The sequence below is a fragment of the Pseudophryne corroboree genome, chromosome 3 (assembly GCF_028390025.1).
Source record: "Pseudophryne corroboree isolate aPseCor3 chromosome 3, aPseCor3.hap2, whole genome shotgun sequence".
Taxonomy (NCBI): Eukaryota; Metazoa; Chordata; class Amphibia; order Anura; family Myobatrachidae; genus Pseudophryne; species Pseudophryne corroboree.
Genome location: NC_086446.1, coordinates 269,603,986 through 269,676,074, shown reverse-complemented (window position 1 = coordinate 269,676,074; position 72,089 = coordinate 269,603,986). Strand labels below are relative to the sequence as shown.

Sequence of the window (72,089 nt, the reverse complement as noted above, 5' to 3'; positions counted from 1 at the left end):
TGTGTATGTCCCTGTCACCCTGTGTATATGTGCAACTGTCACCGAGTGTATGCCCTTCTGTCACCCTGGGTATGTCCCTGTAACCCTAGGTATGTCCCTGTAATCCTATGTATATGCCCCTCTGTCACCCTGTGAATGTCCCTGTCACCCTGTGTACATCCCACTCTATCACCTTCCTTGTGAGCACACACCCCTTTATTTGCAACGCGCGCCTTTGGCGCATGCTGTCCCTTTGCAAAGTATAGGAGGGAGGGCGCAAATTTATAGTTTGCAGGTGGGCGCCAGACACCCTAGCACCCTGCAAATAGCCCCAACACTGCAGAGATTTGTGTTTAGTAAATTCCTGAGATGACACTTAGAAAAAAAAGCAAACTCTGAAAAAATCGGGACCTTAGTAAATATACCCCAATGTGTTGAGCTGTGCCAGACTCTAAGCCTGGACAAGTCGTTTCTGTCCCTGCACCCATGCCGCGTCACAACAGGAGATGTGATCTCAGCTAGACGGCCTGAACTGCTTAAATACGATTCAGCTGAGCCTAAGTATCCGCACTCTAAATTACCCTTCGTGGTTGCTCACAAGAATTTCAAATCAGGGCTATTACTACTGTCCATTGTGTGTAGAACTTGACCAACCCTGCCAGTTGGAAAATAGACACAAATTCCTTTAGTGATTTTACTGTACGAACTCAAATTGGGACTACTCCAGTTTTTGTATAAGGGTCAGAGGCTTCCCCTTTGCTGCACTCATACCACCATCTAGTGGCTAATTGGTATACTGTTTGAATATTCCTGAACCAGCTTTTTTAAATGACAGTTTCAGTATTGATGTTCTGAAAAGCACTTATGTTGACGTTGTGATATGTTTATGTTTACTATGCAAATGATGTGTGGTAAAAGGTAACGTGGCTTTCTGAAATGTTATAGGTTTACTAACCAGCAACTCAAGTTACTTTAAACCGTGACTGCCCTCTTATGCAATAAATCTTTGTTACCGTGTCCCACCGTATTGATCCTTGTACACCTTGGGGATATTGTCTGTCCTGGGGTATCTCTGTCCTTCTGCCCAAATCCTCTACAGGTGTTCTACCCAGATTTCTGCAGGCATCGCGACAAGTGAGAACTGGACGACCAGACAGGCCGCAACTGGTCAGGTGTGAGACTCCAGGTACCCTGACACATATATATATATATATATATATATATATATATACACACTCATATACACACACATACATATAAATATATATATATATGACCCAGAGTCTAAAATGTACATTTATAACAGCAGGGGGAATGAAAGCAAAATAGTCAGCCTTACTTGCTCAGAGACACAGAAGAGTGAGAGCGTGTTCCTCTATGCCTCCTCTCTAAAGCAGCTGCGGCCTTCACATGCAGCCAGGGATCCCTGCAGCCTGTGTGCCGAGCCAATGACTGAGTCACAGGCTGCTGTTTCAACCACTATTGGACAGATGAGCCATCGCTCAGCTGTCCTTTACTCTCTGCTGTGCGGTGCCACGGCTTGTAGTTTGCTGCCGGAGCTGCCGCTGTGAGGAGCAGCGAGCGCTGCAGCACTGCAGAACGGATCATTAAGAGAGATCCGATCTGTAGCAGAGGCCCCTATTAGAAAGGGGATTCCAGGGTACTTACCCCCAGGGCCCCCCTCTTAATCCAGCTCTGGGACAGGGATCTTCCAACATGCCCAACAGCTATGTGGTGCAATCTGATAGTGTTTTATATGAGTGCAGCAGGTGCCACTTCCATGGGGTGTATGAGACAATGCCTCCACCTCACCTGACACCTTCTGAGGGTGTCAGAACTGATCATCATGTGTCCCCTTGTCATGTGGGACAATGTTTCTGCTTAAGAAGCACCGATTGGGTTCCCATGCCTTTGCCCAATAATATTAATATTCAGACACCGGACACACTACTAGCCCATTTCTGTGTCACCAGGTCTAGAAAATTTTCAGGCCTAATCCAAAGTTTCAGGACTATGGCCCTCATTCCGTGTTGTTCGCTCGCTAGCTGCTTTTAGCAGCAGTGCAAACGCTAGGCCGCCGCCCTCTGGGAGTGTATCTTAGCCTAGCAGAAGTGCGACCGAAAGGTCAGAACAGTGTTGAATTTTTTTCAAGCAGTTTCAGAGTAGCTGCAGACCTACTTCTTCCTTGCAATCACTTCAGTCTGTTTAGTTTCTGTTTTGACATCACAAACACGCCCTGCGTTCGGCCAGCCACTCCCCTGTTTCCCCAGGCACACCTGCGTTTTCCTCTGACACGCCTGCGTTTTTTAGCACACTCCCGGAAAACGGGCAGTTACCACCCAGAAACACCCACTTCCTGTCAATCACTCAATGATCAACAGAGCGACTGAAAAGCGTCGCTCGTCCTTGTGTGAAACGGCATAGTTTTTTGTGACAGAACGTCGCGCGTGCGCACTGCGGCCCGTACGCATGCACAGAAATGCAGATTTTGAGCCTGCGAACAACGGCAGCTAGCGATCAACTCGGAATGACCCCCTATGTTAATTACCCTCCCATTTTTTCAGTTTATGTTTGTACTTTGTTGCACATTGAGGGTCATTCAGACCCGGCCGTATCAGCAACCCGCAGCGCAGTTTGCAGATGGTGGCAAACTGCACATGCGCAGTGGGCACATAGTGGCTCTGTGGACAAACACATTTCGGTCGCATCCCTGATGGATGTGACCGCAATGTGGTTGACCGTGGCGGGCATTGTGGGGGCGGAGTTACAGTGTTGCTGGGATGGTGCCTGGAAAATGGGGACAGGTCGGTGGAGTTTCAATGTGGCTGCATGATGTCACATGCAGCCGCTCCAATAAAAAAAAGCCAGGCTGTGCTGCGAGGGGCCAACCTTAGTTCCGATGCATCCGCAATTAGATTGCGGAGGCATCGGGAGGCGGCCTCACACCAGCATGTGCAGAGATGAACAGCGATCTGCGTTCATCTATAATTAACCCCCATTGTCACACATCCAACACCTGTCACACGGTCTTACATCCATGCACCTGTTTATTGTTGTTTATATCGACAAGGGGGCATTTAGATGTATGCTGTATGTGGAAGGTGGAAGTTGCATCATTGCCATTCACTTGTTGTTATACAGGAAGTGCCTCTGCAGCTATTGTTCAGCATGATTTCAGCTAGTGATGCCAAACTTCTGCAGCTCTTTAGAATTATTTGGTGTTTTGCACATGACCACTTTACACTGCCCACAGAACACTTATTTCTATGCAGCATACATAGCATAGGGGGTAATTCAGATCTGATCGCTGCTGTGCGTTTTCGCACAGCGTGCAAGCAGATATGAACTGCGCATGCATCTGAGCCACAATGTGCCGGCGCGATGGACGGCTGCTACGGGGATCGGCGCCCTGTGATGGGATGGTGCGAAGGATCCAGTTGCACGGCCGTTTGCAAGGAGATTGACAGGAAGAGGCCATTTGTGGGTGGCAACTGAGCGGAGTGTCCGGAAAAACGCAGACAGGCTCAGGCGTTTTGAGGGAGGGTGTCTGATGTCAGCTCCGGCCCCGATCAGCAGGATTCAGTCGCAGCGGCTGAATAAGTCCTGGGCTGCGCAGAGACTGCACAAACTGAGTTTTGAGCAGCTCTGCTAACGAAGCGACCGCACACTTGCACAGCGTTTTCCTCTCCCCTGTAGGCGGCGACTATCTGATCGCAGGGCATCAAAAACGCAGCCCAGTGATCAGATCTGAATTAGGCCCCTAGTGTTCTTACCACCTGTGTTTTGCCTGTGTATATGCCAACATAACTGTTTCCATGAATATTGAATAAGAAATCTGTACTGTAGAGATAATTCCTTCTCTTAAGTTCTGTAAGGATAATTTGTGCACCTTCCCTTCATTGTAGAGGTGGAAACCGCCATAAATATGTCTGTCAAATCTTTGCCATCTCTCCACCCCTGGTACAAGATCTATGCTGCTGCTGCTCATCATAAGCATGGACCATGCTGGTATGTAAAAAAGAGAATGGGAATAAATAATCACACAGCTAGTACTAAAAGAAGTAATGGTAATGGTCCAGGCTGCTACAAGTAAATCGCAAAAATGAAGATACCAGCACTAGGTTATAGCAGCCAGTATTGCATGGAGAGAGAGATGCAGATTTTTTTCAATATAGCACTGAATTCAATTAGCCGCAAAAAAAAAAGTGAATTTACAGCGAATCGCAAAAAGCATTTATTCAATTGTCCACAAAAACAGATTCACGGTAATTCTGCTACAAATTTCAATTCACCACCTCTGAGCAGGTGATAAACTTTAGGAAAATCCCTATTTTAAGTTAAAAATGTCACAATTTGGTTTAGAACCCCTGAATGACTAATTAGGCACTTAGAAGTTCTAATTATTTTTAATTGATCAATAATTATATATCATTGTTGGGGCAAAAAAGTGCAAAATTATGTAAATTGGGGTACAAGGTATGTGACAGGTACTGTATATTGGGGTGATTTATCAGTAGGCCAAGTGTGTTTAGACTTGCAGGTGGGAGTAATCGCCCTGTTCCACTTTTTTTTTTTTACAAGTCGCCTAAAATGACACCTATATATTTATACTCATTTTTATGTACCCCGGATTTAATTTTAGTACTTATTTTGCTGGGGAAAAAAATTGCATATAACATCCATTTGACCTCATTTAAGTACCCCAAATACTTTTATTATGGCCAACAATAAACTTCTATACTGTTATCCTATGTTAGTTTAGCTTCTTTTAGGGTACAGGCAGATTTCCCAATTTTCCCCCACACTGTTCACTGCTGGCATGAATTGTTCACGGTAATCTCGTTTTTGCAATTTTGCAATTGAATAGGCAAAGCGTGCATACAAAACATAAAAGCAGCAAAAGCCCCGAAAATGGCAATCACGCTAAATTACCGCTTATTGGCCCTCATTCCGAGCTGTTCGCTCGCTAGCCGCTTTTCGCAGCAGTGCACACGCTAAGCCGCCGCCCTCTGGGAGTGAATCTTAGCTTAGCAGAATTGCGAACGAAGTATTCGCAATATTGCGAAAAGATTTTACTTTGCAGTTTCTGAGTAGCTCGAGACTTACTCTTCCAGTGCGATCAGTTCAGTGCTTGTCGTTCCTGGTTTGACGTCACAAACACACCCAGCGTTCGCCCAGACACTCCCCCGTTTCTCCAGCCACTCCCGCGTTTTTCCCAGAAACGGCAGCGTTTTTTCACACACTCCCATAAAACGGCCAGTTTCCGCCCAGAAACACCCACTTCCTGTCAATCACACAACGATTAGCAGAACGAAGAAAAAACCTTGTAATGCCGTGAGTAAAATACCAAACTTCTTAGCAAATTTACTTGGCGCAGCCGCAGTGCGAACATTGCGCATGCGCAGTTAGCGGAAAATCGCACCGATGCGAAGGAAAAGAACGAGCGAACAACTCGGAATGAGGGCCATTGTTTCAGCCCATAGTATTACATATCTATATACAAGTGAAAGGCTAACGCGTCTCCTCACCTCTGTTGTGCCGCTGGCGGACACTGGAGGGCACATGACGGAGCTCTGTTCGGGTCACAAACATACCCTATGTACACTGCACCCCCCACCATATACTGCCCCCATATACACTGCACCCCATCCTCTTCCATATTCTGCACCCACCACCATATACTTCACCCCCATACCCCACCCTATAGTGTCCCCTATATACAGGGCACCCCCTTCCTCCATAAATTGCTTCTGTCATATATCGCATACTCTGCACCCCCTCCTTCTTATACTATGCTGCAACCCTAGGTTACTTGCCATCCTGGGACTCGGCAACAAGTAGCAGTAGTAACCAGGAAACAGGTGCAGAAACCACCAGATGATCCTACAACACTCAGAGCGGAGAAATGTGTGGCCACTTACCGGCGGGGGCAGAAGGTGAATCAGCCTGACAGGAAGGGGTCAGAGACTTACAACGGGAGAGAAAAGAAAGCTCTTGTGTGGGCGCACTCTTGTACAAAGAAAGTTTGTTAGGTAATGTAAGTTAAGAAATATTTAAAACATAACTTTTAATGATAACATTAAACCTTAATCACCCATCCAAAAGATCCATATAAAGAAATTAATAAAGAATTTACAAAAAATGTTAAAATGTTCTGGTCTCTTTATTTCAAAGAGTGTTTGGAAAGGTTGTAGACACTGAATTGTCATACCCCCATTTCCCCTGACCAGTACAGGGTTTCTGTATTATTGGGACCGGGGGTGGTCAAACAAGGTAATATAGAGAAGTCCAAATCTCTTCACTTAGATTAAATTGTAATCAATGGTCACCAAACTGTTAATCCGATACCTGAGTAGTAGACAAATACCATATTTGCAGACAAAATTAAAGGCATTAAACTGTAATCAAGGAATGAAATGGCTAATCACGATAATAGAGAAATGCTGGATAGAATTAGTGGTGATACTGCTGTTGGTGTCTCTTGTCACATAGAGAAGGAAAATAATTCCTGCTCTACAACATCGGGTATTCCCAGGTAGTCTCCTCTCCTGATACTAACCCGGCCCAACGCTGTTTAGCTTCCAAGATCGAACGAGATTGGGCGCTGACAGCGTGGTATGGTAGTAGAGATTTATGTGATCTGTACACCAATGAGAGTGCACCTATGTATGAAATTATATACAGGTTGAGTCTCCCTTATCCAAAATGCTTGGGACCAGAGGTATTTTGGATATGGGATTTTTCCGTATTTTGGAATAATTGCATACCATAATGAGATATCATGGTGATGGGACCTAAATCTAAGCACAGAATGCATTTATGTTTCATATACACCTTATACACACAGCCTGAAGGTCATTTTACCCAATATTTTTTATAACTTTGTGCATTAAACAAAGTGTGTCTACATTCACACAATTCATTTATGTTTCCTATACACACAGCCTGAAGGTCATTTAATACAATATTTTTAATAACTTTGTGTATTAAACAAAGTTTGTGTACATTGAGCCATCAAAAAACAAAGGTTTCACTATCTCACTCTCACTCAAAAAAGTCCGTATTTCGGAATATTCCGTATTTCGGAATACAGGTTGAGTCTCCCTAATCCAAAATGCTTGGGACCAGAGGCATTTTGGATATTGGATTTTTCCGTATTTTGGAATAATTGCATACCATAATGAGATGTCATGGTGATGGGATCCAAGTCTAAGCACAGAATGCATTTATGTTTCATATACACCTTATACACACAGCCTGAAGGTCATTTTAGCCATTATTTTTAATAACTTTGTGCATTAAACAAAGTGTGTGTACATTCACACAATTCATTTATGTTTCATATACACCTTATACACACAGCCTGGAGGTCATTTAATACAATATTTTTCATAACTCTGTCTATTAAACAAAGTTTGTGTACATTGAGCCATCAGAAAACAAAGTTTCACTGTCTCACTCTCCATCAAAAAATTCCGTATTTCAGAATATTCCGTATTTCGGAATATATGGATATGGGATACTCAACCTGTATTTGGATATGGGATACTCAACCTGTAGTAGGAAATAATGAGAGAGAGAAGAAATTGAATAAGTAAAGTAAGTGGAAATATGTGGATCTGCTTTCCACGTTAGACGTGGTTCAACGGATCCCACAAACGTGGTACCGTGCTCCGTGAATCGTGGATGAAAGTCCACGAAATAAGTGAAATAGCCACTCTATTTCTTCTCTCTCTCATTATTTCCTACTATATAATTTCATACATAGGTGCACTCTCATTGGTGTACAGATCACATAAATCTCTACTACCATACCACGCTGTCAGCGCCCAATCTCGTTCGATCTTGGAAGCTAAACAGCGTTGGGCCGGGTTAGTATCAGGAGAGGAGACTACCTGGGAATACCCGGTGTTGTAGAGCAGGAATTATTTTCCTTCTCTATGTGACAAGAGATACCAACAGCAGTATTACCACTAATTCTATCCAGCATTTCTCTCTTATCGTGATTAGCCATTTCATTCCTTGATTACAGTTTAATGCCTTTAATTTTGTCTGCAAATATGGTATTTGTCTACTACTCAGGTATCGGATTAACAGTTTGGTGACCATTGATTACAACTTAATCTAAGTGAAGAGATTTGGACTTCTCTATATTACCTTGTTTGACCAACCCCGGTCCCAATAATACAGAAACCCCGTACTGGTCAGGGGAAATGGGGGTATGACAATTCAGTGTCTACAACTTTTCCAAACACTCTTTGAAATAAAGAGACCAGAACATTTTAAAATTTTTTGTAAATTTTTTATTAATTTCTTTATATGGATCTTTTGGATGGGTGATTAAGGTTTAATGTTATCATTAAAAGTTATGTTTTAAATATTTCTTAACTTACATTACCTAACAAACTTTCTTTGTACAAGAGTGCGCCCACACAAGAGCTTTCTTTTCTCTCCCATTGTAAGCCTGTGTGCTTTCTGGCTCTGGGCGCACCACCAACTAGGACAGCATATCATAGGAGAAAATTGTAAATATATTTCTCCCCTCCCCACTAACAAGGGTAACTTATTGTCCAATTTTGGTTCCTTCTCTGTATATATATATCATTACATCTTATACTACCTGTGCCCGATCGCCCTGTGTTTTGTAGGAAGGGGTCAGACCCTGTGTGGGGTGAGCAGTGTGGTGACCGGTAGGAGGAGGGGTCAGTGATGGGGCTGCAGATTATGCAGGTGAGGAGGCAGATAACTAGCTCAACTGCTTTATATATACTGCGCAACGGTGGATGGGCGGGGTCCTGTGCTCACCCCCCACACGCCATGCCCAGACCCCTCCAGCCAGCTGCTGGTGGCTACTGGTGTCCTCTACCCCCAGACTGTCCAGACTAACACCACACACAGACACGCACACACCTGCTCAGCAAGACAAAGCCCCGGCTCCCAACAGCAGGACGTCCAGTAACCCAGCAGCTCCTATATGAGTAGCGACCGCCCCTGCTATTATCCAGCCCTGGCGTCCATCATTTTGACAGACTTTTAACTATGTTTGTTTGCTGCACAAGCGCTTTTGGATCCATGTGTGAAATCCTATTGTGGAGGTTTCATTACCAAAATTTTTTTGTTAAGCTGGAGTTACTCAGCCCAAACTACGGCTGTTTCCACTATGTTTAAGTGACTGGAATAGTGTCCTAAATGAACCGCTTATTGTAGATCAATTTGCTCAACCCAGTAAGAAATTTCATCTAATCAAAACATTTCCCAATCATTAAATTATTAAAAAAGAAAGGACATAACTTTTGGTTTTCTATTTTCCATCTTCCTGACGAACAGAGCCGGATTAACGTCGGGGCGGAAGGGGCGGTTGTCCCGGGGCCCCCACACACTGTCCTCACAACTGCAAAAAAATCATCGGAGTAGGAGTACAGTATTTACATGTCTCCTTTCCGTCCTCCTCGGCAGCTGAGACGTTCCATTACTGCTGCGGCCGCTGAGGAGCTTTACTCACTGCAATGTGAAGTCTCGCGAGATTTTACATTATCTCGCAAGACTTCACACTGCTGTGAGTGACGCTCCTCGGCGGCCAAAGCAGTAAAGGTACAGCTCAGCTGCCGAGGAGGACGGAGAGGAGACATGTAAATACTGTAATCCTACTCTGATGATTTTTTTTGCAGTTGTGAGGACAGTGTGTGGGGGCCCTACAAATTTGTTGCCCAGGGGCCCCCCACATACCTTAGGGCACAGGTTCTCAAACTCGGTCCTCAGGACCCCAAACAGTTCATGTTTTGCAGGTCACCTGTAGATTTTTAAAAAGTGACAGTTGGTGATACACAGTGCAGCTGCCGGGTGACATGGAAAATGTGAACTGTGTGGGGTCCTGAGGACCGAGTTTGAGAACCTCTGCCTTAGGGGTCTATTTACTAAGCCTTGAGTGGAGATAAAGTCACCGGAGATAAAGTACCAGCCAATCGGTTCCTGTCATTTTTTCAAACACAGCCTGTGGCATAACAGTTAGGAGCTGATTGGCTGTTACTTTTTCTCCAGCAACTTTATCTCCATCCAAGGCTTAGTAAATAGACCCCTAAATCCCTGCTGCCGAATGACATGTTTTCTCCTTTGTGGTTATACAAAACTCTTAAGGGGGTGATGTATCAAACCTTGGAGAGAGAACTTACCCAAAGCTTCTGTCATTTATCTAGCAAAGGGGTCTATAGGCTAAGCCTTGGAGAGAGATAAAGTACCAGCTAATACTATCTGCCATGTTACAGGCTGTGTTTGAAAAATGACAGGAGCTGATTGGTAGGTACTTTATCTTTCTCCAAGGCTTACATTGACCCCACAGTCTTTGAAATGACAGAATCTGATAGGTTGCTTTAGGCAACTGTACCGTGAAATACATCTCCACCCAGATAAAGAATATTTAAAAAATATATATAGGACTACACCTTTATGTAAAAATAAGCTTTAATAATTTCTTTTAAAATATAGTTACAAAATATAGTTCATACAAAACAAAAACCAAGAACAATAAAAGTCTGTTTTTACGCCACCAAATAAAGGTATTCACAACATGTCTGAGTGCAGTGTAAAGTGCTAATTTAGTGAAACTGGTACCATATAGTTTCTACTGTGAGAAAAGGCACAGAGACACACAGTTGTCACACAATGTCATATTGCAAGAGAAATTGTCACAAGGTACATTATAAAAACACTAACTAAAAAGTAGAAATAGGCAGTTACCCATAGCATCGAACCATCTTCCATCTTGTGTAAATCTAATGCAATTTAGGCAAGAATACAAGTTGCAGTTCAATTACAAATAGGCCTATTTAGGCCTTACGTGATGTTGACTGAGACAGTGAATTGGGTTGGAACATGACAGCATTTGACCATGTGTGTGGTCACTGTTTGGCGACACTAATGATATCCTCTCTGGTTCACCGAGCTGGATTGACACATGTAGGGGTCTCTTTTAACAGCTAAAGCAAATGTGTGGTTGCACTGGGTCAGGTTAAATTAGATTAGGTTCATTTATTAACTTGTATGGATATCGATAATCTGATTTTTACTACAAACCACAAATAGTTGGCAGTGTACATTAAAGCACAACACAAAGTTGTTATAGAAATATGCACATGATGGATATACTGTCGGTCTGGTCGACAGACATATGGTTAATAGATATCATGTAACCAATTAATGAATGGCATATATCCAGTATACATGTTGTGGTGCTTCTAGTAGACATACCTATTTTATAGTGAATCTAGTGGACATATTTTGTTGGAGAATATTTTGGGTCAGGTCTAGTAGGGCTTTATTGCAGTAGGTAACGTGTGCTAAATTTACTGGACAGACAGGTCCAAATGAACTAGCATGCACAATACTGATAGCTGCAAGATTTCAGTGATGTACTGTAGCAGCTAGATTTAATGTGACAAAACCAACACATTAAACCTACAGCGTCAAAATCTTGCTGCTATCCTCAACTCGCAGACTATTACATTTGGACCACAGAACAGCTGAATATTTTGGTTTGCATCTAGTAGCCATACTGTACATAGTAGCAGGATATCTTGCAGATGATCTCGTAGATATATACAGTAAGTAGATAAACAGATATGGATTTAATAGATACAGTGGTTTGATAGCCTTTTTATGGGTTCAGTTACGTTGATGACACATTTTGGTTGGGTACCTTATTGATTACGCACATTGCTTAGATATCATGTGCTGGGACTACTTAGGAGACAGATATGCAGTGGCTTCATACTGTATTTTCTGTGCAGTGTGTGTAGCGGATATGCATTGTGGCTACATAGCTTTCATTGCACCAGACAGGAGCTTTGATCTCTTATGATGAGTGTAATAGATGATACAGTGTTTCTACATCTTGTTGAATGTCTCAAAATCATATACAGTAGTTTGACATCTTGTTTTGGTCTAGAAGGATTATAATGCAGTTTGACATTTTCTTTTAGATCTAGGAAACATACACAGTAGTTTTACATATTGGTGGTCATTCCGAGTTGTTCGCTCGTTGCCGATTTTCGCTATTTTACGATTAGTCGCTTACTGCGCATGCGTAAGGTTCGCAGAGCGCATGCGCTTAGTTATTTTACACAAAAGTTAGGTATTTTACACACGGCATAACAAGGATTTTTCACCGTTCTGGTGATCGTACGGTGATTGAAAGGAAGTGGGCGTTTCTGGGCGGAAACTGTCCGTTTTATGGGAGTGTGTGGAAAAACGCAGGCGTTCCAGTTGCAAAACGCAGGAGTGGCTGGAGAAACGGGGGAGTGGTTGGGCGAACGCTGGGTGTGTTTGTGACGTCAAACCAGGAACGAAACTGACTGAACTGATCGCAATGGCTGAGTAGGTCTGGAGCTACTCAGAAACTGCTAAGAAATTTCTATTCGCAATTCTGCTAATCTTTCGTTCGCAATTCTGCTATGCTAAGATACACTCCCAGAGGGCGGCGGCTTAGCATGTGCAATGCTGCTAAAAGCAGCTAGCGAGCGAACAACTCGGAATGAGGGCCAGTGTGTTGAATCTGGTAGGTATACAGTGGTTGGACATCTTTTACATAGAATGGTATGTATACAAAGTGGTTTGACATTATTCAAACTTAGAAGGCATACACAGTGTTACAGACATGTACAGTGATTCAATATTTTGTGCTACTTTAGTAGATGTACTCAGTGGTAAGCAATTTGTACTTGGTTTAGTAGACAATATATTATATGGTGGTTCTAGTAGAAAGACTCACAGTGGTTTGATATCACGTTGTTGGGGTGAGTGCTACACAAGCTGGCTGCTTATGTTGTGATGGATTTAGAAGACAAATTACTTGGATTGGATAATTTGTGCCGAGTCTTCTAGGTGACAGTGATCGGATATGATGTAGTGGGCTTTATTATATAAATGCGCAGTGATTTAATAACCCTACAGGTGTTTTTTTGTGCCATAGATACATTTCTTGTATATGTTCTGCTGGTTACCATAAACAGCATCATGTCCAGATATCTTGTAGTGGATCTAGGAGATGTACACAATCTTGTAGTGGATCTAGTAGATATACATCACCTAAGTTAAAAGCATCATGCAAAACGCTTTGTTACTGCCAGGTATCTTGATTTGTGCAAGTGTGTCAGATTTATATCACAGGACATTAGTTTGCTGAGAAAATAGGATTTTAATACCTACCGGTAAATCCTTTTCTCTTAGTCCGTAGAGGATGCTGGGGATGCTTCAAGAACCATGGGATATAGACGGGATCCGCAAGAGACATGGGCACTTTAAGACTTTAAAAGGGGTTTCCTCTATGCCCCTCCTCCAGACTCCAGTTATAGGAACTATGCCCAGGGAGACGGACATTTTGAGGAAAAGGATTTATTTAATTTTTTAAAACTAAGGTGAGATACATACCTGCTCACACCTCAAACACGCCGTACAACATGGCATTCAAGAACAACGCATGCAACGGCATGACCAACATCAGCCACAGACTGACTGAACTTAACTCAACATGAGTGTAACCATAACCAAACTGCAGATACAGCCCGCACTGGGACGGGCGACCAGCATCCTCTACGGACTAAGAGAAAAGGATTTACCGGTAGGTATTAAAATCCTATTTTCTCATTCGTCCTAGAGGATGCTGGGGATGCTTCAAGAACCATGGGGTTTATACCAAAGCTCTAGAACGGGCGGGAGAGTGAGAAAGACTCTGCAGCACCGATTGACCAAACAAGAGGTCCTCCTCAGCCAGGGTATCAAAGTTGTAAAACTTCGCAAAGGTGTTTGAACCCGACCAAGTAGCAGCTCGGCAAAGCTGTAATGCCGAGACCCCTCGGGCAGCCGCCCAGGATGAGCCCACCTTTCTGGTAGAATGGGCTTTCACCAATTTCGGTAATGGCAATCTTATCGTAGACTGAGCCTGCTGAATCGTATTACAGATCCAGCGCGCAATAGTCTGCTTGGAAGCAGGAGCCCCAATCTTGGTGGGAGCCCACACGACAAACAGAGCCTCTGTTTTCCTAATCTGCGCCGTTCTGGCAACATATATTTTCAAAGCTCTGACCACATCGAGAGACTTCGATTCCGCCAAGGCGTCAGTAGCCACTGGCACCACAATAGGCTGGTTTACGTGAAATGATGAAACCACTTTTGGCAGAAATTGCTGACGAGTTCTCAACTCCGCTCTATCAGCATGGAAGACTAAATAGGGGCTTTTGTGAGACAAAGCCGCCAATTCAGATACCCGCCTTGCGGATGCCAAGGCCAACAACATGGTTACTTTCCAAGTAAGGAATTTCAACTCAACTTTACGCAAAGGATCGAACTAATGAGATTGCAGTAACTGCAATACCACATTAAGATCCCACGGTGCCACAGGAGGCACAAACGGAGGTTGGATGTGCAGCACGCCTTTCACGAAGGTCTGAACTTCCGGAAGGGAGGCCAATTCTTTCTGAAAGAAGATTGATAAGGCCGAAACTTGTACTTTAATAGAGCCTAACTGTAGGCCCGCATCCACACCTGCTTGCAAAAAATGGAGCAAACGCCCCAGCTGAAATTCCTCCGTAGGAGCCTTCTTGGATTCACACCAAGACACATATTTCCTCCAAATACGGTGGTAATGCTTTGCAGTTACTTCTTTTCTAGCCTGAAGAAGTGTGGGAATGACTTCACTGGGAATACCCTTTCGGGCTAGGATTTGGCGTTCAACCGCCATGCTGTCAAATGCAGCCGCTGTAAGTCTTGATACACGCACGGTCCTTGTTACAACAGGTCCTACCGTAGAGGAAGAGGCCAGGGATCTTCTATGAGCAACTCCTGAAGATCTGGATACCAGGCCCTCTTTGGCCAGTCTGGAACAATGAGTATCGCCTGAACCCTTGTTCTTCTTATAATCTTTATCACCTTTGGAATGAGTGGAGGGAACACATAGACCGACGGAAACACCCACAGTGTCACTTGGGCGTCCACCGCTATTGCTTGAGGGTCCCTCGACCTGGAACAATATCTCTGAAGTTTCTTGTTGAGGCGGGACGCCATCATGTCTATTTGAGGAATTCCCCAACGACTTGTCACTTCTGCAAAGACCTCTTGATGAAGACCCCACCTTCCTGGATGGAGATCGTGTTTGCTGAGGAAGTCTGCTTCCCAGTTGTCCTCTCCTGGAATGAAAACTGCTGACAGAGTGCTTGCATGTCTCTCCGCCCAGCGAAGAACTTTCGTGGCCTCGGCCATTGCCGCTCTGCTCTTTGTTCCGCCCTGGCGGTTTATGTACGCCACTGCTGTTATGTTGTCTGACTGGATCAAGACGGGCAGACCGCGAAGATGATGTTCTGCTTGCAGAATGCCGTTGTAAATGGCCCTTAATTCCAGAATGTTTATGTGCAGACAAGCTTTCTGGATTGACCATTTTCCCTGAAAATTTCTCCCCTGTGTGACTGCTCCCCAGCCTCGGAGACTTGCATCTGTGGTCACCAGGATCCAATCCTGAATCCCGAACCTGCGTCCCTCCAGAAGGTGAGAACTGTGCAGCCACCACAGGAGGGAGATCCTGGTCCTGGAAGATAGGATTATTTTCCGGTGCATGTCCAGGTGAGACCCGGACCACTTGTCCAACAGGTCCCACTGAAACACCCTGGCATGGAACCTGCCATACTGAATGGCCTCGTAGGCCGCCACCATCTTCCCCAGCAACCGAGTGCATTGAAGAATCGACACTCTTGCCGGTTTCAGAATCTGTTTTACCATGTTCTGTATTTCCAGAGCCTTTTCCCCTGGAAGAAAAACTCTCTGTAATTCTGTATCCAGAATCATACCCAGGAACGACAGCCGTGTCGTCGGAACCAACTGTGATTTTGGCAAGTTTAGGAGCCAATCTTGTTGTTGCAGAAACGTCAGTGAGAGCGCAATGTTTTTCAGCAATAGCTCCTTGGATCTCGCCTTTATGAGGAGATCGTCCAGGTACGGGATAATTGTGATTCCCTGCTTGCGCAGGAGAACCATCATTTCCACCATAACCTTGGTGAAAATCCTCGGAGCCGTGGACAGACCAAACGGCAACGTCTGAAATTGGTAATGACAATCCTGAACAGCAAACCTCAGGTAATCCTGATGTGGAGGATATATGGGGACGTGTAAGTAGGCATCCTTTATGTTGACCGACACCATAAAATCCCCCTCCTCCAGACTGGAGATCACTGCTCGGAGAGATTCCATCTTGAATTTGAATTTTTTTACAAAGAAATTGAGGGATTTTAGGTTCAGAATCGGTCTGACTGAGCCATCCGGCTTCGGGATCACGAACAGACTCGAATAAAAGCCCTCCCCCTGTTGTGACGGGGTACCGTGACAATGACTTGATTTTGACACAGCTTTAGTATTGCAGTGCATACTACCTCCCTTTCGTGAAGGGAGACTCCAGCTATCCACCTGTTGATAGTGGACATATGTTAAGCTACTCCTGCGATTATATAATACATTTTCATCTTTTGCGGTATTTACTGTTTATTAATTTGAAATTACCTTGGTATTTATATTTTTGTTTGGAATACCTTATCTTGTCTGCCACACTATATTTTAAATGATCCATAATAAAGGTTACATTTTACTGTCTCATTTTCTCAATAAGAGTGCCCCAGCATAGAGTCTTTCTTTTCCCTTCTAGATTTTTTCAATGTAACCCCACTGACTCTGGGAGCACCACCGACGGTTTCATCTACACATTAGTGTTATATTTCCAAGGTCGGTTACGGACATTTTACCTTGTAATAAGGTTTTGTCTGCTATTTTTTACTAGTGCGGAACACCCCTCTTTTTCTTTTGGAAGAGAAGCTGGCAAGGCCGATTTGAAAAATCGGTGAGGGGGCACGTCTTGAAACTCTAATTTGTACCCTTGGGTTACTATTTCTAATATCCAAGGATCCAGGGCCGAGTGAACCCAGACCTGACTGAAGAGTTTGAGACGTGCCCCCACCGGTGCGGACTCCCGCAGAGGAGCCCCAGCGTCATGCGGTGGATTTGGTAGAAGCCAGAGAGGACTTCTGTTCTTGGGAACTTGCCACAGCCTGTGACCTCTTTCCCTTTCCTCTTCCTCTCGCAGCAAGGAAGGAGGACCCTCGTCCTTTTTTGTATTTATTGGGCCGAAAGGACTGCATCTGATAGTGGGGCGTTTTGTTTTGTTGTGCAGGAACATAAGGTAAAAATGATGACTTACCCGCGGTAGCCGTAGATACCAGGTCAGTGAGGCCGTCACCAAACAAGACACTACCGTTAAACGGTAGAGACTCCATAGTCTTCTTAGAGTCAGCATCAGCATTCCATTGATGAATCCACAATGCCCTCCTTGCCGAGACTGCCATGGCATTGGCCCTTGATCCCAAAAGGCCAATATCCCTTGCAGCTTCTTTTAAATATGCTGCAGCGTCCCTGATATGACCCAGAGTCAAAAGCACGCTATCCCTGTCCAGGGTATCTATCTCAGATGACAAGTTATCTGCCCACTTTTCAATAGCGCTACTCACCCATGCCGAAGCAACGGCAGGCCTGAGTAGCGAACCTGTAGTGACATAAATGGATTTTAGTGTATTTTCCTGCTTACGATCCGCAGGAGCCTTTAGGGCTGCCATGTCAGGAGACGGAAGCGCTACCTTTTTGGACAGACGCGATAGAGCTTTGTCCACCGTGGGGGTTGACTCCCACTTTTCCCTGTCCCCAGAGGGGAACGGATATGCCACTGGAATTCTTTTGGGAACCTGTACATTTTTGTCAGGATTTTCTCAAGCCTTTTCAAAAAGAGCGTTCAGTTCATGAGAGGGAGGAAACGTTACCTCAGGTTTCTTTCCTTTAAAGATACAGACCCTTGTATCAAGAACAGCAGGGTCCTCCGTGATATGTAATACATCTTTTATCGCCACAATCATGTACTGAATGCTCTTAGCCAGTTTAGGATTCAATCTGGCATCACTATAGTCGACACTGGAATCAGAGTCCGTGTCGGTATCTGTATCTGCTATCTGGGTAAATGCACGTTTCTGTGACCCCGAAGGGGTCTGAGCTTGCGACAATGCATCCTCCATGGATTTCCTCCATGTCTGGTTCTTAGACTCAGATTTATCTAATCTGTTAGTCAACCGAGTCATATTGGCATTCAAAGCACTCAACATATTTACCCATACAGCCGTCGGCGGTGCCGACACGGTCACTCCCACAACCTTTTCTGTCCCCACTCCAGCCTCCTCCTGGGAAGAGCATTCAGCCTCCGACATGTCGACACACGCGTACCGACACCCACAACCACACTGGGGCTATAGGGGACAGACCCACAGCAAAGCCTGTTAGAGAAACACAGAGGGAGTTCTGCCAGCTCACAACCCAGCGCCTATCCCGGTACTGAAGCGAGTAATATACTGCCCAGACCTGTTAGCGCTTTTAAATTCAATAAAATAGCACCAAATCACTTGTGGCCCCCCCCCCCCCCCCCGTTTTGCACCCTGTTACTTGTACAGTAGTGTGGGAGGGTTCACTACGATATGCCGGCAGTCGGGCTCCCGGCGCCCAGCATACCGGCACCGGGAGCCCGACCGCCGGCTTACCGACAGTGTGGTGAGCGCAAATGAGCCCCTTGCGGGCTCGCTGCGCTCACCAACGCTACGGGCACGGTTTTATTCTCCCTCCAGGGGGGTCGTGGACCCCCACGAGGGAGAATAAGTGTCGGTATGCCGGCTGTCAGGATCCCGGCGCCGGTATACTGTGCGCTGGGATCCCGACAGCCGGCATACTGAAGACCACCCGTGTGGGAGGCCAGGCTCAGCGTCTCTGCAGCTGTGAAGAGAAAATGGCGCTGGTCAGAGCTGTGAGGGCTAAGCCACGCCCCCTTAATGGCGCGCTTCAGTCCCGCTTATTTTTACATATTTATGCTGGCGGGGATCTGTATTTAGTGCCCAGGCACTGTATACACTTGTGCCAGTCGCTATTGAGGTTTTATGCTGCCCAGGGCGCCCTGCAGTGCCATTTTGTATGTGGGAGCATGGCGCGCAGCGCCGTACCTCAAAAGCCATCTGAAATCTTCTGCCGTCACTGAAGTCTTCTGATCTTCTTCTACTCACCCGGCTTCTAACTTCTGGCTCTGCAAGGGGGTTGACGGCGCGGCTCCGGGAACGAGCATCTAGGCGTACCTAGCGATCAGACCCTCTGGAGCTAATGGTGTCCAGTGGCCTAAGAAGCAGAGCCCTAAAACTCACAGAAGTAGGTCTGCTTCTCTCCCCTCAGTCCCACGATGCAGGGAGCCTGTTGCCAGCAGGTCTCCCTGAAAATAATAAACGTAACAAAAAATATTTTTTCTGAGAAACTCTGGAGAGCTCCTCAGTGTGCATCCAGTCTCACTGGGCACAGAATCTAACTGGAGTCTGGAGGAGGGGCATAGAGGGAGGAGTCAGTTCACACCCCTTTTAAAGTCTTAAAGTGCCCATGTCTCCTGCGGATCCCGTCTATACCCCATGGTTCTTGAAGCATCCCCAGCATCCTCTAGGATATATGAGAAAAATTAGATTGTCCAGGGAGCATTGCACTGGTTGACTCTTGAGGTGAGCAGAGTGTGGATGTTATTTGCAAAGTATGGGACAGTATGGTGTGGCTAGTATTATGGAGTAGAGGAAGTACAGGATTTCATTTTCAGAAGCAAGATTACTGAAAGGAAGAGAAGGCTGAGTGGTAGGGCTTGGGGGGATGCACATGCATTTCCATTCTGTAAAAGGACATGATATTTGCCTCAGATCTGTGCGGGCGGAAGTCAAATCCTATATTTTTAATGGAATGTATCTTGAACATTTCAGTTTCTCTTTTGGCAGAAAATCATTGTTTCCCATAAAGCCACTGCCGTATATGAAACAAAGGGGCAGATGTATTAAGCCTGGAGAAGTGATAAAGCAATGATAAGAAGGTTATAAAGCGTCAGCCAATCAGCTCCTGTCAGTTTACATTTTGGAGCTGATTGTCTGGTGCATTATCACCTTGCACTGATCACTACTTTATCACTGCTTTATCACTTCTCCATGCTTAATACATCTGCCCCAAAGCTTCAAATACAACACCTGCTATATATACTAAGGATAGTCTTGGTATACTGTACCTTCACTTTCATGATTAGGCCATAATTAGGAGAGAAACTATAAAGCTTCATATAATGAAAGCAATTTTTAAAGTGGGCGGATGTTGAACTTTTTTGATTTGATATTTACACCTATACAAAATGCTCTTCTTCAAATGTTTCACCTAGGCACACTTAAATATTGCCGAGACTCGTCCAGAGAGTGAAGCATACATTTTGCACCGTGAAGGTGCACATCCAGTGGCTTTCCTAAATACTGCTCATGGAGTCCTCTGTGCGGTTTAGAAGATGGATCCATACACAAAGCTTGTCAACCTATTCCTCTGAGTCTCTGGTTCCAACTTTTGTGATAAAACATTGAGGATTTGGTCAAACTTCTTATACCTTTCACTCTGCTCAGCGCTGGCACCTTTACTGCCCCAGAACAGCCTTAGGGAAAACTCAGTCTGGAAAGCTTCTCTTAGTTCTGGTTGAGGAACTAGGCCTGCATGAAGACAGGACATGATAAAAATACAGACTTTCCATCTTACGTGTCACTTTAATCCTGTGTATCCACTTAATTTCTGCTGCTTGCTTCACTTGTATACCTCTTCTTTCTTCTTCTTTCCTCCTGTCACTCAGACTTATGTATTCCCCTCCCCATGTCCTAGTTCTTTACTCCCTTCTTTGGGGTCATCTTCTCTTTTCCACACCCACCCCTAAATTAATGTGCTTCTTTCCTACAACCTCTTCCTCTCTACAGAACCATTCTCTTTCTCCTTATTTGCCCATCTACAGAAATCCCTTTTCTCTTCCCATTACCTTTCATTTATTTACCTCCCCCCTTCTTATACATGTATTTAAAATATTTTACCACATTCTGTGTCTTCCTTAAAGCTGCCTAATTTCTCTTTCACTACTCAGTCTCTGCCTCTCACCTTCTAGCTTGCTCTCAGCATTGCTCCTGTGAAGTTCTGCATTAGTTACATATGATCGCGCTGCCTGCAATACACGAAGCAGCCGACCACAGCTTTCCTCCACTGGTCCCCCCCAGTCATCCTCTCCTTCCAGGGCCTTGAGTACAGGCAGTATATGTGGGACCGCAACCTCGCCAGGTGGAGGGAGTGTGAGACCTGTTTGTGGAAGGGAAAGCATGCAGACCACAGAAGGAAACGTCACAACAAATATGTTAGATAACATGAAGTCGTAAAAAATAGAAATGGTAACAAGTCAAACCTGAAAGGTTATTTATTCTAAGGTTATTTATTGCAGACGAAGCATAGTGTGTAAGTGTGGTCAACTTACATTCATCCATTTCTCTTAAGGCTGGTTTCAACTGCTTGTGAAAAGTGATGGCGCTCTCTGTGTGTGTTTGACGTAGCATCTGCCATGTTTGTTCTAGACGAGATACCTGTAAGAAAAATTCTATTGTATCAGAGGGTGTTAAACTGTTCTGTTTAGTTTAACAACAGTTAGAGAGCCGCAATTTGTCTAAGGTGACTCCCCCTCTTTATGCTTAACTAAATATAACAAACTTTCTGTATGTTCTGTCCTTTAAGGAAAGCAGCAATTGCTTTTAAAAGTGGGGCTTTTCTATATTACAGCAATGCACCACCCGAGCTAACCTGAATGGTTGAAACTAACAAATAATCAACACAGCCTACAAATGTATTGATTCACACACAAGCACACACACACACACACACACACACACACACACACACACACCCTTTTATGTGACAACTAGGTAACTGACATGCTCTGCTTTGCAATTTAAATATTTTGTCCTGGAACAGATGAGCGAGGAGACTTTAGTAGCTCTAATAAGGTAAGTATAAACTGCATAATTCAATCTCCTTTTCTAAGAGAGCTGTATTGGAAAGTCACGGTTTTGGGCATTTTATTTTTAAGACTCTGCATCTATGACATTTTTAATAAATAAAAATCACTCAATATACTGTATTAACCTGCTGTTTTACAAGCCGCAGGATGACCTGCCAGACCTACCGCAGACATTTTCAGAGCCTACATGTGAGCAAATGGGACAGCGTCAAGGTCTTCATATCAACACTTGGGGCAGTGCCAGGACCTTCTTGTCAGCACAGGGGCAGTGTCAAGGCCAGTTTCGGCTCCAAGGGGGTGCATCAGCACAATCCAAAATTCAAATAGGGAGTCACACAAGCAGACAGCAAGTCTCGGATGGCGATGTTTGGCAGAGTGTGGGGTGGCAGTGGGTGTGGCTCTCCTATTTGAATTTTGGACTGTGCTGTAGCCCCACCTCTGGAGCTGCCACTGGTCAGGGCCTTTCTGTCAGCACCTAGGACTGTGTCAGGGCCTTCGCATAAGTACTAATTGTGGTTACGCTTAAACCACCAGCAATTTAGTTATGTCTAATTTGTGGGTTAATAAATCCCATAGCCTCAAGGTATCTTTTCCTATTTTAATTAACAATATTTACATGAGAACAAGCATGACTAACTTGCAGGTAAATTTGATGTAGACAGTAGAGTTGATACGCTCCTGACTTTGCCCTTTTTCTAACTAATGTCACATTAATTCTGATGACCTCTCTACATTGTGGTGTCCGGCTCTCTCACCTGGGGCAGAGTCAGGGCCTTCATGACAGCAGAAAATGCAAAGAGATCTCCAGCAAAATCTTTCAGCTCAGACGCCAGGCAGATGACTCTGTGTAAGGTGTGTGCTCTCTCTGCCACATCCCCAGTGCAGCCCAGTATATCCACAGCGACTCCCAGAGACAGGAGGTGATGTCTAAGGGTGAATACAATGTACAGAATTTTCCATACTGTAAGGATTTCTTTGAATTGACTCTGTTTTAAATTCTGTATCACATAACTTAGTACTAAATGGCGTTTGGGGAAGGAGACTTCGGGAGGTTAAAACTTGTTTTGGCAGCAGTCCACTTACCTTCACTGCATGGTGTTTTGTTACCCTAGTTACAGTAGGGACTTATTTACAATAACTCTCTGTACTGGAATCTGCATACTATTCTGGCTGAGAGTAGTTAATACTAGGATGAGGAATGTGTCAAAACAACAGGTTGGTATCGCTCATTTGTTTTCAGTGTCTAACGGCACTAAATCAGTAATAGCTGGATGGTTGCCATGGGTTACTGCACATTGGGGGTCATTCCGAGTTGTTCTCTCGTTAGCTGCTTTTAGCAGCATTGCACACGCTAGGCCGCCGCCCTCTGGGAGTGTATCTTAGCTTAGCAGAATAGCGAACAAAAGAGTAGCAGAATTGCGATTAAATAATTCTTAGCAGTTTCTGAGTAGCTCGAGACTTACTCCTACACTGCGATCAGCTCAGCCCGTTTCATTCCTGGTTTGAAGTCACAAACACGCCCTGCGTTCGGCCAGCCACTCCCCCGTTTCTCCAGACACTCCCGCGTTTTATCCTGGCACGCCTGCTTTTTTCCGCACACTCCCAGAAAACGGTCAGTTTCCGCCCAGAAACACCCACTTCCTGTCAATCACACTCCGATCACTTCAACAATGAAAATTCTTCGTTCGGACGTGAGTAAATCTACTAAGTTTTGTGCTAAAATACTTAGCGCATGCGCACTGCGTACCATGCGCATTTTTGCCTTAATCGCTCCATTGCGAAAATCGGCAACGAGCGAACAACTCTGAATGACCCCCCTTGTACTTTGCTAGTCAATAACCACAACTGTGGCAACACACTTTTTCAGAAACCCATGTAGGGTTCCCCAGTTTCTTTCACATAACCCTTAATGATTTTTTTATCGTATTACCCATCTGTCATTTCTTTTAGCCTTGCACCTTTCTTTCACAAACCTATGCTTACACTTTTCAGAAAAAAAAAATAGGATTTTGATAACCTACCGGTAAATCCTTTTCTCCTAGTCCGTAGAGGATGCTGGGGACGACATCAAGACCATGGGGTATAGACGGGATCCGCAGGAGACATGGGCACTCTAAAGACTTTTTATTGGGTGTGAACTGGCTCCTCCCTCTATGCCCCTCCTCCAGACCTCAGTTGTAGGAACTGTGCCCAGGGAGACTGACATTTCGAGGAAAGGAATTACTTAACTAGTGGTGAGATATCTACCAACTCACACCCTCAACCATGCCGCACACATGGCATTCAACATAACACACGCCAACAGGCATGAACTAATTGCAGCAACATGCTGAAACCAAGGTAATACAACTTGTGTAACTGTAATAACGAAACTGCAGGTAAAGTACGCACTGGGACGGGCGCCCAGCATCCTCTACGGACTAGGAGAAAAGGATTTACCGGTAGGTTATCAAAATCCTATTTTCTCATACGTCCTAGAGGATGCTGGGGATGACATCAAGACCATGGGGTCTATACCAAAGCTCCAGTACGGGCGGGAGAGTGCGGATGACCATGCAGCACCGATTGACCAAACTTTAGGTCCTCATCGGCGAAGGTGTCAAACTTGTAGAACTTAGCAAATGTGTTTGACCCTGACCAAGTAGCTGCTCGGCAAAGTTGTAATGCCGAGACCCCCCGGGCAGCCGCCCAGGATGAGCCCACCTTCCTAGTGGAGTGGGCCTTTACAGACGTCGGTAACGGCAATCCAGCCGTAGTATGAGCTTGCTGAATCGTATTTCTAATCCAACATGCAATAGTCTGCTTGGAAGCAGGACAGCCAATCTTGTTGTGATCATACAGGACAAACAGAGCCTCTGTTTTCCGTATACGAGCTGTTCTAGCAACATAGATTTTCAAAGCTCTAACCACATCTAGAGACTTTGAATCAGTAAATGTGTCAGTAACTACTGGCACCACAATAGGTTGGTTTATGTGAAAAGCAGAAACCACCTTTGGAAGAAAATGTTGGCGAGTTCGCAACTCTGCCCTATCTTCATGGAAAATCAGATAAGGGCTCTTGTGAGACAAGGCCCCCAACTCAGACACCCGCCTTGTGGATGCCAACGCCAAAAGCATCACCACTTTCCAAGTGAGAAACTTCAACTCTATTTCTTGTAGAGGCTCAAACCAACCCGATTGAAGGATCTGCAACACCACATTAAGGTCCCATGGTGCCACTGGAGGCACAAATGGAGGCTGGATGTGTAGAACCCCTTTCACGAACGTTTGAACCTCTGGAAAGGAGGCCAATTATTTTTGAAAGAAAACTGATAAGTCCGAAATCTGGACCTTGATTGACCCCAATCTAAGGCCCGCATCCACACCAGCCTGCAGAAAATGGAGAAAACGTCCCAACTCAAACTCTTCCGTAGGAGCCTTCTTGGATTCACACCAAGACACATTTTCTCCCAATACGGTGGTAATGTTTAGACGTTACTCCTTTCCTGGCCTGAATAAGAGTGGGGATGACTTCCTTCAGAATATCCTTTCGGACTAGGATCCGACGCTCAACAGCCATGCCGTTAAATGTAGCCACGGTAAGTCTTGATACACAAACGACCCCTGCTGTAGTAGGTCCTCTCGAGGAGGAAGAGGCCGAGGATCTTCTATGAGCAACTCCTGAAGATCTGGATACCAAGCCCTCCTTGGCCAGTCTGGGGCAATGAAGATTGCGCAAACTCTTGTTCTTCTTATTATTTTGAGAACTTTTGGAATCAGTGGAAGTGGAGGGAAAACATATACCGACCGAAACACCCACTGGGTCACCAGTGTATCCACTGCTATTGCTTGAGGGTCTCTCGACCTGGAACAATATCTCTGAAGCTTCTTGTTTAGATGGGATGCCATCATGTCTACTTGAGGAACTCCCCAAAGACTTGTCACCTCTGCGAAGACTTCTTGGTGGAGGCCCCACTCTCCTGGATGGAGATCGTGTCTGCTGAGGAAGTCTTCTTCCCAGTTGTCCACTCCCGAAATGACAATTGCTGACAGAGCTCTAACATGTCTTTCTGCCCAGAGGAGAATCCTTGTCACCTCTGCCATTGCCGCTCTGCTTTTCGTTCCGCCTTGCCTGTTTATGTATGCGACTGCTGTTACATTGTCCGACTGGATCTGCACGGAATCTTGAAGAAGATGTACCGCTTGTAGAAGGCCGTTGTAAATGGCTCTCAATTCCAGAACGTTTATGTGAAGGCAGGCTTCCTGACTTGACCATTTTCCTTGGAAGCTTTCCCCTTGTGTGACAGCTCTCCAGCCTCGGAGACTTGCATCCGTGGTTATTAGGACCCAGTTGTGAATCCCAAACCTGCGTCCCTCTAGTAGGTGAGAACTGTGTAGCCACCACAGGAGCGAATCCTGGCTTTGGGGGACAGTAGTTTCCGGTGTATGTGTAGGTGGGATCCAGACCACTTGTCCAACAGGTCCCACTGGAATACTCTGGCATGAAATCGGCCAAATTGTATGGCCTCGTAGGCCGCTACCATTTTCCCCAACAACCGAATGCATTGATGGATCGACACGCTTGTTGGTTTCAATATTTGTTTGACCATTTTCTGGATTTCCAGAGCCTTTTCCACTGGAAGAAATATTCTCCGTACTTCTGTGTCCAGAATCATCCCTAAAAAGGACAATCTTGTCGTCGGTTCCAACTGCGACTTTGGAAAATTCATGATCCAACCGTGTTGTTGGAGTATTGACAGGGAGAGTGCGATGTTCTGCACCAACTGTTCCCTGGATCTCGCTTTTATCAGGAGATCGTCCAGATAAGGAATTATATTGACTCCTTTTTAACGAAGGAGGACCATCATCTCCGCCATCACCTTGGTGAATACCCTCGGTGCCGTGGAGAGTCCGAACGGCAACGTCTCAAACTGGTAATGGCAATCCTGTACTGCGAATCTCAGATAAGCTTGGTGAGGAGGATAAATGGGAACATTCAAGTAAGCATCTTTTATGTCTACTGACACCATGAAGTCCCCCTCTTCCAGACTGGAAATCACTACCCTCAGGGATTCCATCATGAACTTGATCCTTTTCAGGTAGAGATTCAGATTTTTCAGGTTTAAAATTGGTCTGACGAGCCGTCCGGCTTCGGAACTACGAAGAGGCTTGAATAAAAAACCTTCTCCTTACTGTGCCAAGGGTACCAGGACAATGACCTGATCCTGACATAATTAATTGCCGTTGTTACTGCCTCTCTTCCCAAAAGAGAAGCTGGCAAGGTCGATTTGAAAAATCGGCATGGGGGGGACGTCTTGAAACTCTAGTTTGTACCCATGGGACACTATTTGTAAGACCCATTGGTCCAGGCCAGATTGAATCCAGATTTGGCTGAAAAGTTTCAGACGTGCTCCCACCTGAGCGGACTCCCGCAAGGGAGCCCCAACGTTATGCTGCAGATTTGGCAGAAGCAGTGGTGGACTTCTGCTCCTGTGATCCAGGAGACGCTGGCGATTTCTTTCCTTTTCCCCTTCCTCTACCTGCAAAAAAGGGGAGACCTTTGGCCTTTTTGTATTTTTTGGCCTGAAAGGACTGTATGCGAGAGCGATGTGTCTTTTTCGCCGGTGTAGGAGCATAAGGCAAGAATGAAAGAAAGAAATATATTTCATGGATTCTAGTACGTACGCAGCAGCGTCTTTGATATGACCTAACGTTAGGATTATCTCGTCTCCATCTATTGTGTCAATGTCTAATGACAAGTTTTCTGACCACTTTTCAATAGCATTACTCACCCACTCACAGACAATGGTAGGCCTGAGTAGTGTCCCATTGGCCACATCAATAAATCACCTCACTCACTTGCGGTCTGTCAGCTCCTTAAGTGAAGCCATTCCAGGCGCAGGGAGAAACACCTTTTCTCTTTTATGACAGGGCCCTGTCTAAAATGCGGGGTGACTCCCACCTTTTTTGGAAAAAGGTAAGCTGCCTGATATCCTTTTGAGAATCAGAAATTTCTTTTCAGGTTAATTCAGACCTGAGGTGGAGGGAAAATTACATTACTTCCTTACTAAAGTAAACCCTCTCCTTGTGGTAAAAGAGGGGGCTTCGTAACTTCTAACACCTCCTTTATAGCTAAAACATGTTTTGAATGCTTTTTTGCTAACTTAGGACCTATTCCCCTGGAATCACTAGTGTCGACACAGGAATCAGAGTCCGTTTCGGTATCAGTTTGTACTACTTGTGCAAATTTGTATGTGACCCAGAAAGGTCCCTGTGGATGAAAGGCAGAACTATTAAAAATCACATCTTCAACAGATTATTTTCATTTTCTGTACGAGATTCAGTCCAACCTCTTACTGATATGATTCACACTATCATATAACCTTTCACCCAGTCAGGCTCTTGGTGTCATATTACACCTCTGTGTCCCTAACATGTCACCACAGAGTTCCCTGCCACAGACATGTCACACACGTGCAGAACCACACCACAGACACTCCAGGATTTATAGGGGACAGACCCACAGTAAAATCTGTCAGAGGGACACAGATAGGATTTTGCCAGTTCACAACCCAGCGCCAGTAACACAATATCTGTGAACACAAAATGCCCACTGACATTCAGCGCTTTTATAATGTTAATCACACAATTATATAGCACCAAATTCACTGTGCTTCCCCCCCCCCTGTTTTGCACCATGATACTTGTTCAGTAGTGGAGGAGGACCAGTGTTGTCTCTGCAGGCTGAGGAGAGAGGGAAAATGGCGCTGAGCAGTGTGCTGGCTGACTGAGGAGGAAGCTCCACTCTTCAATGGTGTGTTTCTCCGCAGCTTTTATGAGGTAATTTTTATACTGGCGGGGGTAGGACTGTGGCTCAGCAACTTATGCCCCTTATTTATGCCAGTTTCCATAGGTTTCATGCTGCCCAGGGCGCGCGCCCCCAAATCCCCCCCCCCCCCGAGCCCTGCACCCTGCAGTGCCTGTGTATGTGTGGGCAACATGGCGTGCTGCGCTCCTGCCAGCCGCGCGGTACCTTTAGCCGTCACTTTCTTGATTGAAGATCTGTCTTCTAACACTCACCTGTCTTCTGACTTCTGGCTCTGTGAGGGGGGTGACGGCATGCTGTGGGAGTGAACATCTAGGCACGGCTAGCGTTCAGTTCCCTTCAGGAGCTAATGGTGTCCTGTCAGCCAGAAGCAGAGCCATGAAACTCTTTAGGAAGTTGGTTCCTACTTCTGCCCCCTCAGTCCCACGAAGCAGGGAGTCTGTTGGCAGCAGTTCTCCCTGAAAATAAAAAACCTAACATAAGTCTTTTCAGAGAAACTCAGTAGAGCTCCTCAGAGTGCATCAAGTCGACCTGGGCACATTTCTAAAACGGAGGTCTGGAGGAGGGGCATAGAGGGAGGAGCCAGTTCACACCCAATGAAAAGTCTTTAGAGTGCCCATGTCTCCTGCGGATCCCGTCTATACCCCATGGTCTTGATGTCGTCCCCAGCATCCTCTAGGACGTATGAGAAAATAAATTGCTATTTTGAATTCTAGAAATGTGGCATTAAGTTAAAGGTACGAATGCTATTGAGAACTAACAAATTATTTTGGATTTAAAAGTCACCCCATACCCTGTCAGCCACAGAGTGTCTCCTTCCTTAAATATAAGTACCCAGACATTGTGTTAGCAGCTGAGGGAGAGGTGATCATTAAATTATGTGGGTTTGGCTTAACAACACTCTGTTTCTACATGAACACTTACTGACTTTAAACACTTTCCACAGTGTGGTCTGCCCAGCCAAAGTCTCTTCTTTCCACTAAGATCTTCTTTCCATCTAAATCCTTCCTAGATAGGAAGAACTAGGAAAATCTATTTTATGCACATAGATCTGCCCAGTTACCAACCTCTCTAAGAGGTCGCGTCTTAATTGCTGTCCATATGGCAAGGTCAGTAGCTCCAGTCCCGACTGTACACCCATAGTCGTCTGTTGCTCCTTGGTAACCCCACATATACGAATCACCTATGAGTGAGATATAAGAGAAAGTAAAATTAGGAATATATATATATATATATATATATATATATATATATATATATATATATATATATATATATATATATAGTGGAGAGAGACTTGTTGGGGATAAATAGAAGGACATTATATAAAAAAAAGTTAACAAAGAGGCATGGACTTTACATACATAGCAGTCTTCTCGTAGAATATGCAGGGCGCTTTCTCTGCAGTCTCTTTGGCTGACAATCTCTTTCAGCTTGCGCAATGCATTGGATTCTAGAGGTTTGTTTTCCGGAGAGAGCAGGACTGACTGAAAGATTTTTGGTTGGAAAGATGTTGTGGTCTGTATTTGTGGTCTTACAAAGTCATCCTCTTCCACACTCTTCAATGTTGAATGATCAGCCTTAGAAAGTGTCACATTAGAATTTTCTACTGGAGGATTGTCCAATACAGATTGTGCAACAATAGACCTGTTCATCTTGGTATGGATCAGCTTAGGTTTTTTTACTTCAGAAGTAACTGTTTTAGGTTTTTCCATGTCAGCATAGACATATTTAGTTTTGTTCATGTCAGAGTATACACTTTTAGAATTGTCGGCCACTAAGTGGGCCAGTGCAGGGTGGCTCACTCCAGAATAAATCACATCTGTGGACTTTTTCGAGTCCAAAAAGCCAAAAGTGGTTTCAGTGGCACGAGCACGGTTCCTCCACCTTTCCTCTACTTTCACTGTGTCCACATTTCTCCTACTGGTATCAGGGGCACGTGGGATCAACTCACAATATGTGTTTGTCTCATCAGGAGGCTCTGGAAGCAACAATGATGGGGCCCTTATGGGCTTTGGTGGTGCTTTGGTGTGCAGTTGGCTGTCTGATCCCCTCAAAGCATTGTTCCCATCATAATCCAAAGGGAAAGTTGGTTGCATTTTGGCTCTGAGGACTGGGTCACTCCCCGTGCGGAAAATAGGTGATAGAGGAATGGATGCTGTGTCCACTGAAGCAGCGGGAGATTCTGCTGTAAAAGCTGCATAAACAATTGAGTGACAGTATATTAGATTATTGAGTGACAAGTAGAGAGGAGAACAGGTCCAAGAACAAAAGGTAAAATAGATTAGATGAAGAATGAATTATCAAAGCTCGTTAAAAACTAGCATTACACATGTTGATTCCTTTCTCTTTATCCCAACCTACCTGTCAGTAGGTTGCTGTCAGACTGAGCACTCTGCAGGGGAATTTCCTTGAGGACATCCAAATTTCCAGGTTGACTCCCAAACATGTCTTTGGTCCTGGTGAATAAAGATGTATTACAGTCAAACACATGGTGCATAATTACCAGGAACATGTTTAGGGGGTGTCAATCACCATGCAAGAGATATTCTCAACTTTGTGAGACTGATATGTGAGGGACACTATTGGACAGATGTATTTTGGGTGGTCAGCACTGTTAAACAGGTGACTTGTGGGTGGAGGGCAATATGAGTGACATATATTGAACATGAGCAATATTGTGTAAGAGGGGTTTTGTGCATGAGGAACATAGTGTGAGAGGCGAATTGCAAATGAGGAAGGTAAATCATGCGTAAAGGACACTGAGACAGATGCATTGTGGGTGAAGGACTCAATCAACGTGGGTGAGAGATACATTGTGGGTGAAGAACACTTAGAGGGCCAATAGTGGCGAGGAAGACTGAGTGGTAATTTACTAAAGCTTCTAAAAGTGAAAAGACGTTTCCTTATTGCATCCTAGGAAATGATAGAGAGAATCTTATTGGTTACTATGGGCAACATCACTTGATTTCACTTTAGAAGCTTTTCGTAAATTTACCCGAGAGAGAGAGAGAGAGAGAGAGAGAGAGAGAGAGATGTGTATTGTGTATTGCGAGTGCAAGAGACACATTATTGGTGAGAGACACTTGAGAGACACATTGTGGATAAAGGACACTGAGAGGGGCAATGTGGGAGAGGATGTCAGAGAGGCGTATTGTGAGTGAGAGACACACATCATGGGTGAGAGATACATTTTGTATAATAAACATTGTGTGTATTGTGGGTATAGGACACCGTGAAAGAGATATTTTGTAACATGATTGTTGGGAGAGTATAATGATGAGGGACACAGTAAATTGTTTGTATAACTGAACCTGTCATTTAGTTGGGTGTTAGTATATATAGGGGTAGATTTATCAACGAGTGATATTCTTGTTATCACTTGTAACGAATGATCAGCTACTAAACGTCATTTTTCAAACACATGACAGTTAAGAGCTGATTGGTTGAAGCACCATTTTTCATTTGGAATGAGTGATATCAAGAATATCAGTCATTGATAAATCTGCCCATTAATATGTAGCCCTCAAGCTCCTCAAATTGTAAGATGCAGACTTTTTTGCACCACCTACAGACACTGTCATCTTGATGCACTAACTTGTACACCTATCTAAAAATGAACATACAGTATTAGTGCAAAATGTGTGTATTGTGTACCGTCACAAAACATCATTTACATTGCAAATCCGTGTTTTTGTAGCTCTGTAAATGACATTTAGTTATTGAAGCTGGAGGTTCAGGTGTGAGATGCATGTGAATTTAGGAGGAAACAGGTAAGCTGAATTGGTACCTGAGCAAACTGCTGTCAAGCAAGTGGAGGCTCCTCCTATTCTCCTTGTTCCCTCTTTGTGAGTTATGTATTTCCTGCACCACACTAAGTGGAACTGTCCTGTTAATCGGACGCATAATAACCGCCCCTGAGGACTCTGATACAGTCTTCTTATCACCAACATAAGAGCGAACAAGGGCCGGAATGTTGTCAAACTGGTCCCGCTCCAGTTGGTAGAGTGTCCGCGAAATGCCACGTTTTGGGCGCAAGGTGACAGCAATGATCTTAAAGTGCAGGACCTGGTTGGAGCTCTTGCAGCTCAACACATAGTCACCCGCAGAGGAGAGGGAATCACGGATTAGAAAGTCGCCATCTATTTGCAACAGACTCTCAGCCTCCTGTAGGTGACAGCAACAATGAAAGACAATCAAGAAAAGAGTCTGAACATAGAAGCGGAGGAAATAAGTTGGATATAGAGCTCTATATATTTGTCTCCTTTATTATATATTTTAATTTAACTTTCACATTTTCTGCATATATCTGAAAACATTTTTTTCAATATTCAAAAATGTTGTTCGTTTTAAAAATCTATTTTTAACAGTTTTCATTTTTTTTTTTTTTAGTGGCACTGAAAGGCCAAATCTGGTCTTGTTGGCCCAAGCATGCATAAGAACATAATGAGACTTATGTGGGATATGCATTAAACCTTCAAGAGTGGAGAAGTTGCCCATAGCAACCAATGAGCTTCTAGCTAGCATTTATACCAGTACATTCTATAAAATGATAGGTAAAAGTTGATTGCTTGCTATGGACTACTTCTATACTTGCCCACTTCTACATTCTTTAGAAGGTTTGATACACTTTCCCCTTTAAGCCTTTTCCTCGCAGTGGGTTCATTTAGCTCTTACCGCTCTGGCCACAATCTCTGAGGTAGCTGACAATCACTCTGCTGCCTCAGTAAATTGTGTCAGAAATAAATATTGATCGCTGCAATAAGCACAGATAAACAAAATATTGTTCTTGTTGCTTTTTCACAAATAGGCACTCCCTATACAGAAAAAATATATAAAACCAAACAATCAGGCGCCTCTGTTAATGGGTTAAAAAAACCCTGCTGCAGCTCCTTTCAGAAAGAGGGTCGCTGTTACATAGTTACATAGGTGGTCATTCCGAGTTGATCGCTCGCTAGCAGTTTTTAGCAGCCGTGCAAACGCTATGCTGCCGCCCACTGGGAGTGTATTTTAGCTTAGGATCGCAGAGCGGCTACAAAGTTTTTTTTGTGCAGTTTCAGAGTAGCTCTAAACCTACTCAGCGCTTGCGATCACTTCAGACTGTTCAGTTCTTGTTTTGACGTCACAAATACGCCCTGCGTTCTCCCAGCCACGCCTACATTTTTCCTGGCATGCCTGCGTTTTTCCAAACACTCCCTGAAAACGATCAGTTGCCACCCAGAAACTCCCACTTCATGCCAATCACTGTGCGGCCAGCAGTGCGACTGAAAAGCTTGGCTAGACCCTGTGTGAAACTACATAGTTCATTGTAATAGTACGTCGCGCGTGCGCATTGCGCCGCATACGCATGCGCAGAAGTGCCTTTTTTTTGCCTCATCGCTGCACAGCGAACGAATGCAGCTAGCGATCAACTCAGAATGACCACTATAGTTACATAGTCAGTGAGGTTGAAAAGAGGGCACACTGCCCATCGGGTTCAACCTGTATTCTGCATTAATCTATTCATGTTATATGTGTATGCTGAAGTAATGGCTTAGTACCAGATGAAAACCATGATTCTTACCACTCCCGATAATGTAATGACACTATGTTAATTGCTATAGCCCTGGATACATTTACCAGTTAGGAATTTGTCCAATCCGCTTTTAAATACATTTACAGAGTCTGCCATTATTACCCTCTCTGGCAGGGAGTTCCAAATCTTTATTGCCCTTACCGTGAAGAACCCTTTCCTATGTTGTGTACGGAATTTCCTCTCCTATAACCTAAGCGAGCGCCCACGCATCCTATATAGAGTTCTTTTAATAAACAAATCCGCTGCTAGCTCCTTGTAATTACCCTTTACATATTTGAAGATATTAATAATGTCTTCAAGATATTAATAATGTCTTCATTACCAAATGTTTCAAATATGGAAAAAAGGAAAAGAAAAAAACAGCGCAAAATATATATAACCACAATATTTAATCCCATAACTTGTTTAAAACAAATTTCAAATGCATAGTAAAACAGAAAAAAACAAAAAGGGCCCATAAAAAAAGTATAATAAAATAGATATAAATGGTAGGATATCCAGTAGCAAAAAAAGGACTTGATGTCAAATTTATGTCTAAAACAAGAGACCACTTTTGAACAGTCTTTCGTGACAGGAAATTAGATGAATAAATCACTTATTCCTGATTGTCCAGTCTGTATTAGAATGCGCTGAGTAATTCTGCCGGCCGGCTGGTGACTCTTTATTTATTAATTAATTTATTTTATTCAAATAGTCACCAGCCGGCCCGCAGAATTACTCAGTGCATTCTAATACAGACGGGATAATCAGGACTAAGACTGACTCCCTGCACTACTATTACGAGACAAACGGCTTTGCCTACAGCACTTTGAGTAACTCAGGCTCCCGAAGCCCGTACAGAATTCGATACTGTGTTGCCGACACACCAGGTCATCGGTTACTACTTTTATTCTTCTAAAGAGAAGAGATAATGTTTTCAATGTAACATTCCGTTGGAAGCTTAACCATAATGACTCTGGTCCTGCACGGATTCATTTGTCTAATTTCCTGTCATGAAAGGCTGTTCAAAAGTGGTCTCTTGTTTTAGACATTAATTTGACAACTAGTGCTTTTTTGCTACTGGATATCCTACCATTTATATCTATTTTATTGTAATTCTTTATGGGCCCTTTTGTTTTTTTCTGTTGTTTTATTAGGTACTCCCTATACCTACATTCCCAGTGACTTCATACTAATAGTATACTACTATCAATAGTTAAATGATTGTTAACCATGAAGACTGACCAACAGAAGAGGAAGACATGTTATATGGGCGGGGTAGGCAACCTGGCACTCCAGCTGCTATAAAACTACATAGCCCAGCATGCCCTGCCACAGTTTTGCTGTTAGAGTATGCTAAAACTGTGGCAGGACATGCTAGCATGCGAAGAGTCACACCAGCTGGGTTGACTCTTCGCATGTGGCAGTTCCCAGAAATGTTGTGACATTTACTTGCCTGCCGAGATAGGGGTCCATGGTACCAAGCATGGCTGCGAAGGTCTTCACTACTTAACTTCAACTCTTCCTCCAGCTCCTTCTTCAAGGTTTCAGTTGGAGACGGCATCTGTACACTGATGGACAACATCTTATCAGTAAAGAGTATATCCTAGCACGTTCATGAGCAGGTAACATCACATCATTGGACTGTACAATTTTGCACTTAAGTATAGCATATGGTGAACCCACTGTCTTATAAAACAAGATTTTGGTTAAGACCCTTTATTTTAGAAAGTCCCTTATTCTCTAAATTATGATATAGGCATGCCATGATGGGAATAGTAGTTCCAAAACATGTGTAGAGCATCAATTTGCTTATAAATAACATAGATATTATACAGATTTCCTGTTAGTGAATGCATAATGGGTATCCCTACACCCTGGTCTGTGAGGGGCACTTGTGGACTAACACCATGTAAATGGAAACCAAAACAATCATGTATACATAAAATATTAATTTCTCTAGCATCCATAAGGGATACTGGGGTCACGTAGTAAGATGGGTTATAGATGGGGTCCAAAGGAGCCAGTGCACTTTACATTTCTTCAGCTGGGTGTGCTGGCTCCTCCCCTCTATGCCCCCTCTTACAGCCAGTTTAGAAAAATGTGCCCTCAGGAGAGGATGCACATTCTGGAGCTCCAGAGGATTTTTCTTCAGTTTCTTTTCAAAGTTTTTCCCCCCCGGTATGCTGTTTGGGCAACAGCATACCTGCACCGTGGGAGTTAGGGGGGGGGGGGGGGCGGTCACCGGCCCCTGTAAGGTGTCAGAGCCACTTCCCCACTGCAGGGTTGTTGTACCACGGGCACAGCGCCTTAGCGCACACAATCGCAGCATGCAGCACACCCCTAACATGAGACTGAAGGTGAGAAGGGTGGTGAGTAAACACCGGGGGCCCCGCTAGAGTGGTCCCACGGTTCTTGGTGCAACGCTTTCGCAGAGGCGGCATACGGACCCTCCCAGGGGGCGTGGGGGGCCATGGACCCCTGGGTATACTGGCCAGCGGTTTGGTGCAAACAGGTAATTTTACTACGTTTGCCACCACAGAAGACATTTGCCAGTATAAAAAAGATGCATAGCTCTGGCTCTATTACAGGGGGCGGAGCTAACTCAGAGCGGGACCAGCGGCTTCCTGGCGCCTTCCTCTGCTTCCAGCAGCAGCACGGCACACAGCTCCTCCAGGGACACTCCAGATACGCAGGGAACTGGCACAGGTGTGTTAGTAAGGGGGAGAACTGGTAGTATACATAAAAATAGAGTCCTGAAAGGGACAAGGTCCGGTGTTTACACCGAACTCACAGTGTAATATACAGCCTGCAGTCTTACCAAGGTTTCTTGCCTTAGGTAGCCGATGAATACGGTCCAGTAAAAAGTCTGCAATAGTAACAGTAGGTAGCAATTTGATAAAAGATCCGTGACATATCATGTCGGAATTAGAGACAGTCTCTGGGATAACTCGGACTTTAACATTGTTCCGACGCGATCTGTTCTCCAAATCTCTTACTTTACTGCGCAGAGCCGTGACTTCCACTTGAAGGTCCTCATGAAGGGAAATAAGTTCATTATGCGATTTGACAACTTCTTCCAGCTTATTTTCTAAGTGGTCTGTATGCTGGCCTATTACGTCTACAGATTGTTGACATGTTTGTAAGGCCAATGTAAATTCCTGTGATATATCCAACTTAAACAAGGTTAGAAGTTGTTTCATAGAGCCAACCGTTAACGGTGCGTTGTTGCCCATATCAGTTTGAACAGGTGTATTCGAAGTGGAGGGCTTGAAGGGGTTGCTGAGAGCAGAGAGTGGTTTATGGTTTTTGTCCGTGGAGGGTTTGCCCTTGATCCCTTGGGAAAAAGGGGACTGTTTGAAAAAGCTCACAGGCGGGACCCCAGGTGGGTCTTTCTGATGTTTTGGCAGCATGACAATTTTTACTGGAAGGCAAAATACCGATATACTGGTCACAACAGTCTGGGATAACTTAGAGAATTACAGGTACAGTTCCGTGCTCGGAGATTACATCAAAACTCACACATAGAGAGAGTGATGGTGGTGTTAATGGGTAGTATTACAGCCAGGATATGTCGTCCACCTTCACCAGCCAGTTCTGGGGTGGCCGTGCGCTCACTGGACCAATAGATTATTTTGCTTTATAAACAGATCACACGGTTTAGAAAAGTGCATATAAATGAGCCCCTTGACCACAAGATGGGGGTTGTGTATCGGAAATCAGTGCTTGAATGGATACAAGCTAGCATACAAGCCACTGTACAGGCCTAGCACATGGAGCCTGAGCCAAGGTGTGAGCAATAAAATATAGGCACAAGGGGTCACATACATAGTAGCCTGTCTTCCAGGGCATAAGTACAGCATACATGGAAAGTGAGAATTCACCCCAGTATAATGCTCCCCCAGCAAGGAAAATGCCTAAACAGAGAGGAAGAGAGGCACTGGTCACGGTCCATCCAGTGACCAGAACCTCTCCTGGCCACCTGGCTGCTGACTTTCTCCACCCCTGACTGTCTTCCCCTGGGTCCAGGATAAGCCCTAGCAGGGCGATGATGCTGAACCCGGTGAGTGGTTAGAGAAGGAGTCGGGATCCCGCTGAAGCACGCTTCGCGGCCGCATGCTCCGGAGCTCGGGACCCGGCCGCTGAGGTAAACTGAGGCCCCGGCTGCCGCCCCCGACTAGGCCTCAACCTGCAGGGATAGACTAGACTATCCCTCGGCTCTGCAAAACTAAACTCCGCCTATGGCAAGCCCTCTGGGAGTCAGAGGAGATGCACAGATAGTCTCCGGGGTCCCAGGGACCAGGTTTAAAACAAATTTAGGATGTGGGGAAGCCAGAGCCCTTCATTGGCATGTCCTCACTCTTCAACGGCTAGCAACGCCCCCTCCGTTGCCCAAGGTTTCACAAAGAGTGGTGGGGGTGATATGTTATGTAGCAGAACCCACCTTCTACTGCAAAATTATTGGTGAATAACCAGGTTCTTCCACCAAACAGTATGCTACTGTGGTTGCACATGCGTAGTTGCACATGAGAAGAAGGCAGAAAATGATTTGTGTTTTAAATTAGAATCAAATCAGCCGGTCAGGGGGCCTGAGTGCCTCCTTGCCACAAGACACTCCTCCATATCCACCAGCGACTTCACCATATACTCAGCCAAACTCATAATCCAATAAGTGCATTAAACAGTGAGAACACTGAATGGAAAAGGAATGGGGGAACCTTACTGTATTGCCCTAGGTTCTGATGTCATCATTATTGCTTCTAATATATTCTACCATAGGTAACTTTCACTAGACAGATACAAGCTTATTGCTGATTAAAGGCCTAATTCAGCATGGATCGCTGAAGTGCTAAAATCGCTATTTGCTAATTTTAGCACTACTGTGCATGTGTGAGGACTTAAACTCATGCATTCGCAGTGTTAGTCCCAGCATGGGAAAGGGGGGTTGTCGCAGCTTTTTGTAGGCGTTGACGCACCGTGCGAGGGGCACGGTCCAGACAATGGAGGCGTGCCCAGACCGTTTGTGGGGCGGGCCACGCGGGCTGTGTGACATCACACACAGCCGCTGCAACCCGAAACATGGCGGACTGCTGTCTGCCTTCGTAACCCTAAACATGCAGGACCTGGTATGCGGGGCGGCGTTGCCCTGTGCTGGGTGTCCCCCCGCATGCTAATGAAGTGAGTTCTATTTGTGCTGAAACTACAACTCATGCTGAATTAGTTCCTAAGTGCTGTTATTTTGGTGCATTTTGTGATAGTAAATAAACCTCAGTTGTTGGGGACCAGTTTCATTAACAAATCTTCATATCTATAACTGAGCATAACAATTAGACAAACATACATAGGCAATCCCTGTGAGAACTCCATTCCTGCAAATAATTCCTGCCACTATCTGTCTGTCTCCCTAACATGCACAAAAAGACTTATTCAGCTTGTACAAGACGTGCTTTTTCACTGTCTGAAGTTTAGCAGGTGTTATGGGTGGGTGTACAACATGTTTCTCTCTGTAACAGAAGCTGGTTTGTCCACCTGCTCAGACACAGTGTACACAGTGTCTTGTCCTATACTTTTAGTTGGATGTATTTTGCTTCCTCCAGTTTTACTTTGGCATTCTCTGTATAATGAAAAGCTTTAAGTGCACAAAAGTGGCTCATTGTAATAATAAAGACAGAGACAATGTCCTCTCACTCACTGACATACATAGGCTAAATGAGGATTTTAGAAAGAAAATATGAAAGTTTGAATGGGGAAGATGGTTCTATAATGTCAATAGACTGCCATCCATCTGCATTTTCTGGGTATCTGTAAACTCACAAATTGAGTGCATGTCCCTTTTATGATGGCAGTTTCCAGAACCGTTAAGTCACCTGCAGGATGCTGAGTGTATAGTTAAGGTGGTCTTCTGTATGCCGAATGTCGGAATCCCGGCGCCGGAATCCCGACACCCGGCATACCGACAACTATTCTCCCTCGTGGGGGTCCACGACCCCCCTGGAGGGAGAATAAAATAGTGTGGCGCGCGTAGCGCGCCACCGTGCCCGCAGCGAGCCCGCAAGGGGCTCCTTTGCGCTCGCCACACTGTCTGTATGCCGGCGGTCGGGCTCCCGGCGCCGGTATGCTGGTCGCCGGGAGCCCGAGCGCCGGCATACCGTACTACACCCCAGTCAAGCACAGGACAATAATGTTATGGTGCAAAACCAGTGCCTGTGACGTGTTGGGCCACCACCCATCTCATTCCCTTCTGCTTGAAGAGCACACCATGGTGGTCATTCCGAGTTGTTCGCTCGCTGCTATTTTTAGCAGAATTGCTAATAGGCTAAAATCCAGCAGTTCTGCGCATGCGTATGCACAGCAGGGCGCAAGCGCTAAGCAATTTTACACAAAACTATGCTATTTTACTCACGGGCGAACAAAGCTTTTCAGTAGCTCTGCTGATCGTAGTGTGATTGACAGGAAGTGGGTGTTTCTGGGCAGAAACTGGCCGTTTTCAGGGAGTATGCTAAAAATATATGTTATGGTAAGAACTTACCGTTGATAACGTGATTTCTCTTATGTCCACAGGTATCCACAGGATAACATTGGGATATTGTCGAGCGACAGCGAAAATAGCACCAACACGGTCACAAGCTTTCTGGCCTCCCAGGATGCATTGGGGCCTCCACTATATAGTCCCGCCCACTGACTCAGTCAGATCAGTTCTTTCCACAGCGATTTTAGGCAGGAACATTAGGTAGAGACCTGTACAGGCGATAAGAACACACATGCACACCCTTCCATACAAGACGGAAGAGGTTTAGTGATGGTCTAGATCCTCAAATCAGATGCGTCAGGGTGGGATCCCTGTGGACATAAGAGAAATCACGTTATCAACGGTAAGTTCTTACCATAACGTATATTTCTCTGGCTGGGTCCACAGGATTATCCACAGGATAACATTGGGATTCCCAAAGCCATTTTAGTGGTGGGGACGCTCCTGATTGCACAGGAGGACCTTTCGCCCGAAGTCTGCGTCATGAGAGGCAAAAGTATCCAAGGCATAATGTCTGATAAATGTGTTTATGGAAGACCATGTGGCTGCCTTACAAATCTGTTCTGCTGAAGCACCCTGTTGTGCAGCCCATGAAGGACCTACCTTACGTGTAGAGTGAGCAGAGACATTAGCTGGAGTAGGGAGATCTGCATGAGAATAAGCTTCTGATATTACCATTCGGAGCCATCTCGCCAGCGTCTGTTTACTAGCAGGCCATCCTCTTCTATGGAATCCGTAGAGGATGAAGAGAGAATCTGTTTTCCTGATGGCACTAGTACGATCTATGTAGATTCTTAAAGCACGGACCACGTCCAGCGACGCTTCTCCCGCAGATAGTCCCGATACCTGAAAAGCTGGGACTACAATCTCTTCATTCAGGTGAAACTTTGAAACCACCTTTGGAAGATAGCTAGATCTCGTTCTAAGAACTGCTCTGTCTGGAAAAAACTTAGGAAAGGAGACTTACATGATAATGCTCCTAAATCTGACACTCTTCTGGCTGACGCCATTGCCAGTAAAAAAAGAACTTTAACCGTTAACCACTTAAGATCTGCTCTCTCAAGTGGCTCAAACAAAGGACCCTGGAGAAATTTAAGAACGAAATTCAAATCCCAGGGAGCTGCAGGAAGAACAAATGGAGGTTGAATATGTACTACTCCTTGGAAAAACGTACGTACATCCTGTAAATCAGCAATCTTCTGCTGAAACCATACAGTCAACGCCGAGACTTGCACCCTCAAGGAAGCAACTTTCAACCCTTTATCCAATCCTGCCTGAATGAAATCCAAAATCCTAGCTACTTTAAAAGATCTCGGATTGTAATTTTTTCCAGTACACCAGTGAATATAGGCTTGCCATATTCTATGATACACACGGGCTGAAGAAGGCTTTCTTGCTCTAAGCATGGTTTGGATTACTTGTTTCGAAAATCCTTTAGCCTCTAAGATAGAGGTTTCAACAGCCACGCCGTCAAAGATAGGCGATCCAGATGACTGTGATAACAAGGACCCTGCATTAACAGATCTGGACGTTGAAGGAGCAGTATCGGTGCTTCCACGGACATTCTCAACAGATCTGTGTACCAATGCCTTCTTGGCCAAGCTGGAGCTATTAGAATAATTGCTCCTTTTGCCTGTTTTATCTTTCTCACAACTCTGGGTAACAGAGATATTGGAGGGAACAGATATGCCAGCGGAAACCTCCATTCTACTGACAGTGCGTCTACCAGGAACGCTCCTGGGTCCCTTGTTCTTGATCCGTACCTCGGAACCTTGTTGTTTAGACGAGACACCATAAAGTCTATCTCCGGTAGACCCCATCTGTTCACCAGTGTCTGAAACACTTCTGGGTGTAGTGCCCATTCGGTTTCCTGAATGGTGTGCCGACTGAGAAAATTTGCTTCCCAATTTAGTACACCCGGGACAAATACTGCTGACAATGCCGGGAGATGGAGTTCTGCCCATTTTAAAATGGGAGTTACTTCCTCCATCAGACTCTTGCTTAGAGATGTGCACTTGAAATTTTTCGGGTTTTGTGTTTTGGTTTTGGGTTCGGTTCCACGGCCTTGTTTTGGGTTCGACCGCATTTTGGCAAAACCTCACCGAATTTTTTTTGTCGGATTCGGGTGTGTTTTGGATTCGGGTGTTTTTTTCAAAAAACCCTAAAAAACAGCTTAAATCATAGAATTTGGGGGTCATTTTGATCCCAAAGTATTATTAACCTCAAAAACCATAATTTCCACTCATTTTCAGTCTATTCTGAATACCTCACACCTCACAATATTATTTTTAGTCCTAAAATTTGCACCGAGGTAGCTGTGTGAGTAAGATAAGCGACCCTAGTGGCCGACACAAACACCGGGCCCATCTAGGAGTGGCACTGCAGTGTCACGCAGGATGGCCCTTCCAAAAAACACTCCCCAAACAGCACATGACGCAAAGAAAAAAAGAGGCGCAATGAGGTAGCTGTGTGAGTAAGATAAGCGACCCTAGTGGCCGACACAAACACCGGGCCCATCTAGGAGTGGCACTGCAGTGTCACGCAGGATGGCCCTTCCAAAAAACACTCCCCAAACAGCACATGACGCAAAGAAAAAAAGAGGCGCAATGAGGTAGCTGTGTGAGTAAGATAAGCGACCCTAGTGGCCGACACAAACACCGGGCCCATCTAGGAGTGGCACTGCAGTGTCACGCAGGATGGCCCTTCCAAAAAACACTCCCCAAACAGCACATGACGCAAAGAAAAATTAAAGAAAAAAGAGGTGCAAGATGGAATTGTCTTTGGGCCCTCCCACCCACCCTTATGTTGTATAAACAGGACATGCACACTTTAACCAACCCATCATTTCAGTGACAGGGTCTGCCACACGACTGTGACTGAAATGACGGGTTGGTTTGGACCCCCACCGAAAAAGAAGCAATTAATCTCTCCTTGCACAAACTGGCTCTACAGAGGCAAGATGTCCACCTCATCATCATCCTCCGATATATCACCGTGTACATCCCCCTCCTCACAGATTATCAATTCGTCCCCACTGGAATCCACCATCTCAGCTCCCTGTGTACTTTGTGGAGGCAATTGCTGCTGGTCAATGTCTCCACGGAGGAATTGATTATAATTCATTTTAATGAACATCATCTTCTCCACATTTTCTGGAAGTAACCTCGTACGCCGATTGCCGACAAGGTGAGCGGCGGCACTAAACACTCTTTCGGAGTACACACTTGTGGGAGGGCAACTTAGGTAGAATAAAGCCAGTTTGTGCAAGGGCCTCCAAATTGCCTCTTTTTCCTGCCAGTATAAGTACGGACTGTGTGACGTGCCTACTTGGATGCGGTCACTCATATAATCCTCCACCATTCTTTCAATGGGGAGAGAATCATATGCAGTGACAGTAGACGACATGTCCGTAATCGTTGACAGGTCCTTCAGTCCGGACCAGATGTCAGCATCAGCAGTCGCTCCAGACTGCCCTGCATCACCGCCAGCGGGTGGGCTCGGAATTCTGAGCCTTTTCCTCGCACCCCCAGTTGCGGGAGAATGTGAAGGAGGAGATGTTGACAGGTCGCGTTCCGCTTGACTTGACAATTTTCTCACCAGCAGGTCTTTGAACCCCAGCAGACTTGTGTCTGCCGGAAAGAGAGATCCAAGGTAGGTTTTAAATCTAGGATCGAGCACGGTGGCCAAAATGTAGTGCTCTGATTTCAACAGATTGACCACCCGTGAATCCTTGTTAAGCGAATTAAGGGCTCCATCCACAAGTCCCACATGCCTAGCGGAATCGCTCCGTGTTAGCTCCTCCTTCAATGTCTCCAGCTTCTTCTGCAAAAGCCTGATGAGGGGAATGACCTGACTCAGGCTGGCAGTGTCTGAACTGACTTCACGTGTGGCAAGTTCAAAGGGCAGCAGAACCTTGCACAACGTTGAAATCATTCTCCACTGCGCTTGAGACAGGTGCATTCCACCTCCTATATCGTGCTGAATTGTATAGGCTTGAATGGCCTTTTGCTGCTCCTCCAACCTCTGAAGCATATATAGGGTTGAATTCCACCTCGTTACCACTTCTTGCTTCAGATGATGGCAGGGCAGGTTCAGGCGTTTTTGGTGTTGCTCCAGTCTTCTGTACGTGGTGCCTGTACGCCGAAAGTGTCCCGCAATTCTTCTGGCCACCGACAGCATCTCTTGCACGCCCCTGTCGTTTTTAACAAAATTCTGCACCACCAAATTCAAGGTATGTGCAAAACATGGGACATGCTGGAATTTGCCCAGATTTAATGCACACACAATATTGCTGGCGTTGTCCGATGCCACAAATCCACAGGAGAGTCCAATTGGGGTAAGCCATTCCGCGATGATCTTCCTCAGTTGCCGTAAGAGGTTTTCAGCTGTGTGCGTATTCTGGAAACCGGTGATACAAAGCGTAGCCTGCCTAGGAAAGAGTTGGCGTTTGCGAGATGCTGCTACTGGTGCCGCCGCTGCTGTTCTTGCGGCGGGAGTCCATACATCTACCCAGTGGGCTGTCACAGTCATATAGTCCTGACCCTGCCCTGCTCCACTTGTCCACATGTCCGTGGTTAAGTGGACATTGGGTACAGCTGCATTTTTTAGGACACTGGTGACTCTTTTTCTGAGGTCTGTGTACATTTTCGGTATCGCCTGCCTAGAGAAATGGAACCTAGATGGTATTTGGTACCGGGGACACAGTACCTCCAACAAGTCTCTAGTTGGCTCTGCAGTAATGATGGATACCGGAACCACGTTTCTCACCACCCGGGATGCCAAGGCCTCAGTTATCCGCTTTGCAGCAGGATGACTGCTGTGATATTTCATCTTCCTCGCAAAGGACTGTTGGACAGTCAATTGCTTGGTGGAAGTAGTAAAAGTGGTCTTACGATTTCCCCTCTGGGATGACCATCGACTCCCAGCAGCAACAACAGCAGCGCCAGCAGCAGTAGGCGTTACACGCAAGGATGCATCGGAGGAATCCCAGGCAGGAGAGGAATCGTCAGAATTGCCAGTGACATGGCCTGCAGGACTATTGGCATTCCTGGGGAAGGAGGAAATTGACACTGAGGGAGTTGGTGGGGTGGTTTGCGTGAGCTTGGTTACAAGAGGAAGGGATTTACTGGTCAGTGGACTGCTTCCGCTGTCGCCCAAAGTTTTTGAACTTGTCACTGACTTATTATGAATGCGCCGCAGGTGACGTATAAGGGAGGATGTTCCGAGGTGGTTAACGTCCTTACCCCTACTTATTACAGCTTGACAAAGGCAACACACGGCTTGACAAATGTTGTCCGCATTTCTGTTGAAATACTTCCACACCGAAGAGCTGATTTTTTTGGTATTTTCACCAGGCATGTCAACGGCCCTATTCCTCCCACGGACAACAGGTGTCTCCCCGGGTGCCTGACTTAAACAAACCACCTCACCATCAGAATCCTCCTTGTCAATTTCCTCCCCAGCGCCAGCAACACCCATATCCTCCTCATCCTGGTGTACTTCAACACTGACATCTTCAATCTGACTATCAGGAACTGGACTGCGGGTGCTCCTTCCAGCACTTGCAGGGGGCGTGCAAATGGTGGAAGGCGCATGCTCTTCACGTCCAGTGTTGGGAAGGTCAGGCATCGCAACCGACACAATTGGACTCTCCTTGTGGATTTGGGATTTCGAAGAACGCACAGTTCTTTGCCAGCTTGAGTCTTTTCATTTTTCTAGCGAGAGGCTGAGTGCTTCCATCCTCATGTGAAGCTGAACCACTAGCCATGAACATAGGCCAGGGCCTCAGCCGTTCCTTGCCACTCCGTGTGGTAAATGGCATATTGGCAAGTTTACGCTTCTCCTCCGACAATTTTATTTTAGATTTTGGAGTCCTTTTTTTACTGATATTTGGTGTTTTGGATTTTACATGCTCTGTACTATGACATTGGGCATCGGCCTTGGCAGACGACGTTGCTGGCATTTCATCGTCTCGGCCATGACTAGTGGCAGCAGCTTCAGCACGAGGTGGAAGTGGATCTTGATCTTTCCCTAATTTTGGAACCTCAACATTTTTGTTCTCCATATTTTAATAGGCACAACTAAAAGGCACCTCAGGTAAACAATGGAGATGGATGGATACTAGTATACTTATGGATGGACGAGCGACTGCCGACACAGAGGTAGCTACAGCCGTGGACTACCGTACTGTGTCTGCTGCTAATATAGACTGGATGATAATGAGATGAAATCAATATATATTATATCACACTAGTACTGCAGCCGGACAGGTAGATATATTTATTATGTAATGACTGATGACGGACCTGCTGGACACTGTCAGCTCAGCAGCACCGCAGACTGCTACAGTAAGCTACTATAGTAGTATGTATAAAGAAGAAAGAAAAAAAAAAAAAAACCACGGGTAGGTGGTATACAATTATGGATGGACGAGCGACTGCCGACACAGAGGTAGCTACAGCCGTGGACTACCGTACTGTGTCTGCTGCTAATATAGACTGGATGATAATGAGATGAAATCAATATATATTATATCACACTAGTACTGCAGCCGGACAGGTAGATATATTTATTATGTAATGACTGATGACGGACCTGCTGGACACAGTCAGATCAGCAGCACCGCAGACTGCTACAGTAAGCTACTATAGTAGTATGTATAAAGAAGAAAAAAAAAAAAAACCACGGGTAGGTGGTATACAATTATGGATGGATGAGCGACTGCCGACACAGAGGTAGCTACAGCCGTGGACTACCGTACTGTGTCTGCTGCTAATATAGACTGGATGATAATGAGATGAAATCAATCAATATATATATATATATATATATATATATATATATATATATATCACTAGTACTGCAGCCGGACAGGTATATATATTTATTATGTAATGACTGATGACGGACCTGCTGGACACTGTCAGCTCAGCAGCACCGCAGACTGCTACAGTAAGCTACTATAGTAGTATGTATAAAGAAGAAAGAGAAAAAAAAAAACACGGGTAGGTGGTATACAATATTATATATATATATATTATATACAATTATATATAATATATATATATATATATATATATATATATATATATATATATATATATATATATATTAAACTGGTGGTGACTGGTGGTCAGGTCACTGGTCACACTATCAGCAACTTGCAAGTAGTACTCCTAAGCAGACAATCACAATATATATTATACTGGTGGTCAGTGTGGTCACAATGGCAGTGTGGCACTCTGGCAGCAAAAGTGTGCACTGTACGTTATATGTACTCCTGAGTCCTGCTCTCAGACTCTAACTGCTCCCCACTGTCAGTGTCTCCCCCACAAGTCAGATAATATACAGTCACACTATCTATCACTTCAGCAAGTAACTAGTACTCCTCCTAATGCTCCCCAAAATTACTACTGTGTCTCTCTCTACTGTCTCACTCTCTTCTCTATAAACGGAGAGGACGCCAGCCACGTCCTCTCCCTATGAATCTCAATGCACGTGTGAAAATGGCGGCGACGCGCGGCTCCTTATATAGAATCCGAGTCTCGCAATAGAATCCGAGCCTCGCGAGAATCCGACAGCGGGATGATGACGTTCGGGCGCGCTCGGGTTAACCGAGCAAGGCGGGAAGATCCGAGTCGCTCGGCCCCGTGTAAAAAAAAACTGAAGTTCGGGCGGGTTCGGATTCCGAGGAACCGAACCCGCTCATCTCTACTCTTGCTGCGAGTTCCTCCTTGATGATTGAGGTATGCTACTGCCGTCGCATTGTCTGAGCGGATCTGGACTGGTCTTCCTTGTAGATTGTCCTTTGCCTGAACTAGAGCCAAGTAAACGGCCCTTATCTCCAACAGATTTATCGGCAGGCGACTTTCCCTTGCGGTCCACTTTCCCTGGAACCATAGGCTTCCGAGTACCGCCCCCCAGCCCTGCAGGCTGGCATCTGTTGTCAGGACTTGCCACTCTTTTATCCAAAAGGGTCTCCCCTTGTTTAAATGGTCTGTCTGTAGCCACCATGCTAGAGACCTCTTTACCTTTACTGGAATCGTTATCATCTGTTTCTTTATCGTCTGATGATTTCCGTTCCATTTGGTCAGAATAAGGTGCTGCAATGGTCTGGAGTGGAATTGCGCATATTCCACCATGTCGAAGGTTAATACCATCAGACCCAACAGTCGCATTGCTGCATGGACTGACATTGTCTGGGCTTGCAACGCATCCTGAGCCATGACCTGCACCTTGACTATCTTTTTCTCTGGTAAGAGAACTTTCTGTAGGTCTGAATCCAATATGGCCCCAAATGAACCATCCGCTGTGACGGATTCAGGGACGACTTCTCCCAATTTATGAGCCACCCGTGTCTCTGTAAACAAACTATCGTCTGTTGAAGATGGCTCAACAGTAAATCTTGAGACTGTGCTAAGATTTACAGGTCGTCGAGGTATGGGAATATTCTTATCCCCTGCTTGCGCAGACAAGCTGCCATAACCACCATGATCTTGGTAAACACCCTGGGTGCTGTAGCTAGCCCGAAAGGCAGAGCTTGGAACTGGAAATGTTCCTGGAGGATGGCAAACCTTAGGTAACACTGATGTGACAGTGCTATAGGCACATGTAGGTAAGCATCCCGTACATCCAGAGATACCATATAATCTCCCGGTTCCATAGCCAACATTATGGAGCGTAACGTCTCCATGTGGAACTTCGGGATCCATATGTATTTGTTCAACATTTTCAGATTTAGAATTGGTCGATATGACCCATTTGGTTTCTGGATTAGAAATAGATTGGAGTAATACCCCTGTCCCTTTTGTGATGGAGGTACTGGGACAATCACACCTGACTGCAGTAATTTTTGGACTGCTTCTTGCAGGGCATTGGCCTTCGACTCTATACGAGACGGGCTGGTGCAAAAAAATCTTTGAGGAGGCTGCCTCCTGAATGGGAACCCATACCGCTGAGATACTACCTTCTGCACCCAGGCATCTACTGTTGACTGTTGCCATATGTGTGCAAATTGATGGAGTCGGCCCCCAACCATGGAATCCTCCTGGCGGAGGCCTGTCTCTTCAGGCTGAGGGTTTCTGTTTAGGTTTGGAAGCTGGCTTTTTGCTAGCCCACTGCTTCCTACCCCTGGATTTAAACTGTGGTTGTTTAGGCTCCTCTTTTGCTTTCGCTTTGCTTTGCTTTGCCAACGAAAAGAGCAAAATTTTAAACCCTTGGACTTAGGGTTATAGGTCGCCAGAAATCTGACCTTTTTCGATTCAGCCTCTGATTCTAGGATATCCGATAAAGGTTTTCCAAATAATATATTACCCACAAAAGGCAATGCTTCCAATTCTTTCTTGGATTCCGCATCTGCCTTCCAGGTACGTAGCCAAATTGCTCGACGAGCGACTACTGTCAAGGCTGAAGCTTTAGAAGCAACTGTACCTACATCAATTGCTGCTTCTTCCATATACTGGGCAGATTGTCTTAAACGGCAAAAATGATCCTCTTGCTCCCTAGTAGGAGAAGGGATGCTATTCTCTAGTTCCTCTATCCATTCGCCCATTGCCTTTGCTACCCAGGCCGAAGCCATAGCAAGTCTTACCACTGCTCCTACTAGAGAAAAAATATTTTTCAAAAGGCTATCTACCCTTCTGTCTGTGACATCATTTAGTGAGGTAGATGACAGTGGTAAAGCAGATTTATGCACGAGTCGCAGAACATGTGCATCTACTTTTGGAGGAACTTCTCTTTTCGAACAATCCACAGCTGGAAATGGATAATAAGAATCCCATCTCTTAGGAATCTTATACTTTTTACTGGGCGCTGCCCAAGACTCATCCATCATTTCTGTCAGCTCATTGGACGCTGGGAATTCAGCTTTCACTGATTTTGTTCGTTTAAATACAGGTGCTTTAGATTTTGACCCTGTCTTGGCTGGCTCTTCCAACGAGAGAACAGCTTTCACAGCATTAATAAGTTCAGCTACATCATCTGAACTAAAACTCTGCGACTGATCATCATACGGAGTCGAATCTATTGTCTCATTGTCCGATGTATCATCTTGTGTAGTCTGCCACATAGACGTATCTGTCTTAGTCTTAACTGTCTCTTGGTTGCTTGTAGAGGCTACTGGAACCAAGCCGTAGGAAGGGAGCTGCATGTATGGGTTCATAGTGTAACCTAACCCCTGAGGTGGTGCTACTGTAGTTAACTTGTCTGCTATAGAAGATAGAGTCTTTGCGAACATATTTAATGGTGGCTCTGTTGGTGGCTGAACCAACTCCTGTCTTTTACTTCGCTGAAAAGCGAAACAGTTTGCACACAAACCCTCATAAGTGACCAATTGATTCATATCAATTACCCCTGACTTACAAGATAAGCATGTTAGGGCTATAGGAGTGCTTGATAAATTCTCCTCATCACTTTTGTCGCTCACAGACCTGTTATTGACTACACAATTTTGTGACTGAAAAACACCCTATGTGTCAGTATATAGAGGTGAGATCAATCTGACCACAGTGCACCTGATTTGAGGGTCAGAACAGGACTGACATTACACAGAAAAGTCAGCACACATACTAGCAGTCAGTCACATGTTAAAGCATTAGACATTGCCATATGAGAATACAGCCTCCATAACAACTTATACATAAGTAGGAAAATTGTACTTCTGTTTTAACTGGCTCTTTTTTTCAACATAACATGCAGAAAACACAGTAATATACAGGTCTCATATGCAATAGGTACTAAAAATTAACAATGCATACTAAAAAGTATAAGGAATTTTTAGTACTGTATACCCTGCCTCCGGAGAGTGGGATACAGGGAGACTCACTACACTTCCATATCCAAGCAAATACGCTCGTAAGACGCTGAGTGGATTCAGACGCTACTGCTGTACACTGCAGCTCTTGGTAACTGATAACGGACGCAGACGCTCACCAACGGACACGGACGCTGAGCAACTTCCACGTGTATGCAGACGCTAAGGCCTGCGACTCGTTCTGGCGGGTTTTACCTCCAGTGTACACAACCGCAGCGTCTAAGCTGCAACCGAGTACCCTCGTGGTAGCGTCTGAGCCGGAAGTGAGGTCATTCAGTTCATGAAACGAGAGACACGCGGGAACTGGCCATGAACTCGGAGGAGGGACGGCCAGGAGAGCGTCTGAATCCCCCCGTTGACTTAAACTCCCAGGATCGCGGCCTCTACCTAGTCCTGGCGCCTATGATCCCCTGAGCGTAGCGCTGTCACACTCGAGATGTTCGGTGCATCAACACACTGTTTGTAGTCTCCACCAAATCAGTGTAGCTGTGTCCTGACCCCTCTAGTAAGAGGAAGTCCATAGACTCACCGTCTCCCCATGCTCCGGCCACAGCCTGGTTACGTCTGCTGGACCTGCTAGAACATCCGACACAGACGCCCGTCGAGACAGCACTGATACCTGAAGGTAAGCGTTGTTGCAACCTGGTGGGGAGTTGTTGGAGCGACTCTTTCTAATATGCGTTTAAGACACTGTTAAGAGAAGTCGCTCAAAAAAAAATATATAGTAAGTCTATAAAAAATAAAATAATAAAAGCTTTATGCTGCTTTATTCACAGCAGCCCTGTGACCATGCGGCTTCCTGCCGCACCAAGCAAAAAACTGATCTGACTGAGTCAGTGGGCGGGACTATATAGTGGAGGCCCCAATGCATCCTGGGAGGCCAGAAAGCTCGTGACCGTGTTGGTGCCATTTTCGCCTTCGCTCGACAATATCCCAATGTTATCCTGTGGACCCAGCCAGAGAAAACGCAGGCGTGCCAGGTAAAAACGCAGGAGTGGCTGGAGTAACGGAGGAGTGGCTGGCCGGGCGCTGGGCATGTTTGTGACGTCAAACCAGGAACTAAACGGACTGAGGTGATCGCAATCTAGGAGTAGGTCTGGAGCTACTCAGAAACTGCAAGGAAATTGCTTTCGTTAGCAATTCTGCTAATAATAGCAGAATTGCTAATCTTTCGTTAGCAATTGCTAATCTTTCTTTAGCAATTCTGCTATGCTAAGATACACTCCCAGAGGGCGGCGGCTTTGTGTGTGCATTTCTGCTAAAAGTAGCTAGCGAGCGAACAACTCGGAATGAGGGCCCATGGCAGGTGTACATGGCTATGCAATGCACCAGTGAATGGTGCATAGCTCCCAACCTTCCAGCTGGATTAGGACAGATGGACAGAGCACTAAAAGCAGTACTGTCCATCCTAAATCAGGACAGTTGGGAGACATGCAGTCTATAACATGCAGTCAGTTGTTTGGCCTATGTAAAATGTCAAGCAGTTCAAGTTCTGTGAAGTCATTGAGGCAATAAAGGCCGGATATAGTATGGCTGCAAATACTGCTTGCACCACCCATTTCCCTTACCTTCTATGAAACCTCACACCTCAGATGATTCTTGCCCTTGTAAATACGCTGTAAGGATCAGTCCCTATGTTCCTCGTTGTAACATTAGAAAGTCCGGCAAGATGTGTCACTTGTTAAGGCAATGGGTGCAGCTCTCAGCTCCTGTTCGTTACAACACATTCCAATGTAATTCTCTTAATCATTAACAGTCAGATTCATAGAGAGGAAGTCACACCCCACTGACATCACACGTGCACCAGCAGTACACACACATGCAGAATAAGGCAAGTCCAGGCACACGGCAAGGAATGTCCGAAGGGAGACACATTCCTTGAAAATACACTTGTCACACATGCCATGACACGTCTTCCCAACACATGGAGCAGAAAGCTCCCCTCCAAGAATCGTCACTCAATTGTATATATACTTACTTTTTTTTAGGGTCTTTTTAGGGAAATAGGTATATAAAGGCATGAAGTTCAGGACCAAATTGAGATTTGTGGGGGACTCAGGGCAAGTAAATTGTGGATGTCCTTGAGACTCAAACTTAGGAGATAGGGGAAATTCAATTACAGGGGAATGCTTTCGCCCGGCTGAATCGGCATGGCAGCAGCCACTCTACGCAGCCCTATCTTACACAAAACTCTTCACTACCCTGAGGGTAGCAAGCACTTTTGAGCAAATCTGGGATTCGGCCAGACTGGCAAAGGGTGTGGCAAAGGGTGTAAGATGTGATGCAACGCCAATTCGCACCTTTCGTTTGCAATTGAATTCAAGTGGTGATAACCCCTTTTTCCAGCTTTCCCCCCCCCCCAAAAAAAAAAAAAAAAAAAAAAAAGGAAAAGGGGTTATCACTGCTTCTATTCTATGCATGTATCGAAAGGCATACACTTTCTCTCAATACTGCCGATGCAATAGCCACTATGGCAACAATGCTTGCTGTCAACTTATGCAGCAACAAAACGCTCAGCTGATCATCGCTCCTCCAAAAAACACATCATAATGGCTTATCACAACGGTGTAATGCTATCCTACTTTGCTGCCATCAACTCCAGACATTCCATTTTAAGTCACTTTGCAAGATGCGCATACACAGCCTTATCGCGTTGCGCATGTGCAATGAGACTGCACGCAGATAACTACATCCACTGATGCAATATAGAAGAGCACAGATCGCCGAAGCAGTGAGTTAACCACAATACATCTCCAGCAACTTGTAAATTAGTACATCTTTTCCAGGGTCTATTTAGCAATAATCACGAGGCCCATGTGCAGGCTCTGTCTGGGCTTCCCTCCTCTCTAGCTGGCAGTGCTGTATTTCTGGGCACTAAGGTCCCTAGGGTCCCTGGCGCTGTCCCAGAGTGTACAGTGCATGCACAGATCCGTGGAAAAAATGGTGCAGTGGCCATTTTCCCAGTGATTTTCCTACTGCACATGCTTGATACACTGTAAAAATGGCGCTGCATCATTTTCCCAGTGATTTCTGCAGCTGCTGTGCCGCAGGACTCCGGAGGGTAAGTATTAAAAATAATGGGTGCCGGGTGTGTGGTGTGGGCCCCCCTGGACCCCCGCACACACTGCACTCATTATAAATATGCCAGTAAGCTGTTCCCAGCACTTGTCTGCCTTCAGGAGGAGGAACAGGCAGTGCATGCTGAGTTTCTGGGGACAGCCCAGAATGCTGGGCATGCACCTGAAGTGATGTAAATGGAGAAGGAGGGGGGGGGGGGCTTCTCATGTGGCCACACCCCCTTTTGGTCGCACTGGATTTTGCTGTTAGCCACTTTAGGGGTCACTGACCCCAGTTCCGCCACTGGTTTTAAGTTACGATTTAGGATGTGTCTTAGCTCAAAGATAAACAAGCTGTGGATAAATCTACCCCTTAATATATGAACTTAACTACAACTATGTCCGTGTTCAAAGGTGATGGTCACCAGGGGAATGTTTTCATTAATTATTATTCAGATACTTATAACACATTTTATGCACAGAGCAGGCTGATATTTTTCCAGTGCTGCTCAGTGACAGGCAATGATTAGCGAGATAAAGCAGGAGGCTGGCAGTGGGGCACTGCCCACTGAGCAAGTATCTGAGTGTGTGGGATGTCTTTGACTTAAACTAGGGAATTTATAGATTTGTGGTGTATGAAGTTTTACACAAATGTACACACATTTATTACATAGATACATGCCCAGCTCACATATTTGGCAAATGCTTCCATGCAGGTACATTTCAGGGCTGTCATTTCATGTACCAGATTCATACATTAATGTCTTTTACACTACTAGCATTGCCTCTATAAAAGTGCTGTACAACATGAGCGGGCATTCAGATGGGATGCAGTTAATATCCGGAAGGATGGGATCCCGGCGGTCGATATACCAGTGTGGAATCCAGAAGGACGCCATAAGCCTGGCATCTAAATTCAGACGGAGGTCGTGGTCCCAGCGTCAAAATACAGACAGCCGGAATCCCGATTGTTCTTCCAGCGGGACACGCTCGTGCCCTGCCGCAGGGGGTGGGAGGTTAGGTTTAGGCATTAGAAGGGGGGTTAGGATGCATGGACGGGAAGGGTATGGCTAGGTACCGGGGAGGGAGGGTTAGGTTTAGGCACTTAGAAGGTGAGGTTAGGTTTAGGCACCACCACGGAGGGTTATATTTAGGCACCCACAAGGGAGGGTTAGGGAAGTGAGCAGGGGAAGGTTAGGTAGCCTGGAAGGGAAGGTTAGGGTTAGGCACCACCAGGAAGAGTTAGGTTTAGGCACCCACAAGGGAGGGTTAGGGAAGTGGGCAGGGGAAGGTTAGGGTTAGGCACCCACAAGGGAGGGTTAGCGAAGTGGGCAGGGGAAGGTTAGGGTTAGGCACCACCAGGAAGAGTTAGGTTTAGGCACCCACAAGGGAGGGTTAGGTAGCATGGAAGGGAAGGTTAGGGTTAGGCACCCACAAGGGAGGGTTAGGGTAGGGGGCAGGGGAAGGTTAGGGTTAGGCACCACCAGGAAGAGTTAGGTTTAGGCACCCACAAGGGAGGGTTAGGTACCATGGAAGGGAAGGTTAGGGTTAGGCACCCACAAGGGAGGGTTAGCGAAGTGGGCAGGGGAAGGTTAGGGTTAGGCACCACCAGGAAGAGTTAGGTTTAGGCACCCACAAGGGAGGGTTAGGTAGCATGGAAGGGAAGGTTAGGGTTAGGCACCCACAAGGGAGGGTTAGGGTAGGGGACAGGGGAAGGTTAGGGTTAGGCACCACCAGGAAGAGTTAGGTTTAGGCACCCACAAGGGAGGGTTAGGTACCATGGAAGGGAAGGTTAGGGTTAGGCACCCACAAGGGAGGGTTAGGGTAGGGGGCAGGGGTAGGTTAGGGTACTTTCCAGGGGGCTGCCGGGATTCTGATGGTCGGGAAGCTGCTCTCGGTATTTTGACCGCCGGCATGCCGTCCATTGGTATCAGTGACGTGCGGTGGGGTGAGGCAGGTGAGGCCACTAAAGCTAGCGATAAGTACCAATACACTGATAAAAGTGAATGTTACGTTTCATTTGATTCTTAGAATCAACTAGGTTTTATAGCATGTATTTTTGCAGACTATTCCCTATTTATGTTTTTGGAAACTTCCATTAACTTTGTTCTACATAACTAAGGGGCCTATTTATCGAGTGTTTTTTTTCTTTCATAAAATGATATAGAAACTGTTATTTCTGCATAATTTTATGATTAGTTGCTATGTACTAACAGCCTAATGCAGGAGATTTCACAGAAATCGACTGCAGAATGCTGATAAGCGCTGCAGATCGCAATCCTTATTAACAATGGGGACTATGAACTGACTTCTACTGTAAAGTACCAAATTCTGAAAAGCAAAGCTTGTTGGTGTTTGGCCATGTTAGTTTATAGCATCTTCAAGTGGCATAAACTGCTTTAAACCTATGGAGGCGTACTTGGGGAAGAGAGATCTTCCGATCCCTTTCTGAGATACTCTTCAAACTTGCCGGAGAAGTAGCTTACAGGGACATCGATTGTTGCTATCGCTGTCCCTGTGAGTTAACTTTAGTACATTGCGGGATATTTTCATACAGAATGAAAATATCCTTCGAAATATGGATTGTTAATATCGCAGCAGTGCCACAATTTTTAATACAAATTCCCCTAAGTTATTTTAATAACTACTGTATGCTACATGTTGCAGTATGATTTTCTGTTTTGCTATTTAGTTTGACCCTTTCTGGGCTCATTAGGCGATATCAAGTGCCCTTTATATTTCATTTTGTGTCCCGATACATGATACATTCTTAGTTGCCCTACCTGAGATTATACTGTACATTACACTCTGCAGACATGCTTCAGTCACATGACTCCCAAAGTGCCTACTCTGTAATTGTTCCTGCCAGAGGCTTTGAAATATTTCATGTTGCTTCAGGTCACACAAACATGACATAAATAAATTAAAAGACTGCTTTACATTACTACATTATTATTATTGATTTATAAAGTGCTAACACAGCAGCACTGTAAAGCGCAAGTCGTTCATACATTACATTAAAAACCAGGTTAAACAAAGGCGAAATCAGCAGCGAGTTACATCTAGAAATTACAAGAAAATACTATATGCAACCACTGACACAAATGAAGGTTACTGCAGTCATTCTGGACTTGCGTTGGTAAGCTGGCTCCTGGGATTGTCCAGCCCCGAGTTACATAACTGTAACATTTGCACTACTCTATATTTCATGCTGGTTGGAAAGTAAATACAGAACGACATAGTTGAAGAAATAAATGGTCCGTGTTAGAGTAAGTCAGAGATCTGTGATTAGCCCTTATTACTGTATGTACAGCTGTTGTGTAACTACAAGTCCCAGCATACACTATCAGCTTAAGGAACTAGGATAATATTAATAATTTGCAGTAATAGTAAAGATTATCTGTGACAGTGCTTATAGCATCAATAGAAAATCGTCTGTTAATGCCATTTACCATTAAAATATCACCAGGACAGCTGACCAATGCCCACTTCCCCTGCGATACTGGCACCCTGTTTTTACGGATGCACACTGCACTGAAAGCTCTGACTTGGCTTTCAGTTGCAGTTTCACAAACAAATTGACATAAAAATTATAGAAATATGGAAAAAAATGCAATTATTGTAGTATGTTCTTCATAGCAAAACCCCAAGGTATTGGGGGTTATTCCGACCCGATCGCACGCTGCACTTCTTCTCAGCGGTGCGGTCGGGTCAGAACTGCGCATGCGCGTCGTTGCCCGGTGACGGCTGTTGCCGGGCAACGACGCTGGGAACGAGAAAAGCGGTCGCAGCAGCAACCGCAAGAAGATTGACAGGAGGAAGGCGTGTCGGGGCGTCAACTGACCGTTTTCCGGGAGTGGTCCAGCGAACGCAGGCGTGTCCAGGCGTTTTGAGGGTGGATGTCTGACGTCAAATCCAGAACCTGCATCGCTGGATCCATCGCAAATGGTAAGTAGGTCTAGGGCTGGTCTTGTTTTACGTGAAACTTTTTTAGCATAGCAGGGCTGCACAAGCGTTCGCAGCCCTGCTATGCTAAATACACTCCCCCATAGGCGGCGTCAGGTTGATCGCACGAGCAGCAAAAAGTTGCTACGTGCGATCAACTCGGAATAACCCCCATTGTTTCAATAAAACATCTAAACAAAGGGTATTTTTATTAAGAGGTCTCTACTATCACCAAACTGAGATGGCGATAGCGGTAGGTGGACTCCGACTGTCCATGGTATATAGGCCATTGATAATCTATTGCTGGAGGTAGCCCGTGATACCCAGCAGACAGTTGGGATTCTTAAATTTAGATATTTCTTCACTGTGATTAATAAATAACCTCCAATGTGGAAAAACAAGTTTCAGAAAATCAGGCTAGACTGTATAGACCAGGCTTGGGAAACTATTGCTCTAAAGCTACTGTGGAACTACAAGCCACAGCATGCCATGTCAGACTGTTAATACTGGCAAGTCATGCTGGCACTTGTAGTTCACACAACAGCTGAAGAACCAAACGCTGAGTACGTCACATATATCATATACATTGAATCCTTGTGCAGTCTTTATCCACCATATTCAACCCCCAGGCACACCTTGCTGCAGCCTGACCCCTCATATGCTGTAACTCTCCACCCCATGCCTGATTTCTGGCTTGTTATACTCTGCTTCTCTACACAAACTTTAGGCTTTTTCCTACCTTGTCGCTGGTGCTGCCTGACAGCAGAGGTGAGCAGCCGGGGTCCCAATATCTTCCAATATGTTAGATTCTCTGCTTGATAACTGTGTAATACACAGCTGGACAGTTCCTCCCTTTCCTGAATGCCTTCCCTGCTCTGTCACTAGGAATGCAGTAGGCAGGGCCATGCTTACACACACACTGACTGCCCCACAGCTGCTTACAACAGGTAGATAGACCTTCCTGTCTCACCTAGCATTATTGCCAACCGAGCTCAAGCAGTACTTCTAGGGTTATATGATCTATGGAACACAGATAAGCCCGCTTATTCCATCAGTTAATGTACTGTATCTCCTAACAGAAAGCTTTTCCTGCATGAAGCATTCTGTAGGCATCAGGTTGTCTCAGTGTTTCTCAAAATCTGGACTGTAGTAGCCACAAGGTTTATATGTGATATTATCCTTTATTTATATGGTGCTGCAAGGGATCTGCAGCGCCCATTACAGAGTCCATAAACAATGAGTAAAACAAGAAAACAGCACATCAGTTCAAAACTATATAGGACAAGTACGGAAAACCAGGGGTTCTGTGCCATCGGAGTATGGAGTATTAAGTAATGTAATACCCCTTTCCGACAGAGAAAACAAGCTGGTAATTTTCCGGTAGTGGAAGAGTCGACCCGGGATTTTTTTCTGTCTGAAAGGGTCAACCTGGGTCTGAATTCCCGTGACTTCGACCTAGGTTTTTACCTGGGTTTTTCCTAAATCTTACACGGGTTGCTGGCTGTTAGAAATGGGTCACGGTTAATAGCGCTTATTAACTGAGCTGGCGGAGCCCTAGCTGATTGGCTGAGCGTCAGGGTCTCTCTGCTTGGCTGACCGGGCGTGGCACTGGTATCTGAGGTAACAGTTGTGCTGCAGAGGAGACGGAGAGAGACAGCATGGCGCACTGGAAGGAGGAGGAGATCAGGGAGCTGCTTGCTATTAGAGGGGAGGAGGAGAGCTGGAAGCAGATCACTGGGACAGAAAAGGACGCCACAGTGTATACCAACATTGCCAAGGGCTGACACGGGTTCTGTCTGAAAGGGGTAGACCCGGGAATAATCCGGGTTAAATGTGCTGTGTGAAAGGGTGTTAGGTACTGTAACCCAGGTTTTCCCGGTTTTACAAATTCAGGAAAAACCCAGGATTTTGAGATTTTTCGTGCTGAAAGTGGTATAAGAGAAGGAAAGGCACATGAGGGGTGAAGGCCCTGCTCTTATATGATTATTTATTAACATTTATTTATATAGTACCAAAATTTTTCGATGCACTTTACCAGTTGCTACGGGCACACAGGATTTTTGCCAGGGGCGCCGCCTTCCAGAGGGCGCCGCGCCATGGCAAGATCCGCTACTATTTGTCAGGGCCCCCCGGTGCTGTGCGGCGCTGTGAAGGAAACTAGATAGGTAGACGCTACCCGTCTAGTTTCCCTTCGTATAGAGGACTTTTGCTGTGCGGCGCGCAATGATGTAATCGCGCACCGCACAGCATTGTGGGACTGGCACATAGACGCTAGGGGTCATAATTGACCTCTAGTGTCTATGCTGTACTATGGGAGAGACGTCATGACGTCTCTCCCATAGATCCGAGGAGCGGCGAGGCGGAGGTCAGCAGCGGTCGGGAATCAGGAGCGGGGATAGTAAGTATTAATAAATGTATTTATTTATTTATTTTAAGCGGCGCTACTCTACAGGGGGCACAAATGGGGGCACAACTCTACAGGGGGCACAACTCTACAGGGGGGCACAAATGGGGGCACAACTCTACAGGGAGCACAACTCTACAGGGGGCACAAATGGGGGCACAACTCTACAGGGGGCGTGACTGACCACGCCCCTCTATGAAACTACGCCCCTGTATGAAGCCACGCCCCTATTTTTGCACGGGGCGCCACAAGGGCTAGAACCGGCCCTGCACTTTACAATATGGAATTAAACAGTAATAAAAGAAGACTGAGTAATAACAGACAGACAGAAAGATAAGAGGGTCTTGCCCACAAGTTTACATACAATCTATAGGGAAATAGTCATCTGATACATGAAGATGTGCTACATATTGCAAATTGGTCCAGCCTATATTTTAGCTTCCAAATGGCACCACATACATTTTTTTAAGGTGCCCGGCCTAAGCTATAGTCTTGTTCTGGTCTTGTAAAATAAGTGTCACAGAGTATAGTACTTCTAAGTTACTATTTTTGTATAGTTTATTTCAATTTAACTGATAGTGTATTCAGTATAGTGTGAGTGGCAGTCCATGTAGAGCTTTAAGAGACATTGGGGTATATGCAATTGCGGTCGAATTGCCGCAAATGTCGAAAAACGGGGCAATTTCGACACAAAAAAAAAATTCAATAATGCAATACAGTACTTTTCGACAAAAAAACTGACTTTTCAGATTCGTCAGTTGTCAAATTCGACATGTCTGCAATGGTAAAAATGCGGCTTTTCGACAAAAGTATATTCAATTGAAGAATGTCGATTCGACAACAGTGCTTTTCGACAGTCATTTCGTCAATTTCATTCCGCCTCACTTTGCTGGTGGAATCTAATAAAATTTTTTAAAAACATGTTTTTTTTTGTGTTTTTTTTATATTGCTAATAGCATATCTATATTAGAAGGGATTATGTACTTGGTTTGTCTATTAGGAGACACAACTATTATTTATATATTTTTTAAAATATATATATTTTTTTAACTGACTAAAATAGAGAGAGCATGGTTTTCAGTGGGAAGGGGGTGGGAATGGGTTAAAATCCAGAAAAAAAAAGCGTGGGGTCCCCTCTCCTAAGCATAACCAGCCTCGGACTCTTTGAGCCGGTCCTGGTTGTAAAAATACGGGGAAAAAATTGACAGGGGATCCCCCGTATTTTTAGAACCAGCACCGGGCTCTGTGTCCGGTCCTGGTGCAAAAAATACAAGGGACAAAAGACGTAGGGGTCCCCCGTATTTTTAACACCAGCACCGGGCTCCACTAGTCAGAGAGATAATGCCACAGCCGGGGGACACTTTTATATCGGTCCCTGCGGCCCTGGCATTAAATCACTAACTAGTCACCCCTGGCCGGGGTACCCTGGAGGAGTGGGGACCCCTTAAATCAAGGGGTCCCCCCCTCCAGCCACCCAAGGGCCAGGGGTGAAGCCCAAGGCTGTCCCCCCCATTCATGGGCTGCGGATGGGGGGCTGATAGCCTTGTGTAAAATAAAAGAATATTTTTTTTTTTTTTTGCAGAAGAACTACAAGTCCCAGCAAGCCTCCCCCGCAAGCTGGTACTTGGAGAACCACAAGTACCAGCATGCGGGGTAAAACGGGCCCGCTGGTACCTGTAGTTCTTCTGCAAAAAAAATACCCAAATAAAAACAGGACACGCACACCGTGAAAGTAAAACTTTATTACATACATGCTGACACACACATACTTACCTATGTTCACACGCCGACTCTGTCCACGTCTCCAAGTAGAATCCAGGGTACCTGAAAATAAAATTATACTCACCTAAATCCAGTGTGTCCTGTTCTTTTTTTGTAATACACGTACTTGGCAAAAAAACAAACCGCATACCCGATCCACGCACTGAAAGGGGTCCCATGTTTACACATGGGACCCCTTTCCCCGAATGCTGAGACCCCCCCGTGACTCCTGTCAGAGAGGGTCCCTTCAGCCAATCAGGGAGCGCCACGTCGTGGCACTCTCCTGATTGGCTATGCGCATCTGAGCTGACAGACAGCGCATCGCTCAGCCGCTCCATTATCTTCAATGGTGGGAACTTTGCGGTCAGCGGTGAGGTCACTCGCGGTCAGCGGCTGACCGCGGGTAACCTCACCGCTGACCGCAAAAGTACGTGGATTACAAAAAAAGAACAGGACACACTGGATTTAGGTGAGTATAATTTTATTTTCAGGTACCCCGGATTCTACTTGGAGACGTGGACAGAGTCGGCGTGTGAACATAGGTAAGTATGTGTGTGTCGGCATGTATGTAATAAAGTTTTACTTTCACAGTGTGCGTGTCCTGTTTTTATTTGGGTATTTTTTTTGCAGAAGAACTACAGGTACCAGCGGGCCCGTTTTACCCCCGCATGCTGGTACTTGTGGTTCTCCAAGTACCAGCTTGCGCAGGAGGCTTTCTGGGACTTGTAGTTCTTCTGCAAAAAAAACAATATTCTTTTATTTTACACAAGGCTATCAGACCCCCATCCGCAGCCCATGGATGGGGGGGGGACAGCCTCGGGCTTCACCCCTGGCCCTTGGGTGGCTGGAGGGGGGGACCCCTTGATTTAAGGGGTCCCCACTCCTCCAGGGTACCCCGGCCAGGGGTGACTAGTTAGTGATTTAATGCCAGGGCCGCAGGGACCGATATAAAAGTGTCCCCCGGCTGTGGCATTATCTCTCTGACTAGTGGAGCCCGGTGCTGGTGTTAAAAATACGGGGGACCCCTACATCTTTTGTCCCTTGCATTTTTTGCACCAGGACCAGACGCAGAGCCCGGTGCTGGTTCTAAAAATACGGGGGATCCCCTGTCAATTCCCCCCCCGTATTTTTACAACCAGGACCGGCTAAAAGAGCCCGAGGCTGGTTATGCTTAGGAGGGGAGGACCCCACGCAATTTTTTTTAGGGTTTTTTAACCATTTTTGTGCCGTCCGAAAAGTCGAATCCAGGACGCACTTATCCGTCAATTGGTCCGTTTTTCGACAGCGGGACTGTCGAATCCGTTTTTAAATGAATATGTCGAATTCCGGCACCCGCCGGCCGGGATTCGACGGTCAAATTGTGTCGAATTTAAAAACGGGCGAAAAAAAGACGCAATTCGTCCGGAATTGCATATACCCCTATATGTGTAGAGCCAATATGGTTGTTAGTACAAGTGTCCTGTGGAGGTTCCAGAAATGAGTGTGGGGTACCCCTGGTGGACCGCTGGCAGTGTGGGATCTGACTGGTGCTGGTAGTAGGGTAATAAGGACTCCGGACGCACCGTCTTCCCTTGCGTCCTGATCAGCCACGGTGTCTCTCTAACAAGCGCACGTGGTTCTCAGGGCAACTGGGACACGGTCACCGTCTTGGAGAGAGAGAAGGGAAAATGCTTCTAGCCCTGTTGGGCTGTCCGCTTTGCCTTTTCCTCTCCTACGGGGTCCCTTACCTTGTTTCCTCAGCTCCGTTTGTCCTCTTCTTGCCAGCAGCCGGTTCCGCTTCTCCTCGTTGCTGCTGCTCCTGGTGGCCTCCCTTGCTTCCGAGTCAGTCCGGTCACGTGACCGCAGCGATTTCTCGGTCAATGGGCTGTCCCTTCGTTCGTCCTCTGTTTCTTTCTTTCTCGACGGCTCAATACAAATGAGAAGTGGCCATGTTTGCTGAGTCTCAAAGGGGGTGTGGCCAGCCACCACAGAGGTTTGGCTAATCATTATAGAGTACCTGGTCTGGACTTCTTGATAATTTATATAGTAATTAATGCTAGTGCATGCATGATAATGTGCCAGATTAATGACAGCAATGTACTGTAGAGAATACATCATAATCCTGTGTAGTATAAGGTAACATATGTATAATATATAATTCAAGTGCACAGTCTAGAACCTGATCCCTAGAGGAGGAGGGCCCCCCAGGCAGTGGAGCCTACCGGTGGTTTCCCCTGTACCCCTGTCGGCCAGTCCAAGCCTGGCCGCGGCTATATCGTTACATTGCATTGTACTGTCACTGCATCACACATCATTCTAGTGCAGTGGTTCTCAAACTCGGTCCTCAGGACCCCACACATTGCATGTTTTGCAGGTAACCCAGCAAGTGCACAGGTATATTAATTACTCAGACACATTTGAAAAGGTCCACAGGTGGAACTAATTATTTCACTTGTCATTCTGTGAGGAGACCTGCAAAACATGCACTGTGTGGGGTCATGAGGACCGAGTTTGAGAACCTGTGTTCTAGTGTATATATACCTATCTTTATAACTGGTTTGAAATATTTGTTGTTGCAACAAATTTACAAGTAAAGAGATGGAGTCCTAGCTGCCTGTAAAGTTATATTGTAATATACGGGTAGTAGCTATAAAAAGAAGCTGGGATTTGATAGCTCAGAATTCCTCATTTTCAAACTCAATTGATTCGTGTCTGATAATCTAGACCAGAGGTTCTCAAACTCAGTCCTCAGAACCCCACACAGTGCATGTTTTGCAGGTAACCCAGCAGGTGCACAGGTGTATTAATTACTCACTGACACACTGCAAAAGGTCCACAGGTGGAGCTAATTATTTCACTTGCGATTCTGTGAGGAGACCTGCAAAACATGCACTGTGTGGGGTCCTGAGGACCGAGTTTGAGAACCTATGATCTAGACCAGAGGTTCTCAAACTCGGTCCTCAGGACCCCACACAGTGCATGTTTTGCAAGTAACCCAATAAGTGCACAGGTGTATTCATTACTCACTGACACATTTTTAAAGGTCCACATGTGGAGCTCATTATTTAAATTGTGATTCTGTGAGGAGACCTGCAAAACATGCACTGTGTGGGGTCCTGAGGACCGAGTTTGAGAACCTGTGATCTAGACCACAGGTTCTCAAACTCGGTGCACAGGTTTTGTTAATTACTCACTGACACATTGCAAAAGGTCCACAGGTGGAGCTAATTATTTCACTTGCGATTCTGTGAGGAGAAAAGGAAGGAAAAGTATATCTGCACACTTGGTGATCTAAATTAAAGATTTTATTTGTAAATGACTCAATGGAGCCCCAATATACGTGTGTCTGAATTAGACTTCAAGCCTCTCTGGGGGTGCGACCCTGTTACAACCAAGATATGGCAACGTGTAAGAATAACTAGAAAAGCGGTTGTTAAGTTGGGTGCACCCAACTTAACAACCGCTTTTCTAGTTCTTCTTACACGATTCTGTGAGGAGACCTGCAAAACATGCACTGTGTGGGGTCCTGAGGACCGAGTTTGAGAACCTATGATCTAGACCACAGGTTCTCAAACTCGGTGCACAGGTTTTGTTAATTACTCACTGACACATTGCAAAAGGTCCACAGGTGGAGCTAATTATTTCACTTGCGATTCTGTGAGGAGACCTGCAAAACATGCACTGTGTGGGGTCCTGAGGACCGAGTTTGAGAACCTATGATCTAGACCACAGGTTCTCAATCTCGGTCCTCAGGACCCCACACAGTGCATGTTTTGCAGGTCTCCTCACAGAATCGCAAGTGAAATAATTAGCTCCACCTGTGGACCTTTTAAAATGTGTCAGTGAGTAATTAATACACCTGTGCATCTGCTGGGTTACCTGCAAAACATGCACTGTGTGGGGTCCTGAGGACCGAGTTTGAGAACCTATGATCTAGACATATGTTTAATTGGAGGCTGAGACTAAAAAAATAGCAGTGTTCTCTTAATTCCTTTACAATTAGTAAGGCAAGTCATCAGTATTATGATAAAGCCTGTGCTATTATTATGTATTATTTCAGTATTAACATTTCATACACTACATAAACATTGCTCATTATGAAGAATGTACCTTGTTAAATACACTTTAAATGGTATAAAGACCATAAGTAGGCCATGGTTATTTATATAGTTTGTCTTTAGATGTCCAGTGAAGCGTGCAGACACTGGATTTCCTGCACAAAGAACCCTATTGCTCATGAGATTTGCTTTAATTAATATGATTAAGAACTGCAGTACTGTTTGGGCAGCCGGACAAAAAAGAATAAGGCAGTGAAGCAGTGCCACCTAGTGTTGAAAGCCAAATATTATCAAGCAATAATCTGAATGACAATCACTCAATTAATACCTTTGTTTGATACAGTATGAAAAGACCATTCTTTATTTAGTGGCAATATTCTCCTATTAACTTAATTTGGCTTTTATTTACCTACCAACATGAAAAACTTGAATGTACAGTATTCTGATCAATTAACTTTCTATTGAATATTCTGCTGAAAAGCAGAAAAATCAGTTTGCCATGTGCACTGGTGGAAAGCAGGATGGGTAAGACTGGCATTTTCTCCATGTCATGTGATCCATAAATGATAAAAAAAATAAAAGTTGTGTTACAAGAACCTTTTTTTATTTATCAAATGTGTCTCATAATGTTATACATATGCTCTCATCTTGACTGGCCTGTGTGCATGTATAAGGAATCACTCACCCATAGAATTCATTCTGACCCTACCTGTTACCCAGATTACAGGAAGAGGAAGAATGTTACCCTTTAGAGCTCTCACTGCCATCATTGCTACATTGGGGTAAAAGGTAGGTTCACTGCCATATATTTTATATGAAATTTAGCACTCTTGCATTTCAACAGAAAGAGGGTTAATATACAGATATACAACAGTCAAGAGTACATCATTACATTACAGATTTTCTCTAATCAGCTTCAAAATTAATTTTAGGCCATAACGGATGTGGCCTAATTACATCTTTAGAATTAAACTGAAAGATACACTAAATAGAATGACCTACTTAAAGAAAACAAACAAGCAACACTAATAAAAGATAAAAAAATAGCCTATACAATATGTCATCAATTTATTTTTTATGTTTATTCGTTCCTAATATGTCTTTTTCCCGCTAATACCCCTTTCACACCGAAAATGCAGGGTCTTACCCGGGAATACGGTCCCAGGATCATGCAGGGACATTCCTGGGTAAGACGCCTTGCATACCGCAGTCAGCAGCCCGGCATATTGCCGGGTTGCTGACGTCAGTGGTGACGCGGCGGGGGCGGCGCAAGAGATCACATGATCTCCAAGCGCCGTCTGTTACATAGAAAGTGAACGGGAGCCAGGGCGCACTGACCCCTCTCTGACCACCACCTGCTCTCCTTTAACCTATCTCTCTCTACTTCCCCATCTCTACCTCCTAAGGCTACCATCACTAAGCGTAACATTGAAGCTATTGACACCACATTCCTTTCCTCCCTGTTTGATTCACTTCTCTCTCCTATTATCTCTCTCTCATGCCCTGAACAAGCCACTTCCACATACAATGCATCCCTTACTTCTGCTCTTGACTCTGTTGCTCCACCAACCACTATTCACCCTCGCAAATTAACACCTCAACTCTGGCACACCAAATGCACCAGATATCTGCAGAAATGCTCACGTACTGCTGAGCGACACTGGAGGAATCACGCTCTAAGACAGACTTCCTCCATTTCAAACTTATGCTCTCATCCTTCAGTGCTGCCCTTTCTCTTGCTAAACAGTCATACATCAAGAACCTCATCTCCTCCCAGTCTTCCAGCCCCCGGCGCCTCTTTGCCACTCTCAACTCACTCCTCTGCCCACCTCCACCTTGTCTCCCTTCCTCGCTCTCTGCTCTTGACTTTGCCACTTACTTCACATCCAAAATTGACTCCATACGTCAGGACATCACGCCACACCAGACCATCAGTAACCAGCTTTCTCCCATCCCTCCCCATCCCTCCCCATCCCTCGCACCTACTCTGACATCTTTCTCCCATGCATCTGGAGAGGAAGTCATGGCCCTCATTCGTTCCTGTCCCCTCACCACGTCCCCACTTGACCCTATCCCCTTCCACCTCCTCCGCTACCTCTTTCCTTCTGCTTGTTCCCATCTTTCCCACCTCCTCAATCTATCCCTCTCATCAGGCACTGTCCCCTCTGCCTTCAAGCATGCACTCATCTCTCCTATTCTTAAAAAACCTACACTTGATCCCAACACTCTCTCCAACTACCGACCCATTTCTCTCCTCCCTTTAGCCTCCAAACTCCTTCAGCGTATTGTCTACAACCGCCTTACTTCCTTTCTTTCCTCACACTCACTGCTTGACCCATTCCAGTCTGGCTTCCGTCCTCTCCACTCCACTGAAACTGCCCTTACAAAAGTATGCAATGACCTCCATGCTGCTAAATCTAAGGGACACTACTCTATACTTATTCTACTTGATCTCTCTGCTGCTTTTGACACTGTGGACCATCCTCTTCTACTGCAAATTCTTCACTCCATTGGTCTGCGTGACACTGCCCTCTCTTGGCTGTCCTCCTACCTTTCTGACCATTCTTTCTCTGTCTCCTCTCATGATTCCACCTCCCCCTCACTTCCACTAACTGTAGGGGTACCCCAAGGTTCTGTCCTTGGTCCTCTTCTCTTCTCTCTCTATACGTCCTCACTAGGTAAGCTCATTAGTTCTTTTGGTTTCCAATATCATCTCTATGCTGATGACACCCAAATCTATCTTTCCTCTCCAGACCTCTCCCCTGCTCTCCTCACTCGTATCTCCAACTGTCTCTCTGCTACCTCTTCCTGGATGTCCCAGCGCTTTCTTAAACTTAACATGTCTAAGACCGAGCTGATCATCTTCCCTCCTTCCCGCATAACCTCACCTCCTACAATCTCATTATCTATTGATGGCACTACTATCTCCTCTAGCCCCCAAGTGCGCTGTCTTGGAGTAATCCTTGATTTCTCCCTCTCCTTCAAACCACACATTCAGCACCTCTTACAAACCTGCCATTTTCATCTAAAAAATATTTCCAGGATCAGACCCTTTCTGACCCAGGATGCTACTAAGACTCTTATCCACTCACTGGTCATCTCCAGACTGGACTACTGTAACCTGCTCCTGACTGGCATTCCTGACAAATACCTCTCTCCACTCCAATCTATCCTCAATGCTGCTGCCCGGCTCATCTTCCTCACCAAACGCACTACGTCCACCTCTCCTCTCTTACTAGACCTTCACTGGCTCCCCTTCCCTTTCAGAATCCATTTCAAGCTTCTCACACTCGCTTACAAAGCCCTCACCCACTCCTCTCCCATCTACATCTCTGACCTTATCTCCCTTTACACTCCCACCCGTCCTCTTCGCTCTGCTAATGCACGCCGACTCTCCTGCCTACGGATTACTTCCTCCCACCCCTACCTCCAAGATTTTTCACGTGCTGCATCACTTATTTGGAATTCCCTACCTCTCCCCCTCAGACTCTCCACCTCTCTACAAAACTTCAAACGGGCTCTCAAGACCCACTTCTTCACCAAACCCAGCCAAATCTCATCCTAACCCTCTGTTCCACGCTCTCTATGTACCCCATCTGTGTCACCCCTGTCTGTCTACCCCTCCCCTTTAGAATGTAAGCTCTCACAAGCAGGGCTCTCTTCCCTCATGTGCTTATCCTTTCTTACTTTAATAATCTTCAACTGCACCAAATCCATCAGTCTTCTGCCACCTGATACTTATTCCAGTGTCATCTGATGATGTAACTATGTTTATTTACCCCGTACTTGTCCTATACTGTCATCAACTGTAAGTTGCTGTTGTTCCTGTTTGATTATTTATGTACTCTGTAATTGGGCGCTGCAGAACCCTTGTGGCGCCATATAAATAAAGGATAATAATAATAATAATAATAATAAATTGACCCGGCTCCTGTTCACACTGACCTGGTCGATAGCAGGGTTGAAATGCCGGGGCATGATTCCCGGGATTTTGTCCCGGGACCCTTTCACACTGAGCAAATTCCCAGGTTGATACGCGTTCATGTGCAATAATAACCCGGGAAATTTTGGTCTGTGTGAAAGGGGTATAGGTCTGGCACCTCCCACCTCCTCTATATAAAGCTAATCACAACAGAAGACCTTGTTACAGCAATGGCCTAGACCAGTGGGTCTCAAACTCTGTCCTCAGGACCCCAAGTAGTTCATGTTTTCCAGGTCATCTAGCAGGTGCACAGGTGTATTCTTTACTCACTGACCCATTTTAGAAGATCCACAGGTGGGGTTAATTATTTAATTGGTGATTCTGTGAGGAGATATGGAAAACATACACTGTGTGGGGTCCTGAGGGCCGAGTTTGAGAACCTGTGCCCTAGACAGAGCCCGATAGCGCTTGTTAAACGCGTGGTAAGTCATTCACTTTGCCACAGCTCTCTCCCCTTTGTAGAACCATGTCAGGTGATGATGACTCTGCAGGGAGCAGAACTTTCTTGTCAGGGCATTTGTACATTTATGTAAAAAGAAGACTCTTTTATGTAACAACCCTGGTCTTTATTAACTCTAAACTGGGATGGTGGTAGAACCAAGGCCCAAATGTATTAAGCTTTAACAAGAGATAAATTGGAGATGTATAAAGAGTGATAAAGTACCAGCCAACCAGCTCCTGTCATTTTTCAAACACAGCCTGTGACATGGCAGTTAGGAAGCTGATTGGCTGGTCATTTATCACTCTTTAGGGCTAATTCAGACGTGATCCCTGCTGTGCGTGTTCGCACAGCAGCGATCAGGTCTGAAGTGTGCATGCGCCGGCGCCTGATTGACGTGCTGGTGGCGTTTGGCTGATGTTTAGAGGGCGCGGTCTGTGCAACGCAGGCGTGCCTGGACCATTGGGGGGCGGGCCGCGGCAGCTGCGTGATGTGCCCTACCCCACTTCCCCACCCCCACCCGAAGTGTGTGTCTGTAGAAAGATGGGGGGGTGCCACGAGTCCACACCCCCTGACTCATGGCACGTCCCCATGAGCCGTGTCAGCGGCCCCTGTGACGTGTGTGTGGCCCCCATGCCTTTGATGCGTGCGCGTTCACAAATGCCAGGGACGAAAAGTTGCCCCAATCCGTCCCTGGGTATTGGATAACCGAAATTGCAGTACCTTGCACTGGAAGACGACAAGGTAAGTGGAAAAGGCTTATGCATTGCTTCTTAAGGAGGGCTGACCAGTATTATTCTGTGAAATCTGGGGCAGTAAAGCACCTGTCACAACCTAGGCTTTCCAGC

The 72,089-nt window shown here is 45.4% G+C and overlaps 1 protein-coding gene, 1 non-coding gene and 1 pseudogene across 2 annotated transcripts; 1 reads left to right on the top strand and 2 right to left on the bottom strand.

Annotated features, from left to right (window-relative positions):
- Nucleotides 1-6,489: 6,489 nt before the first annotated feature.
- LOC134891519 (5S ribosomal RNA) lies at nt 6,490-6,608 on the bottom strand (annotated as a pseudogene).
- Nucleotides 6,609-7,780: 1,172 nt separating this feature from the next.
- On the top strand, nt 7,781-7,899 carry LOC134884881 (5S ribosomal RNA). The gene has a single exon (XR_010169012.1). It is a non-coding gene; the product is annotated as a 5S ribosomal RNA (ribosomal RNA).
- A 12,130-nt stretch (nt 7,900-20,029) lies between these two features.
- LOC135055245 (breast cancer anti-estrogen resistance protein 3 homolog) lies at nt 20,030-59,595 on the bottom strand. Its single transcript, XM_063959060.1, has 10 exons — nt 59,358-59,595; nt 35,735-35,849; nt 32,515-32,891; nt 31,089-31,183; nt 30,089-30,921; nt 29,792-29,907; nt 22,675-22,846; nt 21,383-21,488; nt 21,016-21,210; nt 20,030-20,582 (listed from the first exon to the last, which is right to left on the bottom strand). Exons 1-10 carry the CDS (start codon nt 59,522-59,524, stop codon nt 20,380-20,382), a joined length of 2,379 nt encoding a protein of 792 aa, XP_063815130.1. The 5' UTR covers nt 59,525-59,595; the 3' UTR covers nt 20,030-20,379.
- Between the last annotated feature and the right edge of the window lie 12,494 nt (nt 59,596-72,089).

Excerpts from the sequence above, each read along its gene's own strand:
- LOC135055245 (XM_063959060.1), bottom strand. The coding sequence starts at position 59,524 with ATGGCCCTGCCTACTGCATTCCTAGTGACAGAGCAGGGAAGGCATTCA. Across the intron at positions 35,850-59,357 it reads CAGGCAGCACCAGCGACAAG|TGTACAGATGCCGTCTCCAA; the intron begins GTAGGAAAAAGC and ends GTTGTCCATCAG. Across the intron at positions 30,922-31,088 it reads TGACAGCAACCTACTGACAG|CTTTTACAGCAGAATCTCCC; the intron begins GTAGGTTGGGAT and ends TTGTTTATGCAG.